The sequence below is a fragment of the Notamacropus eugenii genome, chromosome 1 (genome assembly GCF_028372415.1).
Source record: "Notamacropus eugenii isolate mMacEug1 chromosome 1, mMacEug1.pri_v2, whole genome shotgun sequence".
NCBI classification, from domain to species: domain Eukaryota; kingdom Metazoa; phylum Chordata; class Mammalia; order Diprotodontia; family Macropodidae; genus Notamacropus; species Notamacropus eugenii.
Genome location: NC_092872.1, coordinates 411622164 through 411694252, shown reverse-complemented (window position 1 = coordinate 411694252; position 72089 = coordinate 411622164). Strand labels below are relative to the sequence as shown.

General features: G+C 37.6%; 1 protein-coding gene and 1 long non-coding RNA gene across 2 annotated transcripts; one reads left to right on the top strand and one right to left on the bottom strand.

The window, feature by feature from the left end:
• Positions 1 to 14174: 14174 nt before the first annotated feature.
• On the bottom strand, positions 14175 to 21563 carry LOC140518710 (uncharacterized). The gene is made up of 4 exons (XR_011971995.1): positions 21452 to 21563; positions 18921 to 19047; positions 17236 to 17284; positions 14175 to 14375 (listed from the first exon to the last, which is right to left on the bottom strand). It is a non-coding gene; the product is annotated as an uncharacterized lncRNA (long non-coding RNA).
• Positions 21564 to 45051: 23488 nt separating this feature from the next.
• On the top strand, positions 45052 to 52054 carry LOC140526330 (N-formyl peptide receptor 2-like). The gene is made up of 2 exons (XM_072642464.1): positions 45052 to 45150; positions 48872 to 52054. Exons 1-2 carry the CDS (start codon positions 45085 to 45087, stop codon positions 49886 to 49888), a joined length of 1083 nt encoding a protein of 360 aa, XP_072498565.1. The 5' UTR covers positions 45052 to 45084; the 3' UTR covers positions 49889 to 52054.
• The last annotated feature ends 20035 nt before the right edge of the window (positions 52055 to 72089 follow it).

Here is a 72089-nt window from a genome sequence, read left to right as displayed (position 1 = left end):
CTCACAGGCAGCTATGAAAGACTCATCCACCAGAGGTGCCACATTTGGATGTGAACTTAATTTGACCAGTGCTTTATAGGAGTTGAGCTAAGTCTCAAAGACTAAGGGGACATAATAGAGATTTTGTCCCTGAGATGTTGGAGGAAATATTTGTATTATTGATCTTGCTATATCTTTGAAACAAATATCCCTTTATCAAAGCTATGTATGGTCGCTAGATGGCTCAGTGGATAGAGTGCTGGGCCTGAAGTCAGGAAGACTCCTCTTCCTGAGTTCAACTCTAGTCTCAGACATTTATTAGCTGTGTCATTTAATCCTGTTTGCCTCAGTTTCCTCATCTGTAAAATGAGATGAAGAGGAAAATGGCAAACTACTCCAGTATCTCTGCCAAGAAAACCCCAAAAGATCACGAAAAGTCAGACATGATTGAAAAGTAACTAATAACAACTAAAAAGCTACCTGGTGTTAGGTGGTTAAATACAAATGGCACACCAGTTACTAGTTCATCAAAGTGGGGTAGACACAGTTAATGGGGCTAGAGCTGATCTCAGTAAAGAAGAGGTACTCTATAAATCCTTAGAGAGTACCATTGAATAATGAGGAGTGAGGTAGCATACTTGACCTTGAGAGAGTAGGCCAGCGGTCTCATGTTTCACATAGGAACTTGGGATAAATTTGGACCCTATACATCTGGGGCTATACCTGGGAGATTCTCTACCTGGGATTTTACCTTTTAGATACCCTGGCTTTTGGAATCTTGCAGAAATTGACAACTTGTTTTAGGCTGTAATTATACAGTTTTTTTCCTAGATTTTTTTGCCTAGAAAGTTTTTTTTTTTTCTAGAGTTAGAAGTCACTTCTATTATGGTAATTTATAGAGACTTAGAGAATTGTCTATTGCACTGAGAGAGTAAATAACTTGCCCTGGATTCTTCAGTCCATATGTGTCAGATGTAGGACTGGAATCCTCTTCCTCCTCCAAAAGCATGTAAGTTCTTTTGGCTCTCTAAATGCTTACTATATGCCAGGCACTGTGCTAAGTTGGGGTGCAGCTAGGGGGTACAGTGGACAGAGTGCTGGGCCTAGCATCAGGAAGACTAGTTCAAATCTGACCTCAGATACTTATTGACTGTGTAACTCTACATGCCTTAATGACTCAACCCTATTTGCCTTAGTTTCTTCATCTGTAAAATGAGTTGCAGAAGGAAATGGCAAAGCACTGTAGTATTTTTGCCAATAAAACCCAAAATGGGATCACAAAGAGTTGACCACAACTGAAATGACTGAACAGCAATATGTGCTAAGTGCCAAAGATACAAAGAAAGGCAAAAACCATAATCACTTCCCTCAAGGAGATTACATTCTAATGGGGGAAACAAAATGTAGACAATTAGATACATATAGAGTATGAATGAGAGATAATCTCAAAGGTGAGGCAATAGGGCCTGAGAAAGACGTCCTGAAGAAGGTGGGATTTGAAGGAAGGCAGGATATGGAGATGAGGAGAGAGAGTATTTAAGGCATGGAGAAACAAACTGCAAAAAGGCACAAAGTGGAAAGATGGAGTATGATTTTACGTGAGATGAATAGGAAGGAGATCAATGTCTCTGGGTCTTTGAATCCATCATGGGGGAGTAAAGTGTACAAAGACTAGAAAAGCAGGAGAGGCAGATTGTGAAGGCTGAAAAGGTGATTTTATATTTGATCTTAGAGGTAAGAGGGAGACCCTGGAGCAGAATATTATTGAGTAGAGGCATGATAAGGTCACACCTGTGCTTTAGGAATATCACTTCAACAACTGAGTAGGGATGGATTGGAATGGTGATAGAATTAATGAGGGGGAGGGGATGTAACCAAATAGCTGGTTATTGCAATTTTCCAAGAAAGAAGTAATGAGGGCCTGAATTAGGGTAGTCACTGTGTGAGTAGAGAAAGAGGAATATATTTTTGAGAGATGTTGTGAAGGTAGAAATAACAAGGAGAGGTGGATGACATCGGTTGCCAACTTTGGTGAGTGGGAGGAAGGTGGCACTTTCAATAGTGATAGGGAAGTTAAGAAGACGGGAGGTTTTGTGGAAAAAGAAACATTTTATTTTGGACATGTTGAGCTTGAGATATTTACAGGACATTCAGTTCAAGATGCCCAAGAGATAGGTGATGATGCAATACTGGAAGTTAGGATAAAGGTTAGGGTTGGATAAATAAATCTGAGAATCATTTCCATGGGGATGATCATTGTATGCATGATAGCTTGTGAGACCATCAATGAAATAATATAGATGGAAAAGGAGCAGAATCTTAGAAGTCACTCACAATTAATGGGCATGACCTGGATGAAAACTCAGCAAAGGAGACTTAGAAGGAGTGGCCAGATGGATAGACAAAGAAACAAGAAAGAGCAATGCCACAAAAACCTAGAGAAACCAGAAGAATTGGCATATGGTTGCAAATAGATCAAGTTGGATGAGGACTGAGAAAAAGTCTTTAGATTTAGCAATTAAGAGATCATTGGTCATTTTGGAGAGAGTAGTTTTAGGTGAATGATAAGGTTGGAGTCCAGACTTCAGAGGATCTAGAAGGGCGGAAAAGGACAGGCAGTGAAGTGTCACTTAATCTTATGTTCTGGGACAATCCTGGCTTTGCTCCACTGGGTCCAGGATGTGGTATGGGTAGGGGTGTGGTTTGCTGATCAAGGCTAGGATTCTGAGGGTGGAGGTGACATTCCAGATAGGGTAGGGTGATGCTTCCTACGCTGCCCTCTGGCACATGTGCCAGGACAGAGGGAACCCCTGTTCTAAGCTGTCAAGAGTTGCTTATCCCTCACTCCCAAAGTGAGGACAATGATATGTTACTGAGTACCCAATTATACTTATTGTCTCTGGAATCCAGGGCCCTGATGGTATTAACCAAAATATTATTTTATTCATTCATATTGGATGATATGACAGGTAAGAGTTAGATTAATGGAACATTATGAAATCATAGAACCAGAGTTGAAAGGAATGTCAGAAGCCATCTACATGAGCAAGAATTCCCTCCACATCATACCTGACAAGTAGTCATCCAATCTCTGTTTGAAGACCTTTGAGACTCAGATAGAGGATATTGCTTTCAGATATAGAAGCAATCTCAAGATCAAAGGATGTCAGAGGTGAAAGGAATCTTAGTAATCATCTAGTACAAATTCATCTTCCAGATGGGAAATCTGAGACCCAAAGAAAGAATGAAAATTAGTCCTCCCTGTCTGAGAAGATAGAGGAGGAAGAGGAGGAGAAGAGAGATGAGTTCCCATTCCCTGGAGTTAGGAGAGGGGGACACAGGCAGCTCAAGGTCTGCCTGCCCCTCAACCCTTACCCTTCCCTTACCCTCCCCTCCACTGTCCTCCCCCTTACCTCACCTTTTCTTTCCCCTCCCCTCTTTTACCCTGCTGCCCTAGCCTATCTGATCCCTGAGGATCTTGCTTGTGAGTATATGTACGTGTGTGTGTGTGTGTGTGTGTGTGTGTGTGTGTGTGGCAGGGGGTAGGGAGGAAGAGAGGAAAAATATTAGCACAACTTATCGTTGCATTAGGAAAACATGTGCAGTGTAGCACTTGTGAACCTTTCACCTCCAAGATGGGAAGGGGGTGGGAGGCAAAATCAGCATAATTATATCAAACTCAGAAGACAAGATGCTTGTGGTTGGAGATATACACTCTGAAAACAAGGCTGTTACAACGAATCTCAAAACACTGATAAGACAAGATATAAGCCCCTCTTTGCTATATACCTTCTATATGACCTTGGCCAAGCCGTAAAAGTAGAATAAGAAAGGAATCAATTTAATTTACAAAAAAATATATTAATTGCCTACAATATGCACACTTCTGCGTTACAATGCTTTCTCTGGATGCATATTTCTAGCATACTGATGACTGAGTTATGGAAGGTTATGACATTTTGATGTGAGCTCTGACACATCTTAACAAAATAGAAAAATTTTAAAGGCATGCCAAGTGATAGGTTGTGTCTGTTACTCAAGGTTCAGCTTAGTATGGAGAAGCTCATTTCTAGGAGGTTAGCCACTGGGAAATGATTTTTCTTCTTGGCTGTTTTTGAAGTCTGCCAAATTGTGATTGGGTGGCAATATGATTGGAGCATACGCAATGATGTGACTCCAGTGATGTTTGAGTTATTGAATTATTTTAAAGACATGAATGAATAAATGAATAGGAATGAATGATTGTTTTACTCTCTTCCTTCCCTAGTTTGACATCTTTGGATAGGGTAATATTTGTTATAGTATTTGAGGTAACCTCCATCTCATTTGTCTTCCTCTACATAAGGTACTCTAGGTCAATATCCTTCGGTGGTCAACATTTACACAAAACCACAGCTCAAGTGCCCTCATGAATGCATTTGTTACTCAGCTAGAGAAAACAACTATTTCAAAGCATAGCATTTAATGAAATGGGATAACGAAAGTAGCAAAACAGCATTTCCTTCATGAACTGGGGTTCATTTTTTCCATAAATATATACATTAATGTGATGAGTGGATACACCTAGGGAACATACAGGATAAGATGGACACTTAAGGAACATGTATAACCAGGGAACATGTGGAGGGCCATACATGCAGGAAATATGTGTGGCTGGGATATGTATATGGAGTACATATGGGGCAAGACACACATGGAGGACCAAAACAAGCTTTTGACATCTTATGACCACTGATGTCTTCTGGTGATATTATAGCACTTAGTCCTATCAAATCTGCCTTCTACTAGTCTCATGTTACATAAGATCTCTACCTAGTGGTGGAGTTTGGTGTATGGCGTATTCTGGTTGGTGCTTTCCACTGAACTCTATTGGCTCAGTATTCATTTCCAATTATGGTCCTTATTTTCAAATATCTTATTCTAATAAGGAAAGACAACTCACATAATGAACTGATGTCCAGGGAGTGGTGTTTTGGACTAAGAAGTTCCAGTGGAGTCATAAAAGAATTGATGGACATATGATTTCTAGGAATGAAAGTGTTGATTTGATTACTGTTCCCTGAGCTGGAGGTGGAAAGTGTTCAGGAAAAGGATCTTAGGATGAAACAAAGACATCTTGGAGAGCAGCAGCTTGGTGGATCTGATTTAGCTAATTATGGAGAACTCTCACCAATCAGGTGAGAGAAGCTGACAGGAGTTGTTAGAAGCTCTGTAGGATGCAAGGAAGTATGATATTAAGATGTCTCAAGACCAGTAGCCCACTCTTCAGGTTTTCCTGAAGCTGTTCCAACTTCTTCCATTGGCAAACTATTACTGAAAAGGTGAGATGCCTGTGCTAGGGTGATTTATTTCTTCTCATTTTTATGATTCTTCTATTTGTCCTTGCAGTATCAGGCAGAGGACTACTGTGTTGATTCATAAATAACACTCTTCCTCAGGGGAAAATAAGAGAATGAAGATGTAAAGGCCCAAGGAACAAATTGTCAGTTTCAGGGTTACTATAGTTGTTCTACCTGCATTAGAATACTGGGTCTGATTTCTGAATAGTTCTTGAGGTCACAGTGAAAGACTTTTAATGCTTGGGGTACAAGAATAGCCAAAAAACACAGCTGAGGTGGCCTTCTTTTAGGGATATTCATTTTCTGTTTATTGAAGGCATCAGGCAAGTGAATCATTTTCACTTTAATAAAAAATTCTTTTCAATAGACATTAAGCAACAAGGACAAAGCAATCTGATATAAAGTGTAGAGAGCTAACTTAGGAGCCAGGAAGACCTGAGTTCAAGTCTTGTCTCTGACAAATAGCATATGGGTAACCTTGGAAAAGCCATTTTACTTTTAATTGCTTCAGGGAGTTGTAGAGCTTTGTTGATAGGATGAGTTTCATTATTGGGAGTTCCCTACAAAAATGAAATGATAGGTCCATTCTCCTTCAACTCCAAACACACACACACACACACACACACACACACACACACACACAACTATCCTAGGCTAATCTTAGTATAGTTTTTATTGTCAAGCATGATTGGCTGAGGCCATAAAATGCATTATGCTCTGATAAGCCTGTTCACATTTTCTCTTGTAGCTGAGGAAATTAAATTTGTAGAGAGGGGAAAATGGGGGAGAAGACTTCTAGAAAATATATAAGCCAAAATTTGAATTCAAATCTCTTGATTTCAAATTGGGTACTAGCTATGTGACCCTGGGCAAGTCACTTAACCCTGTTTGCTTCAGTTTCTTTGTCTGTAAAATAAACTGGACAAATAAATGGCAAATCATTCCAGTATCTTTGCCAAAAAAACAAACAAAAAAACCCAACAAAATCCAAAACAAAAAAGGGGTCACAGAGAGTCAGAGGTAACTGAAACAACTCAACAACAACAACAGTAAAGGATTCGTTGCAGATTTTTTCTTGCTAGAACAACCTTTGAGGCTCAAGATTTACTACAAGATATAGCAAAGCATAGGAGGGCTTCAGTTCTAAATCTAATGATGAAAAATTACATAGTCAATATCTACTAGCCCACCGGGAGATAAAAAGGAAATGAGAGATATAATGGACACCCAGAAAAAGTTAGACATGAAGCAGTGAGATAAGAGCTAAGGAGAGAGCAACAGCTCTAGTAAAATTTGGAGTTGTGATCACTTTGAGCTGGAGGGCAGAGCGGGGTGGGGTGGTGGTGGTGATCATGGTCAGAAAAAGCTTCATGAATGAGGTAACATTTTCCTTGAGGAAGAGATAACTTTCAACAGGCAGAGATGAAGATGGTGGAGCACATTTTAGTCATGGCCAATACAAACTTGTGGAGGTGGTATTAGAAGAGGGTGTGTCCAAGAGTGACATCACTGGCAATAAATGGGTAGTGCGTGTATGTGTGTATGTGTGTGTGTGGGGGGGGGGGAGGCGAGGGGAGGGAGGGAGAGTAAAGAGTGGAGGATGTGAACTTGGAAGAGTGAGAGTATAGTGTTGCCCTTGACAGTAATAGGGAAGTCAGGAAGAAGGGGACTTTTGAGGGGAGGGATAATCAATTCAGTTTTGGACATGCTGAGATGAAGGTGTCTATAGGACATCTAGTTCAAGATGTACAATAGACAGCTGGCGATTTGAGACAGGAGAACAAGTGTGGTATAACAGAAATCCTTCCTCTTTGTTTATTTCCTAAGTATTTTGATGTGCACATAAAGCAATTCCTTTCCATTTAAGTGACTGAGAGAAGAATCATTTGGATAGCTAACCTTTCCCCTGTTTACCCAGAAAGCAAATAAAGGAAAAAATGAGTCTTCTTTGTTGGAAGCTCTGGCATGGTCTTCTTCGGCAACAAAGGATGAACATGTACAAAATCTTATAAGGCAAATCAAGTAAGAAGCCCTGAATGGGGCATGTGGGATGTGGGACCCATGGGTCTGAGTTTGATTCCTGCTTCTGTTATATCCCACAAGGGTGACCTGAGCCAAACAAAACTTGCTGAGGCTCTGTTTCCTCACCTATCCAATAAGAGGGATGGGGGTGAACTAGACTATCTCTATGGTCTCTAGCTCTAAATCCTCTGATTCTGAGGTCTCCATAGTCTTGCAACTTCCTAAAGATCAACACCTTGAAAGCTAAGGAAGAATGAGAGAGAAAGAAGGAAGGAAGAAGGAAGAAAGGGAGGGAAGGATGAAAGGAGAGAGAAAGAGAGAGAGAGAGAATTTTTCCTCCATAGATTTAAATCTCACCCAAGTACCTCTTGAATTTCATTGGGACTGGGGTGGAGGTAGTATGGGCATGCAGGAGAGGCTCAAAATGTCTTTATTTTGCCACTAAAAGAGTAATCCTTCTGGTCTGGAAACTCAAGAGTTCAGTGTTTCACCTCAGGTGAGGCCATCTCTAGTTGCCCTGATCTATATATCTGACCACTGTACCCACATGGCTTCAGAGAAGAAAGTGAGGCTGATGACTTTGCACATTCTTCCCTCACTTCAATTCATTTACAACTCATGGCATCACCTTTCTGATGTCATGATCTTCTTCCAGAAATGAAGGACAAACAACCACAACAACTTGTTTCACCTCATGTTCTGTGTCTCTCCTTCCCCCAAAGCCTCCCTTCTTCCACAGAGCACTTTATTCTGAATTCTCCATAATGGGTCTCTGGACCCCGTATCTCACAATGTGCTTCAAGTGAAACTGCTCCTGTCAAATGTAGGAATCTATTTCAGTGGAGAACCAGGCTTAAGGATTGAATGAGTATGGGGAGGACCTCAAGGCTCCAGATTTTACAAAGAAATTGCTGGCAATTATAAACTTCAAGGTTCTTCTGATCCTATTCCATTGGGCTCTGGAGTCACGGAGCACTCCTGACACAGTTATGTGCAGTCACTGTCCAAGTGTTGCATGGCATCTGTACCGTTATTGCTGCATGGTCACTGCACAGTCACTCCATAATTATTGCATACGCACTATAAAGTTATGTAGTTATTCTGAAGTTTATTGTGCAGCTATTATAAAATTACTACACAGTTTCTCTATACAATTATTTTATCCTTATTGCAAGTTACTATTTCTATATTACATATTTAATACTGAATTGTTGTACAATGGAGGAGTTTTGACTGGGTTATTTTTTATGATGACTCAATTGACTGTTAGACTACTATGGAGTTGAGCCAAGTAACAATTAATTGCATTTACTTGATGAAGATCAAGCTGATTGCTTACTGGGCCAATGTCATGCATCAGATAAGTGTACCATTTCTGCTCAGATAATTCCTCCTGGATATCAGAAATCCCAGGCTTTACAATGTACAGAGGCATGGATATAGTAAAAATTCTTACCACTTGGAAGAATGCCCTGGTACCTCTTCACAGGCAGGCCCTAGGTGGGGCCATGTAAGTGGGGATGCCAGATTTTTTTATACAGCACATGGAATGACTCAAACACATTCATCAGTTTGCAGCCCTTGAGGAATGTCTCAGTAGGGATCAAGCCTTGTAACCCAGGTAAAAGTCAATTCTACCAGGAGAATCAAGTACCGCTTGCTATATATGAGGAGTCTTTGGCATTTGAGAGTGCCACTCATTTCTCTTATTAAAAAGATGCTAACATTATTAATAAAATGATTAATTATTCAGAAATTATGTCTCTTGAACTTTTTAAACATCACAGTAGCAAGAACTGGAATTTGAAATACTTGGGTGCCAGTCATGTGATTGTGAGGAAGCTATTTCCTTTTATAGTCCCTCAGCTTTCTTATCTATAAAATGGGTATAATCATACTTGCACTTTTCTGATTCAGGTAGCATTCATGAACAAAACCCCTTATACATTGTAAAGTGTTCAAGAAATAGGAGTTTTTTATTATTGTCTTTATTTTTATCACATTATGCAAAACTCTTTTCTAGATCCTAATGGGGAGTATATAAAACTAATGAAGACATAGATCATACTGCCAAGTGGCTCATTGTCTAGCTGAGAATTTATAATCTATTAGAGTGAGATGAACAGTTCAGCTGAGACACAGCCCCTCTCTTTTTAACTAGAGCTTACAATCTCTCAAAGGGACAACACTGTAAGGAAGGTGGTTATCCTCCCACATCATTCAATGAGGTCACAAAAGGGAGAGGGTGATAAGCTTACTTTTAAGAACTTATTATTAAGTGCTTACTATGTGCCAGGCACTGTGCTAAGTTCTTTCAAATATATCATCTCATTTGAAGCTTTATAACAACCTTGGAAGCTGAATGCTATTATTGCCCTCATTTTGCATTTAAAGAAACTGAGGCAGGTAGAAGTTAAGCAATTTGCCCAGGATCACCCAGCTAGTAAAGGCCACATTTGAATCCATGTCTTCTTGACTCCAGACCCAGTGTTCTCTCCACTGGACCACAGAGTGGGGCAGGAAGGAGGAGGAGGGTAGACAAGGAGAGAAAGAGAGGGGAGATCTCAGGGTTTTCCATGTCATAGCAAAATGCCAAATCCTTCCAGTGGTGAGTCATCACATGGCCAGAAGGAGCAATGAGGTTGATCTTCTTCAATAGGCCCTAATGCTGAATACATATAGATGTGCTGTGAGAGGAGAGGCACTACACCAACATAGATAACTAAGACACATAAGATACGCAGACTATGTGTATTAAAGAAGTCCAAAGTATGTCTGATCAGGAGAATCAGGAAAACGATTGTGGAGGAGGTTGCACTTGCCATGAGTTTTAAAAGAAGGGTAGGAATTCAATAAGTCTAGTGTCACTACAGAGATATCAGGGCATTTGAAGCAGGACTCCCATACATCAGCTATGTGCTTTCAGCCTAGAGCTATACCACTAAGGGTTAAGTCTCTGTCATTGTTAACATCCTACTCTGAGGGAGCAAAATTTCTCCTCTTCCTTCGGCATCACTGTAAGATACATCCAGTTCAGTTAAAATTATTCATCCTGAGCTGGATATTGTGGCATACACCTGTATATGGAAGGCTGAAGCTGGTGGAACTCTTGAGCTTGGGAGTTCTGAACAAAGGTGGGCTAAGTCAATCAGAGATCTCATTAAGTACAGCATCACTGGTAATGGAGGGTTGCCAGGCTGTTTAAAAAAAAAAATTAACCCATTCAGGTTGGAAATGGAGCAACTTAAAACCCCAATGGAGTTGAACCTTTGAGTAGCCCCTTCATTTCTAGCTTGGATGAGATAGGGACACCCAGTCTCAAAAAAAAAAAAAAATCTCTCACTCAACAAGCTTTGTTGCACCTACTACTGTGTGTATGATGTTCTTCAATAATTAAGGGAGAGACTGAGATGGATAAGACATAATCTCTACCCTCAGAGAATTCCGTCTAGTAAAGGAGACAAGGTCATAAATGCCCATAACTATAATAACACAAGGTAGGTTGAGTTAAGAGTGTGGAAAAAGAAAATGCTATGGCAGCTTGCTGGAGAGAGTAATTGTTATCAGTCTGAAGTGTCAGATGCCTTCCTGCAGGTTATAGCATCTGAATTAGATCTTGATGGATAGTCAGGATTTTGGTAGAGAGAGAAAATACTCCAGAAATAGGTGAAAGGGATTTGATTATAGAAAGTTGCAAAGGCAGACTGGTGTCAGCCTACACGAGATCTTGGACTCAGCAACTCAACTCAGGAAATAGGTAACAGCAGCAGCAGCAGGAACAATGGTAACATTTATATAGAATTTTAATACCATATAGCATAGCATTTTTGAGTTTAAACACTATGTAGTATAGCATTTTTTAAAATTTAAACACTATATAGAATAGCATTTTTAATTGAAATGCTATAAAGTAAAGAATTTATTTTACAAAGTTCCTTAGATCTGAAATCATTTTTTTTGATCTTCATAACTCCTCTGTAACATAGGGTACTATAGATATTTTTACTTCTATTTTAAAACGAAAAAAAGCAGAGGCTCTGAAAAGTGATTCATCAAGTTAGAGAATCTTAGAGATGGGATTCAAACTTGGGTAAAATTCAGCAAATGATTAATAAACCCAGTATACTTTAGTAGGAATTTTTAATCTATAATCTGTGAACTTTGAAAATTTTTTGATAACTTCAATAATTTTGATAACATCCCAAAAGGCTTACTGCATTTTTAAGCTTTAAAAACTTTAGAAATATAAATGCTACAAACTTGCAGAAAACAAAATCTGAAATACTATTTAAAAATTTAAACTATTGATATATTTCTTAATGAAATCCAACCTAACTACTTTCTTGTGTTCTTCAATGCTCTAGTCAATTTTTGAAGTTGGCAATCATTTTCATTAGCTGCTGTTCAGTGATAAAGGACTGCATTTGTAATTCCAGTCTTAAGGTGGTCCAAAAAATGAGATTTTGACACCTACATGACAATTTTGACATTACCTTACAATAAAAAATCTAATGAAGATTGATAAGGTGATTAAGCATGGGGATATCTTCTACTGATCCATTGATTTGAAAAAATGCCACTCAGAAACTGTCATGCACAGTCTAATGACAATATACTCTATCATGTTAAAATAAAAATATATATTGTTCAAAATTCATGTATGTAAAAGAAATTTAAATAATTATACTTTGAAAGGACTTTTTTTGTAAGATAGTAGCCTTTATACTTTAGAAGGTATTAACCCTAAAACTATTCTAAGACTTTTGGGACATGTTGTTTTTCAATATGATCATTTTTCTTGGTAATCCTCTGCATTTTATCTTACACATTTAAAAGTATTATTCTAAGAAGGGGTCCATAGGCTTTGCCAGACTGCCAAAGAGGACTATGACACATCAAAAGGTTAAGAATCCCTACTTTAATAGAAAGGGCACTGATTTTTGGAATCAGAAAACCTGGGTTTGAATTCTGGCAATGAATGACTGTGTAATGTTGGGCTGGTCATTTCTTTCAGTCTCAGTTTCTTATTCTGTGAATTGAGGATAATAATACTTGACCTACCTACCTCATAGGGATCTGATGAGTAAAAAGAATAAACTTTGAAGCATTCTAAAATGTGAGCTGTATTAAATATGCATTGAGAATAATTTGTTCCAGTCACTTAACCCTGATTGCCTCCAAAATAAAAGCCCAAGTATTCCCTGGGAGAGACACAATCCTTATCCTCAGGACTGCATTGTAGTATCCAGAACATAGATCTTAATTATTCCACCCAAACTCAGAATGATTCAGTGGAAAGAAGCATAGGAAGAGAGTCAGGTGATCTGTATTCAAGACTGGTCTTCCCCTAACCAGCTGTGATACACTTTCTAAATCTGAGCCTCAGATTCCTCTGTTCATTCTGATTTACCTCTCTTTCTATTGGATGACAGCTAGGTGGTGTGGTGGATAGAGCACAGGGCCTGGAGTCAGGAAGATTCATCTTTCTGAGTTCAAATATGGCCTCAGACACTACCCATCTGTGTGACCCTGGGCAAGTCACTTACTCTGTTTGCTTCAGTTTTCTCCTCCGTAAAAATGAGCTGGAGAAGGAAATGGCAAACCACTCCAGTAACTTTGCTAAAAATAAATAAATAAATCCTAAATAGTGTTACAAAGAACCAGACATGACTGAAAAACGCCTGAGCAATAAGAACTATTGGGTGTCCGTCACCAAGAAATGAATGGGGAACTATTTAGTAATGGGAGTTTCTTTATTGGGAGTTTCTTTTACTCATTTGCAGTAGAGTGCCTGCTTCCTAGACCCTGTAGAAGAATGCTCCAACTAGAAAATTCTATCTATCCACAGCTTCTCTTCTGCATTTTAGGTAATAGTCTAACTTGAGATGAGCACAGAGCAATGGCAAGAATGAAAGGTTCTTTCAAGTAGGGATTGTTGCAGTCTTTGTACTTTGCATCCCCAGAGTCAAGGAGAATGCCTGGCACACTGTAAACTCTTAATAAAAGCTTATTGATTAAATTGGTTAAAGAATAAGCGTCATGCTGTGCTTCCGGGCAGCTAGATGGTGTAGTGGACAGAGTGCTGGACTTGGAGTCACAAAAATTCTTATTCAAGAGTTCAAATCTATCCTCAGATACTTACTAGCTGTGTCACCCTGGGTAAGATGTTTGCTTCAGTTTCCTCATTAGTAAAATAAAGAGAAGGAAATGGCAAACTATTCCAATATCTTTGCCAAGAAAACCCCAAATAGGGTCATGAAGAATCAGACATGACTGAAATAACTCAAGAACAAAATATGTTTCTGGATACTTCTCCCAGGTATGGGAGACTGACTCTTCTCTCTCCTCTGCCATGTCTACCCAACCATGATGAATTGTATCAGAACTAGTGCTATGTCAATAAAGGTCATATCAAGCAGATTTTTTTCTTGTTTTGTACTTCATTTCTGGTGGAAAGTGTGCCCAGAGCTAAAAGAGGATTGTGTTACAGAGTCAAAATTGTCCCCCTGAAAGGTACTCAAGCACATAGAATGTGAATTGAAATGGGTAAGATCACAGACTACTGAACGAAGAGTCAGTGATGGTTACTACACTCCTGTGATGCTACCTGATGGTAACAGGACAGGGCCCTTGGGTCTTTTGAGAACATTTTCTCCAGTACAGGATGAATCCAGAAGAGTTTGGGACTTCTAAACTCTTGCTTTTAGTTATTAAGAGTGTTATTTAGGTATCCCCTTGGCCAGAGAGCGTTTCTGCTCTAGTTTACTATTAACATTTTGATTCTGAGAACACTAGCCCTCCCAGATATATGTTTTAACATAGAAAAGGCTTGAATGTCTGAGTATGGGAACTTTATTTTGTCTTCCAACAGCTCAGAAAGAGAAGAGGGTCCAATTTCATAACACCAACCTCTTGCTGAGTTAAAGGACTGGACCCACAGATGTCTCAGCAACTCAGGGATTCTTGGTTGAATAGCAAGTGAGGTTGGGGGACAAGAAAGGTTGAATCTGGTCCAGGAGCTGGCTGGTTCAGGGCCTTCAGGAAAAACAAAACAAAACAAAAGCTAACAGACAGAAGCATTTTCTAGAGAAGTGATACCAATAAAATAACAATATTAATATATCAAAATGAATAGTAATTTAGTTAAATGAGCTATAAAATAAAACCAGTAATTAGCTAATTCATCTGAGTAATCACTCAGTCAAAAGAATTAGTTGATTCATACATCCTAATAATGCCATGTTTTTAGAATGTGAACTCCTCTATCAGGGATTTTTTTCCTTCTGGTTTTGTATCCTCAGGGAGTTTCACAGTCCTTAGCACATAGTAAGTATTTAAAAACTTGTTGAATTAAATTATTAAACAGAGTAACTTAATTATCTCAGTATTTTAATTATCAAATCAGTTAAGATAACAGAAATTTTAGGGATCCTATTAGAGTTAAAATATTACTAAGATTGCCAAAGCCTTATATGGTTTGGTTAGGATAAGAAGGCTGTAGCAGGTTCTTATTGATGACATATTGACTCTTTTATGTTTTGTGTCTTAAGAGACTTCTAGAAATGGTATAGAAGATATTGTGGAAACATGAATGGCTAGACATGGATCGAGATTGAGACAACAGGCATCTTGGGAAATTAACTGATACCCCTTAAAAGGTCAGGGTCTTGCTATTTCTTCTTGTCTATGCCATATGCAAGACCCTTTCCATCTTTAAGCATCATATTCCTTCTCTATACATTAGCTGCTGAACTTCTGGTATCTCTGGTAGAGCTTATGAGTATCTGGTTAAGACTGGGAGATATTTATGATTAAGACTGTGATTGGTGAATAGGAGTTCCCATGGGGACATGAGCAGCCAAACCTTTTAGCTACCTTCATGCAGGATAGAGGAGGTAACTGCTCATTTATGGATTGGGGGATGAGGGTAAGGCTTCCTTGGCTACAAACAACCTTCCCTATTTACTTTCTGATGCCTGAAATCTCACCATTATAGCTTCATTCCTGTCAGGTCAGTTGAGCTTTCCATTGGAGTAAGTAAGAATTCTTGTTGTTAAACCCTTCTAACAATTCACAAGACCACAACATCATGAAATAATGGGTACCCATATATAAAACCCCACACTTTCTGCCTTGGATCCACCCTGTACTCAAATGCCTAAATAATCTTTCTTTGAAAAAACCAAAAAAGAATTCCTTTTCAGTTTATAACATGATAACTTTCAAATATATTCCTCCCCATCCCCTATCTCATCCTCCCATCAATGAGTCTTGTTTTATAACAGATTACAAAAGAAAGCAAGTCTAACCAACATATTTAGCATATCTTAGAGTGTACTACACACCCATGTGTGCAATAAAGAGAATGAGTTGTATTTTCTAGGGACTGACTCTATAATTTTCTTATCTTTTTTTTAACATTTGTTTGTTTTTTTAATACTTTTTTAAAATATTCATTCCAAATATTGTATAATACATTGTTACAGAATCACAAGCTTCCATGAAGGCTGTCCTCTGCTAGAGCAAAGGAACTAAGCAACAAATTCAGATGGGGAGGGTGGAGGAGAGAAAGTACCAATATTGCTTAATATGTAAATTATGTAATCCTTTAAAAAAGAACTTTTTGTATCTTCCAACTTAATACTTGTTCCTTTATAAAAAAAATTAAATGTTTATTAATTTTTAGTTTTCACATTCATTTCCACAAAATTTTGAGTTCCAAATTTTCTCCCCATCTCTCCCCTCCCCCATCCCATAATGTCCTGCATTCTGATTATCCTTTCCCTCAATATGCCCTCCCTTCTATCACACCCTTCCCTTCTCTTATCTCCATCTTCTCTCTTTTCTTGTACGGCATGATAGATTTCTATACCCCATTACCTGTATTTCTTATTTCCCAGTTGTATGCAAAAGTATTTCTCAACATTTCTCCACCTTCTCTCCCTTCCTCCTTCCCCACCCATCTCCAATCAGAAGGCAAGCAATTCAATATAGGCTATATTTGTGTAGTTTTGCAAATGACTCCTATAATAGTCATGTTTTGTAAAACTAACTATATTTCTCTCCATCCTATCCTGCCCCCCATTTATTTGCTTCTATAATTTTCCTAAAACATATCACTGATCATGTACCTTCTGGACTTCATAACATCTAGTGGCATTATAGTGTCCACAATATCTATTATAGGACAAATTCCTTATCTTGGCATTTCAGGTTCTCTTTAGTATGGCTTCAACATAACTTTCCAGCAATATCTTCTGCTATTTTCGTTCACATGCCTGGTACTCTATCCTAATGGGTCTACTCAATATTCCCAGAGTAGGACTTATGTCTTTTATTTTAACCTCCATGCCTATAGTCATACTGGTATTTATGCACAGACTCCTTCCTTGAAGGCAAAATTTTGTCTTACTCATCCTTGTCTCCTTCAAAGGACCAAGCTTTGAACTTTGTACACAGTGAAAGTTTGCTTTTCAAGTAAAAATTGGCTTAGATGCTCTCTGGATTCCTTCTGCTTTCACCATATGACTCTGAAATAGTTTCTGTATCTTGAAATTTTTTTTTTGATCTCCTAAAACATTTTGGGACAAAGATCTGGGACAGGTCAGTCCCACCTTTTAGAGTTCTTTATGATTCACAAGTACTTTCAGATCCATGATATCAGCAATTCTCAGGGTCCTATTAGGAAAGTAGGTCAAGGGTTTATCTTCTCATTTCATAGAGGAGAAAAATGAGGCTCAGGGACGGCAAATGAGTTTCCTATGGCTACATGGGTAGTAATTGGTAGAGCCATGATTCAAACCAAGGTACTCTGATTCCAATTCTACTATTCTTCTCATTCCATATGTGTTATTGATGTTAGACTACAAATTAAATATGAAAATCATCCACTTACCTGTTATTCTGATTCCTTTTTTGATTTTTCTTGTGATTCCAAAAAGCCACTTGACAAGAATGAGAAAAAGAGACAAAATAGTCATTGAACCAGATTAAGAGGAATTAGACAAGTTTGTCTCCAACACTGTATGTTTTATAGATAATAGTCTGTATACTATTTACTAAAATCTGTGTACTATCTACTAAAGACCTTTCCAATGGTAAAAATGGCAGGGACTACTTTCATTTTTTTAATTTTTGTATGCCCAGCACCTAGAACATTGTCTGATCAGTGGGCATTTAATAAATGCTTGCTGAATTAGTGAATTTATTTATGTTCTAAAGGACAGGATTTGGATTTAAATCCCACCTTGAATGTATACTACCTGTGTAGATTTGGGCAAATCATTTAAGTTTCTGTCTGTAAAATGAGAGAAGGGTTTGGACTAAATGACATCTGAAATTCCTTCCAAATCAAAATGCAAGAATCTATAATTCTGCATGCCCTCCCAGAGAAAAAACATTGAAAGAGCTTTACATTTAGAATCAGAGCCTCCTACTATAAATACTATTTTTCAATAACACAAAATAAACGTGTATCTCTTCCTCTTCAGGGATTCATATTCTAAGGGTCCTTCCATTTCTGGTGCTCTCTGTTCTAAGGTCAAATTTTATTCTAACATTTTATGTTCTTAGATTGATTTTCACACAAGTGTTTCATCTCTTAAATACTTCTCTAGTTCTGTCAGTTTTGTCACAAGAAGATCTTTTCTAGTTCTAACATTTTATATACTACAGGCTCATTCAACTTATGACACATTCTATATCCTAAGGCCTTTTTTAAGCTCTAACATTTTATGTTTTAAGTTAAAATTCTAAGTTGTATAATTAAAATGTTCTACATTGTATATTCTATGATTCCCTTCTAGATCGACTATATTTTGTTCAATGATTCCAGTCTGTACAAGTTGTTTTCTCATCTGCAAACAATGGAGTTGAATTGTAAGCACCTGACATGAAGGAGATTGTGATTTATTTATCGCCCTGTTTTCTTCAAACTCTAGCCCTTGAGTAGGTGCTCATCAAAGAGTAGTTGTTTGATTTTTTGCTTCATTCCCTTAGTCTTTTTTTTTACCTGACAAAGTGTTGGGTGATCTGCACTATAGTCCTGACTTCAGCACTATTAGCTTTGTCTTGCCTGGAACTTCTACCACACACATAAGGATTGTGGACCCATGTTTCCACCAACCTCAAGCAGTGCTGCTTAAGGTACCTGGCCCTGAACTAGGGAAGGAAGGGAAGGGGCCAGTGCAGATCCTTCCATGGCATACCAAGGATTGTGAATATACATATGTGTATGTATGCATATAAAATCATATACTATGTTTTATATATATGTATATATCTCCATATCTATATATTATGATTATATCAAATATAGAATGTAGACTTTCTTTATGTTCATAATATTCGGCCTGCATGAAGCCCACAGGGGAATAAAAAGTGACAGCTTTTGGAAAATTCAGTCTGATTTTTTGATTTTTTTTAAATTTTGAAAATCACAAATATGAAATAAAATGAACATTTTAAATATACCGTAAAATAGAAAAGGAGAATAAATGAAACAAATGTGATTAGCTTGAATTTCTTTTAGAGTAATAATGAATTCAAAATAACAGTCTTGGTGGGTTTCATCTTACTTACGATTTCCGGAACATTGAGTTCAGAACATAGTTCACTGCAGAATCAATGATCCCAGTGCCTAGGAAGTTTAAGACTGATGATGGGAGATCCTTTTCTGAATTTTCATCAGAATCAGATGGCTTGTCACCTAGGACCCAAAGATTTGCCTCAGTCATTTGGAGGAAGTGGCTACTATATTAGACTTAGGTTCACTGTGTTATGTCTGACAGAAATTTCTATGGATCTTACTGTCTGTATCATTGAGTCTAGATCATAGATTTCAAATGGAAAGCCCCTTGATACAATGAACATAGAAATATTGACCTGAAAGAAATCTTGGAAAGTATAATGTTATAATACCAAACACAGAATGTCAAAGCTGAAAGGCACCTTCGAATATAGAACATAGAATGTCAGAGTTGCAAGGGACCCAAACAAAGAGGACATATAATATTAGAGTAAGAAGACACTTTAGAACAAAGAATGTTAGAACACAGATTCTTGAAGCTAAAAGAGACCTTAAAATGTAGTCTCTAAAATATTCAAACCATTTTAACAAAGTTTCGCTGTGTCTCCCATGCATGTCCTTATGTTAGATGCTGTGAATTAAAAGAAAAACAAAAACAACGGAGTCCTTTCCCTTAAGACAGTGTTCCAGATAGAAGTTCTAGAACACAGAAGATAGAATGTCAGAGTGGATAAATTCTTTAGGTCAGAAAACATAAAATATTAATGGAAGGGAGGTTATAATATCATACACTGACAGAGTTGGATAATTCTTTTTAACAAAGAATATGAGAAATAGGAATCTCTTTACAATCTAGGATGTTAGAACATAAAGCAGTATGTCAGTGCAGGAAGGATCCTGGTAATATAAAAGATTAGAAAAAACAGTAGTGGCTATATAATGTGCTTGAGATACCCTCATTTATAGATGAACAAATTGAGTACTAGAGAGTTTGAGGACTTATATGATGTCTCACTGCATACAAATAGTGGCAGAAGTCCCTTGATTTCCAGTTTTGAGTGTTTTTCCATTGTACTATGTGAGATATCATATAAACTATGTGAGATATTATATAAAATATATAAAAGATATATTATATAAAATGTATATTATATATAAAATATAAAAACATATGAAATAACTAAATGCATTAATTATATTACATTACATTATGTTATATCACATATATAAAACCACATCATATCATAGTTTAGTGCAAAATATCACATTACATCATTTAACACTACTACCATATCCTACCCTATGACTAAAAATATTCAATATTCAACTAGACTATATGTATATAATTATATTAAATTATTTTATATTAGTTGATGTTAGGTTATGTTGTGTTATATTAGTTACTATATTACATGAAGTTATCCTATAGCATAAAATATTTTCTTATATTGCATTGTATATTATAGTACTATAGGATAGAATATAGGATGTGATATGATATAATAAGATGCAGTATAATACGATTTGATGTAATGTGGTGAGATTGATGCAATGTAACGTAATGTAACATAAGGCAGCTAGGTGGCAAATGGATAGAGTGACAGGCCTGGAGTCACAAAAACTCCTCTTTATGAGTTTAAATATGTCTTCAGACACATAGTAGTTGTGTGACCCTGGGCAAGTCAGTTAATCCCAAATGGGGTCATGAAGAATTGGAAATGACTAAACAGCAACAGTGTAACATATAATGTAATTATATTACATGATAGCATGATATTATATGAAATTATGTTGCTAGTATTATAACAATATAATAATTACACTATATTATAGCATATATTGTTATGTTATATCATGTTATATTGCTACATCATATTACATGTTATATCATCATATCATATAGCATATCATAACATCACATCACATCCTATTCTACTATTCTGTATAATACTAGACAAATTGTCTATTACATTGTGCTATATATTACACATTAAATGTCATGTCATATTAAACATAATATTAATTTACATTACATTATAGAAAGGCAGTGTGGCATGGTGGCTAGATAACTTGCTTCAGAGTCAATTAATTCAAATCTGAATCTGCCTCAAGCTGGCTGTGTGACCTTTGGCCAGTCACTTAAACTCACAGTGGTCTGGGCAAATCTCTAAGACTATAAACTATAGAAAAGATACTGACTTGCTTTGGTCGTGGGAGCTTCTCCACCCAGAAATTTCCTATACCAATGAATCACAGATCTTGTCTCTATCCCTAGCCATACATATATGTATATGCATATATGGGCGTATACATATGAATATAAGCACAGAGATTTATACACAAACATATATGTATGTGCACATAACCATATACGTATGTATACATACACATACATAAACATATACAAATTAGTTTTGCATTCACAAGTCAGCTCCACTTACTGAGCCCGAGTTTCTCTTTTGGTGAAATGAAGAGTGGGGAGTGTTGTGATGGACCAGATGCTCCAAGGTTTTGTCTGTCATATCCAATGATTATATAGTAACTGTACCAACTATTTCTCCTATTTCACACATCCAACACTCACCAGCATGGCAGGAAAGAATCAAAGTTAGTAGTCCTATGGCCATCATCATATGAAGGACTGAGGCAGACATTCTTGTTCCTCTGGGTTCAGCTGAATCTTGGAGGTAGCTATATAAAACTCTCACTCAATTTATATAACAGAGAAAATGATGTCATTTACGTAAAATAGAATTAATTAAGATATTAGGCAAGACTGAGCTATGTGTCAAGTGACTCCTGTAAAGCAATCTGATTTGCTGGTAAGAGCCCAGGACTGGGAATAAGAAGCCATGGGTTTTGCCTCAGTTGTGCCACTAACAAGTTATGTGACTCTAGGGAAATCATTTCCCATCTCTTTGTCTCAGTTTCTTCATCTGTGAAAGGAAACAGTTGCAACCAGAATATTTCTAGGGCCTCTTTCCTGTTCCAAGATTTTATATTCTATAGTCTAATATCTTTTTCAGTCCAGATATTCTCTGTTCAATTTCTATTCTGTCGTTCGGTGGGCCACATTTCTTTCCAGTCCTAATATTTCATGTTAATTGCTTTTTAACATTTTATGCTTCATGATCTCTTCTGACTCTAACATTCTACATTCTATTCAATTGAATGACCAATTCTTAAACATCTGTTATGTTCAGCACAATGTGCCATATCCTGGGGAAGGACAAAGATAAAACTGATACATATAGTACCAGTCTTCAGGATGTTCTAAAGATCATTTTACCTTTAACATTCTATCTTCTAAGGTTCCTCCACCCCTTTTTTTACTTTACCTTTTGTTCTAACAACTATACTATATATTCTACTATTCTACACTATATACTCCAGTATTCTATAACATTCTAATATTCTTAGGTTCCTTTCTAGTTCTGACATTCTAGTTCAAAATATCCAATTCTGGATTTTTATGTTCTTGGTTTTATGACACCTTTTAAATGTAGCATTCCCTTTTGTTATTTTAAGGTATTTTCCAGTTTTTATGATACCCCTGAGAAAGAAAACACATTGCTCAGGTGTTCTGATATTTACCAGTTTCATTGGCTTTCAACAAATGGTGTTTTAGCAGGTGTCCCTAAGTCTGTTCCAACTGAGAACTGCACTAATGTTTAGATAAGAGATAAGGCAGAACAGATACTGCTAGGAGATGGGTGACATATTTTTGAAGGGTGGAGTCCTTAGTGAAAGAAAATGCAAGTTCCCCTCCTCCTTCTCCCTCGATTCACTTTAAAAAGTTAATAAAACATTCATTCCTTCATTCATTTATACATACATTCAACAAACATTTAATACATACCTATGCGCAGAACCCTCTACGTATGTCCAACTGGGATGCCTCATCAGATGTTTCAATGTGACAGGGAGAGATGACCCTGGATTCTTGAAAGCCAGGCTTACAGGCTGCTGGTTCCCATAGGATCTACAAAGATGGAAAAGCATCCAGTTCTGGCTGAGAGATAGATACCACATCTGTAGGTTGAGGACCAAGAAGCTAAATTCAATAAGCTGAGTTATATATAATGGAGTATGGTCCATTTTCCTTTTATTATTATTGAATAGAAAAAGTCAGGGGATATAATAACCCCTCTTGGAGTTTTCTCATCTGCAAAAAGGGATATACACATGCATGTATACGTGCATGTATATATATATATATATATATATATATATATATATATATATATATATATATATATATATATATATACATATACATTTATTTATTTATTTATAGGAAGAGAGACAGAGAGAGAAAGAGGAGAGACAGTTAAAAAGACAGAGAGAGACAGAGACAGAAACAGACAGACAGACAGAAAGAACCTGGCAGAGAGATTCCAACCTTTTTGAGCATGTATAGCGTTCAGGCATCTGGGACTGAGAGCACATATAAGAGAATGGGGATTGGGGTGGGGATGTGGGGACAGTGTAGTTCAGCCTTTTTCCTCCTTGGCTTCATTCTAGTGAGGAGGCAGGAAATAATTGCTAAAAGCCTTAGGCCCTTCCCCAACCAAGTCTCTCCACCCATATTGATATGAAGGCATCAGCATATGGCCCTGACTGTTGTTTCTTACCCTTCTATGTCTATTTTTTTTCCCCTTACTGAACTGAATTATTGGAGATGAAATGAACTATACTGTGACCCAGTTTTTTTTTAAATTTGTTTTATTTTAAATTTATGGGATAGAACAAGCATTTCCATAACAAAATAAAATTTTTAAAAGATGATTGCACATGAAACTGCAGATCTATATGTATCACTTGCTATTCTTTTTAAATATACAACAAAGTTATAATGTAAATTTCTTTTTCCTATTTTTTTCTCTCTTCTCCCTCCCCAGTTGCTACCATTACACACAAACAGATATACATGTAAAATTATTCTATACACACTTCTATTTATCAGTTTTTTCTTTGAGTGTAGATAGCATCTTTATTAATATGTCTTTTATAGTTAATTTGGGAATTTGCAGTAGTCAAAATAACTTATTTGCTCAAAATTATTACTTTACCCAATTGTATGCCAGTAAATTTAACAGTTTTAATGAAATGGAAGAATATTTACAAAATATACAAATTACTTAGAGTAGCAGAAGAGGGAATAGAATGTCTAAATAGATCTGTTTTAGAAAAAGAAACTGAACAGTTCATAGATGCACTTCCTAAGAGAAAAGCATCAGGACCAAATGGATTTACAAGTGAATTCTATCAAACTCTTAAAGTTCAAGGAACTTCAATATTAAATAATTTGGAATAATAAGTAAAGAAGGCATCCCACCAAACTCCTTTTATGAAACAAATAGGGATGTCTAAAGTGGGAAGAGTAAAAACAGAGAAAGAAAATTAGAGACCAATTTCATTAATGAATATAGATGCGAAAATCTTGAATAAGAGGGGAGGAGCCAAGATGGCGGAGTAGAAAGATACACATATGCTAGCTCCTAACCCACAGCCCATAAAATACCTGTAAAAAAGAACTCCCAACAAATTGTAGAGCAGCAGAAGCCACAGAACAATGGAGTGGAGGAGATTTCTGTTCCAGAGAGACCTGAAAAACTGACATGAAAGGTCCATCTAGCACTGGACCTGGAGCAGAGCCCAGCCCTGCCTTGGCCGCATGGCACTGAGAGGAGAGGAGCAGATCCAAGGAGGCTTCAGGGACAAAATCTCCAGCAGCCATGCAGGTCCCGCCACCCTCAAGTGCCAAAGGTCAGTGAGAGGGTCTTTTTGACTCGCAGAGAGGGGATTAGGACATCTCCATAACTCAGGCCCCCTCAGGAGGCAGCTGCAGAGGCTGCAGCAGACAGGGGCTCCCAAAGCAGGCAGGAGCCCAGATCCATTGTTGAAGGTCTCCACATAAACCCCCTGAGGGAACTGAGCCCGGTGTGGCAGCTCTGCCTCCACCTGAGCTCATGAACTTAATCTCACACTGAATAGCAGACCTGCCCCTGCCAAAAGCCCTGAGGCTGGGAAGCAGCATTTGAATCTCAGCCCCTAAGCACTAGCTGGGTGGATCTAGAGGCATGGTGGGGGTGGAGAGGAAACTCAGAAGTCAAGTAACTGGCTGGTAAAATGCCCAGAAAAGGGGAAAAAAATAAGACCATAGAAGGTTACTTTCTTGGTGAACAGATATCTCCTCCCATCCTTTCTGATGAGGAAGAACAATGCTTACCATCAGGAAAAGATATAGAAATCAAGGCTTCTGTATCCCAAATATCCAAAATAAATATTCAATGGGATCAGGCCATGGAAGAGCTCAAAAAGGATTTTGAAAATCAAGTTAGAGAGGTGAAGGAAAAACTGGGAAGAGAAATGAGAGAGATGCAAGAAAAACATGAAAAGCAGGTTAACACCTTGCTAAAGGAGACCCCAAAAAATGCTGCAGAAGATAACATCTTGAAAAATAGGCTAACTCAATTGGCAAAAGAGATTCAAAAAGTAAGAGGAGAAGAATGCTTTAAAAAGCAGAATTAGCCAAATGGAAGAGGAGGTTCAAAAGCTCACTGAAGAAAATAGTTCTTTCAAAATTAGAATGGAACAGATGGAGGCTAATGACTTTATGAGAAACCAAGAAATCACAAAACAAAACCAAAAGAATGAAATAATGGAAGATAATGTGAAGTATCTCATTGGAAAAACAACTGACCTGGAAAATTGATCCAGGAGAGACAATTTAAAAATTATGGGACTACCTGAAAGACATGATCAAAAAAAGAGCCTAGACATCATCTTTCATGAAATTATCAAGGAAAACTGCCCTGAGATTTTAGAACCAGAGGGCAAAATAAGTATTCGAGGAATCCACTGATCACCACCTGAAAGAGATCCAAAAAGAGAAACTCCTAGGAACATTGTGGCCAAATTTCAGAGTTCCCTGGTCAAGGAGAAAATATTGCAAGCAACTAGAAAGAAACAATGTTGTGGAAATACAATCAGGATAACACAAGATCTAGCAGCTTCTACATTAAGGGATCGAAGGGTGTGGAATATCACATTGCAGAAGTCAAAGGAACTAGGACTAAAACCAAGAATCACCTACCCAGCAAAACTGAGTATAATGCTTCAGGGCAAAAAATGGTCTTTCAATGAAATAGAGAACTTTCAAGCATTCTTGATGAAAAGACCAAAGCTGAAAAGAAAATTTGACTTTCAAACACAAGAATGAAGAGAAGCATGAAAAGGTAAATAGCAAAGAGAAGTCATAAGGGACTTACTAAAGTTGAACTGTTTATATTCCTACATGGAAAGACAATATTTGTAACTCTTGAAACTCTTCAGTATCTGGGTAGTAGGTGGGATTACACACACACACACACACACACACACACACACACACACACACAGAGCACAGAGTGAATTGAATAGGATGGGATCACATCTTAAAAAAATGAAATTAAGCAGTGAGAGAGAAATATATTGGGAGGAGAAAGGGAGAAATGGAAAGGGGTAAATTATCTCTCATAAAAGAGGCAAGAAAAAGACTTTTTAGTGGAGGGAAAAAGAGGGGAGGTGAGAGAAAAACATGGTTTACTCTCATCACATTCGACTAAAGGAAGGAATAAAATACACACTCATTTTGGTATGAAAACCTATATTACAATACAGGAAAGTGGGGGAGAAGGGGATAAGCAGGGTGGAGGGGATGATGGAAGGGAAGGCAATGGGAGGAGGGAGCAATTTGAAGTCAACACTCTTGGGGAGGGACAGGATCAAAAGAGAGAATAGAAGCAATGGGGGGCAGGATAGGATGGAGGGAAATACAGTTAGTCTTACACAACACGACTATTATGGAAGTCATTTTCAAAAGTACACAGATATGGTCTACATTGAATTGCTTGCCTTCCCAAAGGGAATTGGTGGGGAGGGAGGGATGAAGATAAGTTGGAACTCAAAGTTTTAGGAACAGCTGTCGAGTACTGTTCTTGCTACTAGGAAATAAGAAATACAGGTAATGGGTACAGAAAGTTATCTGGCCCTACAGGACAAAAGAGAAGATGGGGACAAGGGAAGGGAGGGATGAGAAAAGAGAAGGCAGATTGGCGATAGGGGCAATTAGAATGCTCAGTGTTTTGGGGTGGGGGGAGGGGACAAATGGGGAGAAAATTTGAAACCCAAAATTTTGTGAAAATGAATGTTAAAAGTTAAATAAATAAATTTAAAAAAAAGAAAGAAAAAAAAAGAAAATCTTGAATAAAATACTAGCTAAAAGACCACAACAACGTATTATGAAAATTATACATTGTGCTGTGACCTTGCGAGCTTTGACATGTGGAGAGGGCCCTGAGAGCTTCAGGAAGGGCAATTCATACCAAAATTTACTGCCAGTACAGCTCTAAGGGATCTATGGGACCTTGTCTAGCAAAGAATGACACCCCTATATCCCTGACAGTTCAGATGCTGTTTTCTGGAGTAATTTTCTAAGTCAGTTATGCTACATTCTAAAATGAACTTAATGGGGCAAACACTTTGTAGTAGGTACTTTCAGTGTGTGATGTCTCTCTCCAGGGACCATGATGGCATAGATTAGAATGTCCTCACTAAATAACTTTGTGGCATAGCCTTTCTTTTTGAAAGTCAAGGAAATCTCTTTTTCTTAACTGCCAAGGGTTCTACAAGTATCATTTCATTCCAGCCTCCAATCTAAACTACCAGGTCAAGACAAGCCTTTCCTATAGTAGTTATAGAAAGTCACATCCTCTCTCAACCTCTGTTTCCACATCTATAAAATGGAGATAAGGGGAAGGAAATAAACATTAATACCTACTATGTGTCAGGAATCGTGGTAAGCACATTATAAATATTATCTCTTTACAAGACTGTTGTGAGGTTCAAATGAGATATATGTAAAGCACGTTGCAAACCTTAAAGTACAGCATTGATTTTAGTTGCTATTATTTTTGCTTAAAATAATAAATTGATTGGGGAATGACTGAATAAGTTGTGGTATACAAAAGTAATAGAATAATATTGTGCTACATGGTAGACTTCAGAAAAATTTGGAAAGACTTACATGACCTGATGCTGAGTGAAATGAGCAGAACCAGGAGAACATTATGCACAGTAGCAGCCACATTGCATGAGAACTGTTTATGATAGACTTAGCCCTTCACAGCAATGCAAGGACCTAAAACATTCTCAAAGGACTCTTACGGCAAAGTAGCAACCACATCCAGAGAAAGAACTAGAGTCAGAATGCAGAATGAAGCAGACTATTTTCTCTTGTGTTTTGGTTTGGTTTGGTTTTTCTCAAGGTTTCTCCTATTCATTTTAATTTGAAAGGAATTGTCACCCTGTTCAGTAAATTCTAGTAGTTCCCTATTACTTCCAAGATCAAATATAAAATCTTCTGTTTGACATTCAGCAGTCTGCATAATCTAGCTCGCTCCTAACCTTCTGGCCTTCTTATATCTTACTGTTATGAGAAATTTTTATTAATTGTTATGATTTGAATCTCAGGACCATTTTTTCTTGCAAATGTTTAACTAAAAATTGGTCTTGTGTTAATATTAACCTCACCTGACCAAAACTTGACTCATGGAATATAGTGTTAAGTGAAGACTGTTTAACATTCAGATAGAAGCCAAAGGAAAGACAAAGTGATCTAAGTTATTTGAAAAGAAAAAAGCAGCAGCTGTTCCTGGCTCCTTGGTTACCTTGGAGATGTACAAATTCCTGCTCCTTCAATCAGTCTACTACAAATCCTCTGAGTACAGGGTTAATTTACCTGACCTTCGTTTACCTATAGAGTCTACTTAACGGTTTCCTTAGGAGATGTGTGAGATTATGATTGTTTGACTAATTTTGTTCAACTTTTATGACATTGAAGGAAGCATTGGATTAGAAATTTTTTAAAAAACTTTTATAACCTAAAAGAATGTATAAGTTTGCAGTATTTGAAAAATATTTGTTTGTCTGATATAATTTTCTTTATAAAAGTTTTATTATTTTTTTAAATTCCAATCAGGCTTCAGGATTTTTTTTTCCACCTCCTGACCTGTGCTCAAGCTTAAGCATAATAAACCCTAGGTTTTTACCTCTTTAATTTCTGCTTTCTGGTAGAATTGTTTGGCAGCAGTCACCTACATATGAACTCAAAAAGGAGATTATTCTTCCATAACTCTCCACAATAGGTACTTTTTGATCCAGTTATCCTGGATATTCCATGAATACAATTCTCCAATTGTAGACATCAAATAGCATTTTTGATTTTCTCTTCATGTCTAGAACCATCTCCCTCCTGAATTATACCTATTGACTTCCAACTAAAATCTCATCTTTTACAGGAAGCTTTCCCCAATCTCTCTTAAATCTAGTGCTTTCTTTGTGTTAATTACTTCCTAGTTGTCCTGTTTACATCTTGCTTGTTTATATTTCTTTACTTGTTACCTCCCCCGCTAGACTGTAAACTCATTGAGGTCAGGGGCTTTTTTTTTTTACTCTTTCTATTTTCAGTGCTTAGCACAGTACATGGTACATAGTAGGTGCTTAGTAAATGTTTTTTGCTAGATTAATTGAAATAATCACAATTTCATCATAGATCAAAGAACTTAGGGCCAGAAGGAATATGAGAACACAGGATGTAGATATTCAGAGCTAGGAGTCTTTAGGACATAGAATATCATAGAATTATAGAATATTATATTATATTTTACATACTATCACATAGAAAATATGTATTTTGCATGATGTAGAAAATTATAGAATATTATTAATAGCTGGAAGAGGATTTAGTGATCACATAGTTCATAGTCTTCTCTTGCTGAGATCAGAGAGGAAATGATTTCTTTAAACAACATCACATTGACACGGTCTAGTTATTTCTAGTTCTTGGGCATTAGAGGTGGATCAAGATGATGGAGAGTTTGGTTGTTATCTTAGAAACAATGAGGAGTCATTGGTGCTTTCTTTTCAGGGAAATGAGCAGTCACAAATAGTGTTTAGGAAAATTCTTTTGGTGGTCTGTGTGATGTGTGTTGGAGGGAAAGTGAATGCAATCAGGGAAACCAGTTAAGGGCCATTGCAATAGGCTAGAGATGTCATTGGGTGCCTTCCTGAGTCCACTGGCCCTGGGCTTCTTGTTGGTGTTGAAGTAGAGAGGCATCAAATAAAGGACTTGGAATATCAGAGCTTGAAGAAACTTAAGGACATAGAATAGAGAGTGTTTTAAGGGAAATGAGATCCTGAGAAGTGATAGTTTGCTGAAAGCCATAGAAAGAGTCAGCAATAAAACCAGGACATAAATCTGAATAAATTGATTTCAGTGTCCTCGCCACTGAATAAACTGTTTGGGTGGATGGAGGAGGAAGGGAGCATAGACAATTGCTGCAATCTGGAGATAGTCTGACTAGGCTGGTACTAGAAGTAGAGACTTCAGCTTACTGTGGGTGTCAGGGAAAGCCCAACTGGCAGAATCTAAGGCAGAGAATTTAGTTTAAGTTCCTGACCTGATATATGTATGTGTGTGTGTGTGTGTGTGTGTGTGTGTGTGTGTGTGTACACACACGCACACGTACATATACATATAGAGAGATACACACACATATATACATATATGTGTGTATGTACGTGTATATATGCTAGTCTTCATAACATTCTATATTATGTACAATATAGTAGATATAATATTCTATATATTAGATATAATATTCTACATTCTATAGAAATATACATATTTATATTTATATATCTATATCTGTAACTATATATGCATATACATGTACATGCATCTTCCTTCCTTTCTCTCTCTCTCCCTCTCTCTCTCTCTCCCTCCCCCATCCCCACCCCTTCCCCTCCACCCCTGCTTTGCTTATAAATGCCTTTTTGTGTTTTTGCGTGTGTTGCTATGTATCTATTCCTATGTGTATAAATAGGTGTGTAGTGGTTACTAAATCAAATCACACCCATCCAGGTATCTCTTCCCTATTGCCACAGCAACTTTTGCCTTTGGAAACACTTCCTTCTTTAAGATGCAAATATCACCCAGGGAAGGCTTGAACTGTTGTTCATTCTCACTTCATCGTCAATTGCTTTAGTCTCATAAGGAAACTACTCCCAGAAGGCTGGGGTGTGTGAAATAGAGGTGTGATTAGCAGGTGGAGGAGAGAAAAGGGAGCAGGAGGCTAAAGAGATCTTGCCGAGTCAAAGAATGGGAGGATCTTAGAGTAATAAAAGACAGAACTGGGACAATAGAACAAAGAAATCATAGTGTTTTATGTCTTCCTGTTGTAGTTCAGGTTTCAGAACCAGCCTCAATGAATGTGAAGAGGTGGATACTGAATTCTTTTGTTCATTGTGACAAATAAAAATTGTTTGTTGAGTCAAAGGGTCATAATTTGCACAGATAAAATTAACACCTGCAATTATCACAAGATTGTCAATTTAGGGTCAGAAGTCCTTTAGTCTAGCTCCTAATTTCCAGATGAAGAAACTGAGGGCAAAAGAGTGTAAATGACTTGCCTATAGTTCTATAAGTAGCAAGTTATGGAAGTAGGATTTGAACCTAAATCTTCAACCAATGCTTTTTTCTACTCATGGATCTCTGAAATATTTGAATATGTGATACCCAATGGCTTCCTCTCTTTAGGTTTCTGGATTTTTGCTGTTGTTGTTCGATTGTGTCTGACTGACCTAATTTGGGGTTTTCCTGGCAAAGATATTGGAATGATTTGTCATTTCCTTCTCCAGAGCAGATGGAGAACTGAGGCAAACAAGGTTAAGTGACTTGCCCAGGGTCACACAGTAATAAGTGTCTGAGGACAGATTTGAACTTAGGAAGACTTATCTTCCTGGGTTCAGACTTGGCACTATATCCACTGTGCCAGATATACTTCAAATGTCTCTATTGTCTGTCTCATATATGTAAGTACTGGGCCCTGTCCCTTTTCTCTCTTGTTGGCTTGTTCGTTCCTACAGAAACAACTACATCCCAACAGAGAATGTTAAATCCTGCTCTCCTTCCCTCCTCTCCTTCATAGGTTCTCAATCTCTTATCACCAATTCCAACAGTGAGATGAAAAGAGATGAAGAGTCTCCTGTTTTTTCCTCTTTTTTGATTTTTTCATATACTCTTAACAGTGGATTAGTTTCTGCCTTTATTTTTTATGTACATCTCTGGAATAATGATGAACTCTAGTTCCTAGGTTTTTAATTTTTAATTTGTAATTTATTTATTTACTTTTTGGTATCTCAAGCATGTAGTTTCTGAGTAAGATCAATGAAGTAATCACTAATCTTAAACTCCAGCAGAGTGGCAATGGTAGCTCAGCAGTGACAATAAGGTAGAACTATCATTATATATGGGGGAAGTGCTCCCTGCATCCATGCAGACCTTGGCCTATATTATATTTAATAGGTTGTCTTTATGAGTTATTATGGCTAAACGAATTTACCTTTGACAATTTGACCATTGCTACATGATGTGATTCAAAGAGTCTGGAGATGCAGGTTTGAAGGGAAGGGTAAGGGAATAAGCATAAATATATTACCCATTATGTGTCAAGCATTTTATAATATCATCTCATTTGATCCTCACAACAACCCTGCAAAGTAGGTACTATTATTATCCTCATTTTACAGTGAGGAAAACTGAGGAAAATGGGGGTTAGGTGACTTGCTTAGGGTCAAATAATTAATAAGTATCTAAATCTGGATTAGAATTTAGATCTTATTAACTCCAAACCTAGCACTCCATCCACAGACTCCAAGTTTGATGCTTGGCTCCACTCCTTTAAGCTTTGTGACCTAGGACAAATCACAGCTTCTTTGGGCAACCATTTCTTCACCTACAAAACTTTGATAACACTTGAATAAGTGTGTGGGGGCACTGAAAGTCAATTCTTTGCAGGCATAGAGAAAGTTTTTAACTCCTGTCTCTTGGAACATTTGCAAATAATTAGGCTGTCAATGATCACGGAAAAGAGAGATTTCTTTTCCTTCTTCCTGAAGGATCAAGAGGAGAGCCTGGGAGCAGTAAGACATGTTTTTGAACATTCACTGGAGGAAAGATGTTGAACACAGGATTTTGTAGAGAGGAAAGAAAGGAGGAGGAATAGGGGCTAAAGGCAATGTGTTCATCTGTAAAAAATTTGATGTTAAAATAGAGACCCTTTCCAGCTTTAAACTTACAATCCTATGATGTGGTGAATTAAAACTGAAGGTCACTGAAAGGATAATAGAGAGGTACATGGTGGGTGTGATCAATCTACAACAAAACAGGAAGAATTAGTCAAGAGAAATGGCATAAAGAATTTCATCAGAGGTATGTGTGACTGAAACCAGAGGTAGACTGGTCTGTGTATTAAAAGCAAAGGATAACCAATGGACACATGTCAGGGCTCCATTAGATGTTTACATGCAGTTAAGAGGTCTAGAATAAAGCATGTAGCATGTGGACCCATTGTGGAGAAAGGATGGTAGGACATCAACTGGAGACCTGCAAGATGAGATGGTATGGATGAGTTCAGATCTACATGATTGAGGGGTGTTCCTACATTGATTACATTTCAGACTCATTGAAATATTAAATTACAATGTGAACCTTTTTAAACAATTAGAGAAATATCCAAATTGAAAGAACAGTTCTTTTTTTTTTATAAGCAACGAACCCCTTTTTACTGGAAGTATGCTATGTGTCTTCTCATTTCTGCCACATGGTTCCCCTTCTCCATGTTTTTGTTTACTTTTTCTCTTATACTTGGACTTTCTTCTTCTTGCACCTGGGCTTTTTCAAATTCAGCTTATTCATTAAATGCAGCTCAAATGCTGTCTCCTTCTGGAGTATTTACCTGAATTCCCACCCTCTGCTCAAGTTCATAGTGATTCTTCAACCTTTCAGTAAAGATTTTTCAACCAAACATTGCTTTCACCCTTATTACACTCTTATTATATTTCATTTTACAATATCATCATTCATAGTTTTCCACATTTTTGCATATCATATACCTTAACTAGATTGTGAGCTCCATGAGGATGCAAGACTATGTTTTAATTACCAGGGACTATCCTCCAGAGTCCAGCACAGTGCTTTGTGCTTAGTATGCATTTGATAAATGGTTGTTGAGTCAACAGATGTGTTCCAGGGAAGGTTAGATGACCCTCTGTTTGGGACACTGTAGGAGGTACCCAGGAACTAAAAAGGCAGTTAGATTAAGTGAAATTAAAAGTGCTTCTACCTATAACAATTTATGATCTAGGTTTGGAGGTCTCTGTCTCCATTCTATACTCCATTTTCCAAAGTCCTTCCTTTATGTAACAACCTATGTTCTATATTCTAAGATAAGGGTTCTTAACCTGGGGTCCACAGAAACCCCCTAGACAGATTTCAGAGGACACATGGACTTGGATTTTCACTAACCTTTGTACGTATTTCATGAACTATTATGTTAATTTTTTGTATTTGCACACATTATTTTGAGAAGGGATCCTTTGACTTCAGCAGCATCATAAAGGAACAGATGACACACCTGAAAGTTTAGGAATTTTCATTTTAAAGTCCCTTCCAGCTCTCAGAGTCTATGTTTTATGTTGTAAAGAAAGATTCTTTCTGCTGTAAAGAAAGATCCTTTCCGCTGTGATAATTTATGTTCTTGGTTCTAAGGTCATTTAAGGTTCTGCTATTTCCTAAAGTCCCTCCAACTCTGAAATTTTGGGTTCTAAATTTTCCATCAAACCTGAAGCTCTTCAAGTCTCAGATTTTGTAAGGGATATTTGTTGTGCACTCATTTCTTTAGGCTTCCAGGACATGTACACTGAGCATGTGCTCCAGGGGAGAAATGGGTCCATGTGAATCAGAAAATAAGAAACATAGAAGAAAAATTGGGAAAAGAAAAGAGAGTGATGCAAGAGAATCATGGAGAAAAGAATCAACAGCTTGGTAAAGGAAGCATAAAAAATAGGGGAAAAAGTCATTGAAGAAAACAGCTCCTTGAAAAGTAAAATTGGCCAAATGGAAAAGGCAGTACAAAAAGTCACTGGAGAAAAGGATTCCTTAAAAATTAAAATTGGGCAAGTGGAAGCTATCACTCTATGAAACATCAATAAACAACCAAAATCAATAGAATAAAAAACAGAAGAAAATATGAAATATCTCATTAGTAAAGTAACTGACCTGGAAAATAGATTCAGGAAACATAATTTAAGAATCATTGGACTACCTAAAAACAATAATAAGAAAAAAAAGACTGTTGACATTGTATTTCAAGAAATTATCAAGGAAATCTCCTTTGATATCCTAAAGCCAGAGGGCAAAATAGAAATTGAAAAAAAAACCACATCACCTAATGGAAAAAATCCCCAGGAGTATTATAACCAAATTCTAGGACTCCCAAGTCAAGAAAAAAATACTACAAACACTTAGAAAGAAACAATTCAAATATTGTGGAGTCACAGTCAGGATTACACAGGATTTAATAATTCATATGGTAAAAGACTGGAGGACTTGGAATATCATAGTCCAGAAAGCAAAAGACCTTGGATTACAGCTAAGAATCACTCACCCCATGCAACAGTATAGTCGTTGGATAGTCAATGAAATAGAGGACTTTTAAGCATTCCCAATGTAAGGACCAGAGTAGAACAGAAAATTTGATTTTCAAATACAGAACTCAAGAAAAGCATAAAAAGACAAAAGATAAGGGACTCAGTAAGGTTAAACTGTTTATATTCCTTCATGGGAAGATGATACTTGTAACTCTTAAGAACTTTATCATTATTAAGGAAGTAAGAAGGAGTATATATAGATAGAAAGTGTGGGCATAAGTTGACTTTGATGGAATGATATTAAAATAATAATAATTTTATTCGGGTTCTGAGTTTTCCATCAAGTTATTATATTGAAGTTACTTTATGACCCAAGATGACTCTGGGACAATGACAGCAACATCATCAACAATGACGGTCAACATCTATATAGAGCTTTAAGGTTTACAAACTGTTTTTATATATATTATGTCATTTGATCCTTACAACAATCCTATGAAGTAGGTGCTATTTTTACCTCCATTTTACAGATGAGGAAATTGAGATGGAAAGGGTTTAAGTGATATGATCCTTGTCCAGGATCACATTACTAATAAGAAACTGAGAGAAGAATGGAATCTATCTGTTATGCCACCTCACTTTGTCCTGAGGCTACTGGGAGTCAAGCTCATGGCATCTAACTCTGGCTTGGGCTTAGGTTACTATGTGACTTTGGGCATTCCATTTAATCTCTCTGAGACTGTTTCCTCAATTTTAAAGTTGGTGAATTGACTTAGATAAATTCTAAAACTGTAATGAATTATAGAACTCCTACAACTCTAATGGTCTATGACTAATACAATGAAACAAGCATTTATTAAGTACTTACTGTCGACAAACCCCTGTGGTGGAGAAAATATAGAGTTTGGATCAGACATAGTCCCTGGTTTCTTAGAACTCACAGGAAAGTAGGGGAATAAGATATAGGCATAGATAACTGTGACCAGCACTTGGCATAGTGCCTGGCACATAACTGGTACATAGTAAATGTTTACTGATTGACCATGATACATAATGCTATATGTAATCTAAGGACAGAAAAAAATATGGGGGAAGGGATTTCAAGAAAGGATTCCTAGGCGAAGTAATTGAGTTGGGCCTTGAAAGGTGGACTCAACATAACAAATAGGGATCAAAGTCAGTTTAGAGAAGGTCATGATAGGTCCAATGAGCAGTATAAAGAATGACATAAGAATGAGAAAATCATGGGGTATCATAGGTTATAGGACAAAGCACTTAGAATTGGAAGGGACTTCAGAGAGGTCAGCTAGCCAAAGCCACTCGTTCCACTTATGTGGAACAGAGATTAAATGGAAGAAACATTCTAAAATTATCTATTCCTCTTGTAGATCAAGAATCAATTCACTCAGCTATAAAATAAAGAAGTTAAATGAATTGCCCAAAGTCTCAGAGGTAGTCATGGCATTATGGACTCAAACTCAAATCCTTTTATTATACCAATCCTTGATTTACTTACCAGGCAGGATCAGGAGGTCATAATCTGTCCTTCCACCCTCCATGCCAGCTACCACTAATACAGGATCGAAGACCCTCTTGGACCCTCAACTCTTCACAAATAACCTGTTTAATACCATTGAAGCAGAACAGATTGGCTGATTACAGAAAGGCAAGGACCTCACATCTCAAAAATGGCTCCCTAAATACCTTAGTCGCAGGACTCTGCTTTCTCCTGCCATCCTTCTAGTGTCCCTTTCCCTCCTGTTGTGTTTTATGGAACCCTGTGCTACTGTTAACAAACTGTCTTTCATATTCAACCCATGTCTTTCCCCTTGGAAATTATTTTCATATACATTATATTTATTTATCTATATACATTTCCCTCCCCTTCACCCAATCAGAATGCATGCTCCTTGAGAACAAACATTCTTTGGTTTTCTCTTTATTTCCTCAGCATCTAGCTCAGTGTCTGGCATATAGTAGGAGCTTCATAAATAATGAATACGCTTAAAAATTGAATTGAACTCCATATTACATGCTTTTTCCTGAAAAGAAAATACTGATCCTGGAGAAATAGCCTATTATTAAGAGGTAGAAAACCTGGCTTCAAATTTCTAGGCTAATGATTTCCTTCTCTCTAGGCTTCAGTTTTTCCATGTGTAAAATGACATTATTAGACTATATCACCAATTTCTCTTTCCAAATTCTCTGATTCTATGGTGGCTTGGGACAGCTAGGTGGCACTGTGGATAGAATGCCATGTCTGGAATCAGGAAGACTCATATTCCTGAGTTTAAATCTGGCCTCAGACACTTATTAGCTGTGTGGCTCTGGGCAAATCACTTCCCCCTGTTTGCCTCAGTTTCCTCATCTGTAAAATGAACTGGAGAAGGAAATGGCGAAGAACTCCAGTATTTCTGCCAAGAAAACCCTAAATGGGATTATGAAGAGTCTAATATGACTGAACAACAATATGGTAGGATTGACCCCAGTTGACAATGACCACCCAGAGGACACTGAAGACAGTGCCTTGACACAGAATAGGACCTCAATACATGGTTGATGAATCACATTGAATTAACAGAGCATCATGATGGCAGGTATTAACCTTAGAAGCTTCATTTCATCCTGTGCTCAGTGAATAAAGAACATAGAATATTAGTAGATTTTGGAGAAACTCTGTTTCCTAGAGTCCTTAGTTTCTTTCAGAGCTCAAGTCAGATTTTATATTCTGTGGAAAACTTTCCTGATCCCCTTAGGTTTTTGTGCTCTTTTCTATTTCAAATTGCATTACCTGTATAAATGAAATATTTCCTCCGCACTCCAGCCCTTCCTCATGTTGAACAAAACATGTAGAGTTAAAAGAGACCTTTGAACATTTAATAAAAGCTCTTAGTTTTATTTTTGTATCCTTTGTTCCTAGCACATGCCCTTGTACATAACAGATGCTTAAGAAATGTTTATTGAATGAATTAATGAACATAGAATATAATGTCAGAGCCAGAAGGACTTTTAAAAAGTGGAATGTGAATGCCAGAACTTCTTTTAGGACATAGAACATAAAATGTTAAAACTGGTAGAATGCTGAATTATAGAATGCTAGAGCTAGAAAGCACATGAAATTAGAGCTCTGAAATTTGTGGCTTGGAGAGACTTTAGGATATAAACTATTAGAACTTTTCAACCTTTGCATTGTATGTAGAATGCTTGACTAGAGTATTGAAAGAAGTAACAAAGCATAAAACATAAAGTGCGAGATCTGAAAATAGTCCTTAGGGGGAAAAAGTGTTTGGATCTGGAGCAAACAGTACATAGAATATAAGTGTGAGATCTGGAAGACATCTTAGTACAAACATGGGAGAGAAAATATCAGTATTGGAAAAAACCTTAGAATATAGAACATAGAACACAGAGTTTCAGCATTAAAAGATATTTTAGAAGTTAGAACACTTAATTGCTGGATCTGAAGGATCCTTAAGATAAGGTGTCAGCGACCTTGGAACATTGAAGACAGAATTGAGTGAACTAGAAGAATACAAACTGTCAGTCTTGAAAGGAACCTTAGAACATAGACTTTTGGAGTTAGGAAGATCATTGAGCATAATAATATTAGAGCCCTAAGAGCTATAACGTATAATCAACTAGTCAATGAATAAACATGTATTAAGCACCTACTATGTGTCAGGCAAATAAGAAAAAAAAGGCAATCTCTGCCTTCAGGGAGTTTGCACTCTAATAGAGAAGACCATACAAAACAGGTAGAGAAGGTGGAGGAAAGGGGAGGGAGGTGGTGAGGAGACAGGTATGATAGAGAAGTCGGTCAAAGAAGTCCCAAAATAGTACAGCCAGGGGAGAAATGAGATGCTGAGCTGAGCATTTGGAAATATGTAAGACAAAGATTGTCAAAGATATTGGTTGTCGAATCTGAAATCACAGTATCATAGACTTGTTGGGATGAGGAGGTCAGAGACAAGTGTCATCTAGGCAGCTAGGTGATGTAGTGGATAGAGTTCAGGCCTGGAGTCAGATGGACTCATCTTCCTGAGTTCAAATCCTGCCTTAGTCACTGTGTGAGTGTGTGTGTATGTGTGTGACCCTGGTCAAGTCACTTAACCCTGTTTGCTTCAATTTCCTCATCTGTAAAATGAGCTGAAGAAGTAAATAGCAAACCATTCCAGTATCTTTACCAAGAAAACCCCAAATTGGGTTGTGAAGAATTCGATACAACTGAGACAATTGAACAACAACATACCAAAAAAGAAGATTATTTTTCAATACAGCTCATAAGTGATCATTTGGCTTTTCCCTGAGGCCTCTTGGAGGTGAAGCCACTACCTCTAAAGAGCTCAGTTCACTTTTGAATAGTTTAAATTTTTAGGAAATTTTTCTTTAAGTCAAGTCTAAGTCTGCTTCTTTGCAACTTCTGAGGTCAAATAGTACAAGTCTATTCCTTTTTTCACATGCCTGCTACCACCCTTTCAAATATGTGAAGGCTTGGCTGTCATGTGGCCTATGAATCTTCCCCAGGCCAGCTGATTCTCAGAAGGTATGTGCTTAAGATCCTTCACCACTTTGACTGCTCTCTTCTCCATGCCTTCCAGTTTCGGTGGGTTTTGTTGTTGTTATTTTTCTTTTTGACCAGAACTGTAATGTAATTAATATAGGGAACTTCCAGTAAGGAAATTTCCTCTATCAATGCATGTCAGTGCCTATTTTGCAATTTGCAGTCTTGGAGTGACTTGACTTAAGTGACTTGACTGTTTTCACACAATTGGGATGTGTGCTTAGAGGTAGCTAGCTGGCACCCTGGATTTGAAATCAGGAATATCTGTGTTCAGATCCAGCTTCAAATATATGATACTTGTGTGAGAAGTCACTTCATCTCTATTTGACCCAATTTCCTCAATTATAAAATGGGCATGATAATAATAATACATTCTTCCCAGGGTTGTTGTGAGGAACAGACGAAAAATTTGTATAGTACTTTGCAAACTGTAAAGTGCTATATAAATGATGGTGGTGGTGATGATGATGATGATGATGATGATGATGATGATGATGATGATGATGATGATAATGGTGATGATATTTTCAGGAGGCAACTTGCATCCAGGTCTTCCTGACTCTAAACTCAGCTCTCTATCACCAATATTATGTTACATTTCAATGTCTTTCCTAAAATGCATATTAGTCTGCATACAATATACTAAATGTGGTCCGACCAGAGCAAAGTACAATGGAATTAACAAACTAAAGTTGCTACTGATCCCAGGAAGAGAATTCAGAACTCTGAAAGGAATCTTAGGACATGGATTATGCAATATTTGTACTAAAAGGCACCTTAGAATATGAAATATAGAATGTTAGAACTTGGAAGATTCTTAAAGGAATCATCTAGGCAGGTAGGTGGTGCTAGGTAGAGTGCTAGGCTTGGAGTCAAGATGATCCAAATTCAAATCTGGTCTCAGACACTTCCTAGTTGTGTGATCTGATTAAGTTACTTAATTTCTGTTTCAGTTTCCTCAATTGTAGAATGAAGATAATAGCACCTGCTTCTCAGGGTTGTGAGAAACAAATCAGATATTGTAAAGTACTTAGCGCAGTGTCTGGAATACTAGACCCATATAAATGCTTAGTCCCTTTTCTTCCTCTTCCCCTAATCTAATCCAGAACAATCCAGATACTGAGACCCAGAAGCAGAAAATGACTTGGCTATGGTGCCACAGCTAGGAAGTTACAAAGCTGAGTTGCAAACGTAGATGTCCTGCACTGCAGTCCAAGTCTCCTAGGAAGATATAATGCTTCTGAAAATACAAAGAGAAAGACGTTGGTTCTTAAACTCAGGATCCCCTAACCTGCCCCTTAACCTTGAAGCACTTCTCTCCACATCCTGCTGCCTCTCAAGAGAGAGAACACAATCTTCAAGTAGCTTTAATTCCATTCCACAGTGACTGTGACTAGTCTTTTCATTGTGACTAGACTTTCTTTGTATTTGCTGTTTCCTTTCACTGGTGCCCTCCCCTCCCCCAAGAACATTGCTTCCCCTTCCTGAACTTTGGCCCTTATTCACTTCCATCTTGTGCAATTATTTCTCTAACCAGCAGATAGTGGGAGGGGAGAGGAAAAGTGTCTGGAAAAAGGGTGAACGCTGTAAAAAGTTCTAGAGAAACAAAATAATAAAAAGTCGGTAAAATTTGACCAACACCTTCCTCTTCCCAGAAACCCTCAGGTTGATTCAAGAGGTTGAGTTAGACCCATTCTTCTTCTTCTATCCACTTTTCCTCTCTCTTCCTTTCTTGTCTAGCTAAGTGCTCTGGTATTCCTGCTGAGGGCAGCAAAAACAGCTTGTTCTTTCTCAAAACTGACATGCTTCCTGCGGTAAAACTTTTAATTTTTCTTGAGAATCATGAATTGGATAGGTTTCAGAGGTCATATTCTGAGGGAATAATAATAGCTTCAATTTCTGTATAATTCTAAGAATTTAGAATTCTAAGAAATTTCCCTCATGAGTGCTGGAGTCAGGCAGACTCATCTTCCTGAATCCAAATATAACCTCAGACACTTGCTAACTTCATGATCCTGGGCAAGTTACTGTTTGCCTCAGTTTCCTCATCTGTGAAATGAGCCAGAGAAAAAGAAATAGCAAACCATTCTAGTATCTTTGCTGGGAAAACCCCAAATGAGGTCATAAAGAGTCAGACACTACTGAAATGACACAGCAATAAAAGACAAATGAGAAAACTGATACTCAGTGAGTGGAAGTGTCTATGTAGTCAAGCTGGCCATCACTGATCAAGAATCTCCTCCACAGCATCTCCTCCCCCAAAGTTCAAAGACCTCAAACAATGGGAAATTTACTTCCTCCCTAGTCTTCCTTTGGTCAATTCATATTGTCAAGATGTCCTTTACTTGGTTGAGCTAGCATCTCAGTTCCTCTATTGCTTCCTGTTTTACCTTCTGGGATGAAGCAAAAATAACTTCAATATTTGTTCTTCATGACAACCCTTGGAATACTTGCAAACAAGTATTTTTTTTATATATGTATGCATTTGTGTGTATGTATACATGCATGTATATCTTGGATTGTGTCATTGTGTGATTTGTCCTTAGTTCTCAAAGAGGACCATGTTACATCTAGGATATTGCAATACCAAGGGTCATGTCTACAGAGCTTCTCTTATGTGGATGATAGATGTCTCAGCAAGGAGAAGATGCTGACCCTGAGAAGATCAAAGTACTCCTCATCTAGTCATATTAGAAGAATTATTGAGACCTGAGTATCTTCCTCAACTTCAGTGGCTACTTTTGAAATCTTTGAGGTGTTATAACATCAGTGAAGAGCCCTCTAATCATCTCACTTGTGAGTACATGGTTGAGAGGAACCAAAAACAAAATGGGTAAAGACTACGTGTCCTGAACTCTCTGATACTAACTGCAGGTCACCAGTCCATTCACAAATTAGAGTTCTTATCTTTGAAGTAGACTACTATGAATTAGTAGTATGAATTGAGATTATATGAGTGAAGCTTGATTGTAATGAATGAATGGAAAGCAGCCTACTGACACGTTCTCTCCAGTACTAAGGTAGATGTTTCCAGCAAGTAGTTATCTGCTCTTCAATTTATAGTCTTAGACCGATACCTGGGACATTGAGACATTAACATGTTCATGGTTATAGTGAATAGCACACGCCAGAAGCAAGGCTTCAACTTGAATCTGAGTTTTCTGACTCTAAGGCTGGCACTCTATATACTACACCATGCTGCTGGTGAGGAGATCCTTTACTGAACAGAGGATTAGACCAGATGTCCTAGGTGAACTTGCCAACCCCCATGGATTCAATGATCACCACTATGATGATGAATCCCAAATCTACTTATCCTACCTTTTACATGGATTCCTCCAAGTGTCACCAAATTACTCTTTGGTAGCCAGAGTATCACGATGACCCTAGTTCAAATTGCACATTACAATCAATAAGTTGAGAATCTGCCTATCCTTCCCCTTTTCTGATGCTTCCACCTCCTCCTTCCTTACTTCCCTAGGACTTGATGTCTAGGAAACAGCTTTGCATCTTGGCGGATTGTTAATATTGTTACTTTGCTTCTAGTGTATATTCCTGACTCAATTGGGGATGGGGGGAGAGGCAGCAAATTGCATCTGGGAGTAGACTAGGTAATGTAAAATTCTTCAAACATACTTCACTGAAACTCCTTGTTCAAAGTATTTCATTTGAGAAGCCGCGGTGTAGTTTGAACTTTCATTTTATACATACGGAAACTGGGACCTAGAGAGGGGAAATTATTTGTCCAGCATGGCAATTATCAAGTGGAATTAAACTATCAACCAATTGATCAATAACTATTTATTAAGTTACAGCTATGTACCAGAAACTGGGCTATGTGTAGCAAATAAAAGGCCAAGAATGAAACCTTCCTTATCTTTAAGTAGCTTATCTTTTATTGGAAGGCATTTACATTTTATGGGAAAAAAATGGTGATTCGCATCTGGGTCTTATGATGCAAAATCCAGTGTGCTTTTCCCTATAACCATCTTTCAGACTGGTGTCCATGGCATTATAAGATGTCAGTGCTGGAAATGAATGTAATATAGGACACAGGGAAAAACTTCTCAAATTTACACACTGAAAGATTTTTTTCATAGTGATTTTTACTGAACACAATAAACCTAGAAGGGAAAATTCTCACTTTCCTCATCACTAAAAACACAATTTCATGAGACCATAATCAGTTAGGGGGAAAACAGAGCTTACACCATCATGGAATACAGAATATAAAACCTAAAGGCAACCCAAGAGAATAAAATATAGAAGGTCAGATTCTGAGGTCACTTGGTGAAATAGAACAGAGAATATTTGAATCAGAATGGGTTTTAGAATGATCTAAAATATCAGAGGTGGAAAGTTCTTTAGAAGATGAGATCTAGAACAGATTCAGAATGGAACTAAAGGATAAACTATAATATCATTACGGTTGAATCATGTCAGTCCTTTCTAACTTTTCGTGACCACATTTGGGGTTTTGTTGGCAAAAATGGTAGGATGGTGGTTTACCATTTCCTTCTCACTCATTTTACAGATGAGGAACTGAGGCAAACAGGGTTAAGTGACTTGCCCAGTGCCACACATCCTCCTTACTCCAAAGCCAGTGCTTTATCCACTGCACCACCTAGTGCCCTATCGCATCATTAAAATTTTGTTGTTGAAAATATTTTAAAAGTACTACTAGCAAAATATTCATTATTATATAGGATAGGTACCTGGGAGAGGAGAGGAGAAATTTTGGGGAAAATTAAAGCTAGATAAAGCATAGTATATCAATATATTTTTTTAAAAGTAGCTCCAGTATAATCATTATCAGCATTTGGGGAGGAGGGGCACATGCTCTTTGCTACACTAAATATATTATAACTTCAAACAGATCATCTTTCCCATACCCCATCAAGTGATCTACTGCTAATCTTCATGCATACTCCCAGTCACTGTTCCAAAATAATAGTGTAAAACACTTATCCATTCCTCTGTTCCTCTTTCTCCCAGCTGTTTGTTTGCATCACCCTGGCTCCTGATGATCATAGCAAATGACAAGTCTTCTTCTTTGCTCATTCCTTTCCAAAAACTTAGCACTAAACCTTCAGTTTGGTGTCATCACCTCAGAAAAAGACATGGCATGGAATGGAAGCAGTCAAGAGATACTTGTCCCCTGGGGCCTAGAGACCCAGACATACATGGTAAGGTGAAGGGGAGTAAGGGGTAACACACAAGTGGTCTTTAGATGAGACATTTTATAGATAGAAAGGGGGCATCTCTGAAGTGGAGAACAGGAACTGATGCATTTGGGGTCTAAGAAGAGAGAGGGAAAGGTGGTGAATGGGTGATTTCTAGAGGGACAATCCTGTCCTTGAGAGGCTCACTGTCAAGTTTTGGAGGGCATAGATTTAAGGCAAATAATTACAACAAACATAGGGAGCTTTTGCTAAATGACCTAGGAATGAATGGAAGACATGAGACCAGTTCTGGTCCTGGCAACACTACATGCTTGATGTGTGATCTTGGGTAGGTTATTTCCTCTCTTTGAACCACAGCTTCCTTTCTCTTTCCTTAAAACTCAAAACAAAACATAGTAAGGTTATCCCTTCCACATCATGGGAGTTAGAGGCATGGTGCCTCTCATGATCTGGAAAATTTGCAAGAAATTCTTTGGTCCTCCCTTGTTAACAGAAAAGAAGTTTAAATTATCATGGTATTATAGGATAAAATGTATTGATATTATATAATACTATGCATGTTTTATGCATTTAAACCTTTTCTATGTCATCTGCTAACCTTCAAGTGTCACCTGCAACTTCTGCAAAACTCCTCCCAAATTCTCATTTCATTTATTATGTTGACCCACAATAGATTGAAGGCATGGGAAAAGTTGTGATGTAGAAGGAATAAGGGTATTGATCTCTTCTCTTTTATGTGACATTGGTTTCCCAATATAATCTTCCTGATCTTTCCTCCCACCTCCAACTACTTTTCTATAAAATAAGGAAACACAGATTTTAAAGTTGAAAGACACTCCTACATGGGTTATCTAATTCTGAAAAAGACCTGAAAAAAAGGTCTTTTCAACAATATATATGGCAAGTGGTTCTCCAGCCTTTACTTAGAGAATGCAAGTCAGGAGGGAACCTCCCCACCTCTTGAGGACCTCCATTTTACTTGTAGATACTCATAGCGTATCTAAGGAAGATTTCCTTATATTAAACTGAAATGTATCTCTTAGCACTTTCTACCTACTACTGCTATGTATTAATTGTTCTCTTCCATGAAATGGCCCTTCAAATATTTAGGTAGCTATCTTGTCTCATTAATGTTTTCTCTACTCCAGAAAAAATTGTCCCAAGTTCTTCAATTAATTCTCATGTGACACAAACTCAAGTCCCTTCACCATCTTAATTGACCTCCTTATAGATACTATTTTCCAAAATGTGTGCACAGAATTAACCACAATATTCCAGAACATTCCAGATGTATTCTGACCAAGGAAAAGTCAGAGTAATAGTTCTACACACTTAGTAGCTATGCCTCTCGTAATTTATTCTATGATCAAATTTGCATTTTGGAAATAGAAATGCCTTAGTTTACCGTTAAATTATATTGAACTCATGGTCCAAAGAGACTCTCAGATTTACTTAAACTTTTAAAAATTAATTATGTTTTTCATTAACCAAATTTCTGCCTTTTCTTCTCACCTTCATCAGACCCCATTAAGAAAGAAACACACACACACACACACACACACACACACAGATACACACCCTGCTATAAATATGTATAATTAATTAAAACAAAATTCCACATTGGCCACGTCCAAAACAACATGTCTCCATCAGCACTTTGAGTCTGTCTTTGTTAGGAGGTGGCTAGCATGCTTCATTACAAATCTTTTAGAATCATGATTGGTCATTGCATTGATCAGAATTTCTAAGTCTTTCAAAATTGCTTGTCTTCACAAAGTTGTTATTGTTTAAATTGCTCTCCTGATTCTGCTCACTTCAGTCTGCATCAATTCATACAAATTTTCTGGGCTTTCTCCAAAGCTATCTCTTTCATCATCATTCATCACTTCAAAATTCCATCACATTCATATAACTTAACTTAGTCAGCTATTCTCCAATTAATGGACATCCTTCTAGTTTCCAATTCTTTGACACCACAAAAAAAAGTGGTTAATAACAGTTTTGTACATATGAGTCATTTTCCTATTTCTTTGATTTCTTTGGGGTATAGACTTAGTATTGCTGGGTCAAAAGGTATGAATAATTTAATAACTTTGGGACATTGATTCAAATTGCTTTCCAGAATGACTGGCCCAGTTCACAGCTCTACCAAGACTTTGTTACTGTAGCCCCTCTGACATTTGCCATTTGGGGGGTCAATTTTGATACTCTGAAAAGTGTGAGATGATACGTGAGAGGTGTTTTAGTTTGTATCTTCTGCTGTTTTGATACGCTGTCTTTGTCTTTAAGTTATTGGTAAGAGTATGACAGAACTCAGAGACACACATATTCTAGCATCATTTCTGGATGATATCAACCCATTAATAACTCGATCATTTAATAATAGGTCATTTAACCAATTCCAAATCCAATCAGTCACATTATCATGTAACTTCTATCTCTCTGCATTTTCTACAAGAAAAGCAGGAGAGACTGTCAAATTCTTTGCTAAAATAAAGATAGGTTATATTTGCAACTTTTCTTTAAACTATTTGGTTAGTAACCCTGTCAAAAAATTAAAAAAGAAATATCTTTAGCCTGGTATGACTTTTTTCCTTCAAAATCAGAATGTATGAATAATCAATGTTTATTTTTATTTGTTTATTTATTTTTACATGATTATCATTTCTGGATATATGGTAGCTATATGTCATAGATTATCATTACATTCTCTCTTTTGCATTACAAGATTCCTTCTAGTTCTAAAATTCTATGTTCTTTGTACAAAGGTCCCTTCTGGTTCTCAAACTTTATTATGTATGCCCTAAGGATATTTTCATTTCTACAACTCCGTGCTCTACGCTTTTAAGAATCTTCCATCCATGCCAGTCTATGTTCTGTATTCTAGGTTTCCTTCTAGCTCTAAAATTCCATGTTCATTATCTGAGTGTTCTCACAGCTCAGATCTTCTTAGATTCTATGATAACAAATATCTTCTAGTCCAAATGGTCTATATCACATTTCACACTCTCTCTAGCTTTACTGTTCTATGTTCGTGTTTCTTAGGTGCTCTCTCTATTTAAATTCCATCATCTATGTTTTTAAGCTCTTTGCAGTTCCAACATCATAGTCCATGTGTGTTCTTTAAGATCTTTCCTACTTCTAACCACTCTGCTTGCCTTCCTGCTAACATTCTGTGTTTTATGTTCTATATTCTAAGGTCCTTTCAAGTTACACCAATCTGTGCCCTAGTTTCTCTAGGAGTCTTTAAGGAAGATGTTATTTTCATCTGTGTCTTCTGAGTGCCTCAAATATATTCTGAACTTCTCTTGGGGGATTACTTTTACAGCTTACATATATACAGTATTTTGTTGTAACAAGGCTTTTCTCCATGCTACCTCATTTGGTTCTCTTTGGGTGAAATAGTTTAGGGATTATTATACCTATTTCATAGATGAGGTAACAGAGTCAGATAATTCAAATAATTTCTGACATACAGCTAGTCTATGATGGGTCATTGACTGAGGTAAGTCAGCCTTGAAGTCAGGTCTATTGAGTCTTTTGCTCTTTCTTTTTAGTCGTTCATGATAGACTGAATTTAAATCATGTTTTTCATCATACCACTTGGAAGATGGGAAACAGAAATAAGCACCTCAGAATTCTTATTTGAGGGAGTAGGTGAAAAGCACTGAGTGGGAAGCTAATTTGTTGGTGGGTAAACAGGAATGAACTGTCTCTATTACAGGTCCTTCCCATGGAAAACATGACAATATTGCTCCAGGATAGCTCCTTAGCACCATCAGACACAGCTGTTGACTCCCCTCACCCAGGCTGGGCTGCTCTTGACATCCTGTGCATAATCATCTATGGAGTAACATTCTTCATGGGTACTGTTGGAAATGCACTTGTCATCTGGGTGGCCGGCTTCCGTATGCCTCATACTGTCAACACTGTGTGGTTTATCAACCTTGCTATTGCTGACTTTGTTTTCTGCCTCTCCGTACCTCTCAACATGACCCTTGTGATTCTGCACAGACACTGGCCATTTGGTCGGACTCTCTGCAAGCTCCATGGTGCCATAAATAACCTCAACCTCTTTGCTAGTGTCTTCCTAGTGTCTCTCCTTTCTGTGGACCGCTGTGTCACTGTCCTTTGGCCCCTTTGGGCCAAGAAACATCGAAGACCACATCTGGCAGCCCTTGGGGCCATGGGAGCCTGGATCATGGCCCTTCCCTTCTGTGGCATCTCACTGATGATCAAGGACACAATTACATACCAAGGTGTCACCTACTGCTACAACAACTATGATGTCTGGAATGAAACCCATGGGAACTATGAGCTGTGGCAAAAGATTGCCATCCCTCGGTACTATGCCCTTATCATCATCCATTTAGTGTGTGGCTTTGTGGGACCGATGGTTGTCATTGTGGTCTGTTATGGCCTGATAAGTGTCAAGCTTTGGCAGAATCAACTTGCATCATCTAGAAGGTCCTTTCGGGTCCTCATGGCTGTGGTTGTTGCCTTCTTCCTCTGCTGGCTGCCCTTTCATGTGTTCCAGTGGGCAGAATTCATCTCCTCCTTGAAGAATCATCAGGTCCTCTATACCACTGTCCAGCAACTGGGTGCAATTGTCACTTCCCTGGCCTTCTTGAACAGCTGCCTCAACCCAGTACTTTATGTATTCACTAGGTATGATTTCCGGGAACAGCTTCTCTACTCTCTGCCAACAGCCATGAAACGAGCCTTGACTGACAAATCATAAGACAAAAGACATCCCTGCTGCAGGTTACAAAAATGTCATGGGTCCTTGGATCCTGCCTCTACCCTATCTCCACTCGTAGCTAAGTTTACAAGGCTATAAGATTGAAATCAAAAATCATCTATAGCACACAACTCATGAGTTTCAAGTCTCATTGGACACTGATGAGAGCACTCTGTACCCTGGAGCAAGTTTCCCCTCTCTGTAACTATACTCTACTTTGCCTTGTCTGCAAAATTAGAGTTAAAGTTGACGGTTTCTAAGGTCCCTTTCAGCTTTTTACCCTATGATCCTATGGCATTATCATGCAGTAGACTGAGAGCAATTCAGGGAGAGTTAAATAAGATATAGTCCCTGCTTTGAAGGAGTTCTCAGCATATTAAGGGGAGGATCATAGAATCATATATGTATAGCTGCTACAGACCTAAGAGATCCTTTAGTTCAAGGATGTTTAACTTTAGGTACCTGGAGTCTTAAATCTTCCACAAATAGTTTCAAGGCTGTCCATTAACTTAGATGGGAAAAAAAATACTTCCTTGTTTTAACAAGATTGGTTTATTTTGTAACCCTGTGCATTTTGTTTTATGCATCTAAGTACATTATTCTGTGAAGGGGTCTGTAAGCTTCATCAGAATTCAAAAGGATGATATAAAAGAGTTGAGAAACCTTGCCCAACATCTTCACTTTACAGTTGATGAAGTTTAGTCAAAGAGAGGTTAAGTGACTTCCTGATTTAAATTAAGTGATTTACCACTTAAGTAAGTGCCCATGGCCACTCAAGTGGAAATGGCATAGATTGGTTTCAAACCAGGACTCCAGATTCCCAAATCAGTGCTCTTTCCCATTCAGTCCTATTTGGCAATGAACATAGGTAATACCAGGCAGTCTACGTTCAGTGGTACAAAGTGCTTAGAGATGTCAGATGAGGGCAGTACTACTATGTGCTGGATGGTCAGGACTTTTGCTATAAAGGATGAGGAGAGACTTGATTTGATCCTGCAAAATGAATAGATCTGGAGAGGTGAGGGATAGGGAAGAGAACAGAACAGGAGAGAAAACATTTTAATGAAATATTTTAATAGAGGTATAGATGACATACTTATAAATTGTATAGAAAGCACAAAGCTAGGAGGCATATCAAACCCATTAGATGACAAAATATTTCTGCAGAGATATCTAATATAATGTAAGAAGAGACCTGGAGAGATAAAAATTCCTTTGAAAAAAATTGGGATTTTTGGTGGACTGCAAACTCAAGATGATTCAAATGGGTAATATGGCAGCTAAAAAAGTCAGTGTGGGATGGTGTGAGGAGAGAAAATAATTGCTTGTTAATTTTCAAAAAGGAAAATCAAATAAAATTATATTTAAAAAAAACTAAAGCAATCTAATACTACATTAAAAGAAGTATAAATAGTGCCCAGAATAAGGGAGATAGTAGTCCTGCTCTATTCTGCTCTGAATGGAGGACATCATTTTACTGATTTCATTGGCTACTTGTACGATAGAATATTCTTATTCCTTGAATTTTGCTTTTCTGCTTAAGTCCCTGCTTCTCAGAGAGAAGATTCCACCAGTTCCTATCTCTACTTTCCTTTGCAACAATAAAAACTCCTATATACCATATGGCCCAGTTCCTTCATTCTGAAGATAATGTGCACAAAGATTTGCAGTTGAATGTATAATTGTCTTTCTGTTTTGCCTTGCACAGGGAAGTGTTCATCTTATTTCATATGTGCTAATTTTGAAAGTAAAAAAGTAAAAACTATGTAACTAAAAATATTATATATGTTCATATCAGTATATAGAAAACATACACAGACTGGGAACAGATATATTGGCAATCATGACTGGTTAACTTGTATTTGGAATGATTGCTGATTACATACACACACATATGTATGTGTGTATGTGTGTATATACATATATATATATACACACACATATATGTATATATATATGTATATACACACACATATATGTATATATATATGCATGTGCTGTATCTTAGGTAGAGCCTAACTTAAAGGGTAAACTATAGTCCAGATCACTGACTGTTAAATCTTCTATGAGTTGTGACTGTTTGTGATGTAACTGTAAGAAAAGTACCCATGTCTACAATATCTTATTCTTTTATTTCTCCCAATGTCAAACACAAGGTTATATATATAGCAGGTACACAATAAATGTTCCTTGAATTGAATCACTTTCTCTTCCAATTTCTAAGTCCTTGGTAGAGGGACTCTTCTGTAAGCCACAACCCTGAATGACACATCTTGAGAACATTTCAACTCTGAGGACAGAAGGAAAGAAGACCCAGGACCAAACACTAATAGTATTATATAGCATATTCCAACCTCACCCTTTCTTTATCCTACATGAAGGATTCAGAGCTAGAAGGAACAATGATGGTCATGTTCCCCAACCACCTCATTTTATGGGTCAGGGAACCAGAGCCAGAGAGGAAACACAACTTATCCAAGGTTACTTGGTCAATGAGAAGCATGACCAGGATTCAAATCCAAGCTTCTATCACCCAGTTCAGGATCTTTCTACCACACTATACTGTCACCTTGATGTATACAGCAAGAAAATTTTGATTTAGGCCTGACTGGGGGGAGGGGAGGGGTTGAGATGGCATAGTCCCTACTTTCAGGGATCTGAAAATCTACTACACGTGTTTATATAATATTAGATATATTTTATGCAAATATAATTTTCCTGAGTATCAAGAAGAGCATATTCAATAGAGTAGGACCTTAGTGAATATTGATTTAAATGACTGTCAAAGAAATCTCATTTTTGGAGTGGTGCCTACATTTGCTGTTAGTCTATGTCACATGCCAATACAGTATGATCTAATTCTTCTCTATATTTTCTAGGAAAGTTTCTGAATCCCAACCTCATCCTGGTAGAATAGAGTGGGAGACTTTTTGCCTATGACTAAGTCATAAAATCTCTGGGAAACCCAGAGACCCCAAAATCTAAAGTCACAAAGGGCATTAGAAACAACCAGGGTAGAAAAACTAGGTCATGTTTGTTTGTTTGTTTTAAAAAGAAGACTTAAAGCCTAGAATGAAACATTTGCAGGTGTGTGCACAGGGAATATGGGAAACACATGAAAATAAGTGGTTCCCCAGAACCTCTGGTTTTATGGTCTTTGGGAAGGGGGTGGGAGAATCACTGATGGTTTTTCAGAAATCCCTAAAAGCTTCAGGAATCATATGAAGGGACTTATAATAGCATATAAAAAAATCAACATGGTTTTCCTCCCTCTCTGGTGAAGTCTTTTTTCCCATTTAGGTCTTAATGTCCTCCACTTCATTAATGCTTTGTTTTCACTCCCCTCAGAAAGGAACTGAACTTGGGGTTGTTGTCAAAGCAATATCCTGATAATTCAAGTCAGTTCATCCTTTGCATAGTTCCTCAAAGATTTAGAGTGCCTTCTTGTTTTTCAGACTTCTTCAGGAAGACAAGCACATTGTGCAGATAAATTCCTCCCTTCTCATCAGATCCACACTCTCCAAATAACTCCAAGTAATATCTGGGAACAAAGCATAGTTTGTATGCCTCCTTACATTTTGATATTTGTCTTTAATTCAAGGATCATGTTGGTCATATTCTTCCCTCCTAAAGAGACATGCTGCTTAGGGATTCCCCTTTCTCTAGAAGATCATATCTCTGAATTCTTGAACTTGGGGTTAATTGTGAAGCAATCTCCAAAGCCAGCGCTGCCTAAGGAATCTTCTTCCTCTGAATGGAAGGCTGAGGTTGAATCATGCTACCTTGTCCATTCCATCTCTTTGAACAGACAGAAGTTCAGATATTGCATTTTCCATGAACTCATTTTGTGGGCAACTAAGAGCAATATCTACCTGTATACATGTTTCTGCCCCAAGGCAATCATTAATGCTCCTTAGGGTGTGGGGGTGAATAAAAAAGTTTCTGAATGTAAAGGCAAAAGATGAAAGAAAAGAAGCCAAAAGAAGTAAGACTGGATTTGTCAGTTTACTTTTACAAGCCACCACAAAGGATGACTCCTACCGATGAATTCCATCCTCCTATTAGTTTGAGTCAACTCATAGATAAAATCATAGATCTAGAGCTAGAAAGCAACTTTGAGGCCATTTATTCCAACCTCCTTATTTTATATATGAGGAACCTGGGTCCTAGAGAGATTAACCAACTTTCACAAAGTCATACATGTATTTGGCAGAGGAGCTGGGATTTGAACTTGGAATCTTAAACACCAAGTACAGCACTCTTTCTACTGCACCACATGTATCTTGGGGCAGCCCCAATTGCTGACCTTTAATCAGGAAATATTGGTGTCCTCTTAACAAGGTGTTAATAGGCATATTTATGTCTTGTAAAGGGAGTCAGGGGCAGCAAGCCAGACAATGGATGATTGCCCTGCAAATTTAGCAAGTTAGTTGGAAAAACTTTCCTCATAGACCCCTCATTCACTTCTCCTGGTTAAATATTTACTGTCTCAGTAAATCAAACTAAGCTTCCTTTTGGCATTTTGGTTCAAATTTCCAATTCTGGAAACCTAATGAAGTTCCAGCAGTTGTCCTCTTTTTGATTACCTTCTCCAGTGCCTTGATGGGGAAGCCAGGTAGTACAGTAGATAGAGTGTCAGCCCTGGAGTCAGGCAGACCTGAGTTCAAATCTGGCCTCAGTCACTTACAGGCTATGTTTGCCTCCATATCTTCTTCTGTAAAATGAGCTGGAGGAGGAAATGGCAAACCACTCTGATATCTTTGCCAAGAAAACCCTAAATGGGGTCATAAAGAACCTGATGTGACTGAAACAACTGAACTATAATAACAAGAAGTGCCTTGAAATGAATCCTCTCAGTGTCCATGAAGCATAGGTCTTAGATACTCCCCAAATTTACAATATTCAAACATATACAATATACCACAAAATAAAAATACATACATATATCATGCAATATACATATATCATATAATAAATATGTGTCTTCCATAGCTGGTTGGGCATGGAATTTACAATTACTTCCAAACTCATAACTGGCAAATTCAACCCCATAAACAGTGTTATAAGGTTCTCATAAGATTCATTCTACCTAGATGCTTATGAGATTCTGTCCTGGACCCCTTGTATGATCCACCCCCCAAAAATCAATTAATGGGGAAGTTCCACAAGCTTATCTTCTAAAAGGGAAAGGACTAGGGCAACCCCTGAAGATTAACTTGGGTTGTAAAATATTTTTTGTTTTAATAAGTTGTTTTATTTTAATTATTAAGCATCTATTTCTTTCTCCCTCCAACCCCTCAAACGGGAGGGGGTGACTTTTGTAATAAATAAGTATAGCTAAGCTCCCATACTATCCGTGTCTCAAAATACATATTTCTCCTTCTGCATATGTTTGTCACCTGTCTGTCAGGAAGCAGATGGTCTTCTTTATCAGTGGTCTTCTGGAATCAAGGTTGATCAGTTCTATAATTGTGTAATATAATCCATAGGGGTGTCTTCAAAACTCTCTTATTCATACTACATTAAACAATGGGATCTGCCAAACAAGGAGGATCTGCTAAATAATCAATCACTCTTGTATACATCATCCTAATTCACCCTTTAGTGTTAGACAAAACTGTTAATTCCAAAGGATCAGACAAACCTGGAGGACCCCTTCCCCCCACCAAAGTATTTCCCAAATGGAAATCAATACATCACCCTCCAGTGAAAGGGAAATGAACATGGATGAACAATCTGGATTAGCACCATGCTAGGATGAGCAGTCTAGCTCATTTCCCCTAGTCAAACATCTAAGAAAAATTTCTAAGATAAATATTTGGTCAAGTTCCTCAAACTCTAAACTCAAAGACCTCTAGCATCAGCCCTAATTGTTAGGAAATTTTTCTTCACATTAAGCCAAAGTCTTAATGACCTCCTTGCAACAATAATTCTCTGCTCTTAGATCTATATTCTAGGAGTTCAAATCTGCCCTCAGATAATAACCATGTGACCTTTGAGAAGTCATTTGACCTTTGTTTCCTTCTGTTTCCCCAATAGTAAAATGGGGATAATAAAAACAATAACATTTACCCCCAGGGTTGTTGTGAGGATCAAATAAGGTAATATTTGTAAAGGGCCTAAAACAATGCCTGACACATAGTAGGTACTCTGTAGATACTCGTTATTTTTATTGCTATTATTATTGTGGCTGCGAAGTAGAGCACATCTCATGTCACTTTTACATAAAAGACTTTTAAATAGTTGAGCCAATAAATCAAATTTTCTCAAGTCTTCTCTTCTCTTGAGTCAACACTCTCATTTCTTTCAAATGATCTTCACATCTTGTTTTCTAATCTTCTCAGCAACCTGGTTGTTCTCTTTTGGAAGTCTCTAGCTAGTCAAAGCCCTTCCTACGATGTGGTGCCTCAGTAGTACCCTCAGAGCTTTCTGCCCCTCTGACTGGTAGGCAGCGGGAAGAGATCCTCCCAAAACTGCCATTTAAGGGGCAAAAGAGCCATCCCTTCATTTCTCATTGGCTGCCCAGATCCTTTCCCCCCACTTTTTTCAACTTCCTTTTATGTATTTTCTTCCTCCTCCTCCCTCCCCCAGTTACAAAGTAAGGTCCTTGAGGGCAAGGGTGATCTTTTTGCTGTTTGTATCTTCTGAGCTCAGCACTGAATAGCTAGCACTGAATAGGTACTTAATAAATGTTTACCAGCTAACTGACACTCTAGTTGGGATTTGATCAGAGCAAACAAAAAAATAGAGCACCTGTCACATGACTTACTCTGTACATTGTGCTTTTGTACATCAGGAGAAAGTGCAAAGAGCACTGGATCTGGAATCAGGGGACTTGGCTTCAAATTCTGTCACATACTATGTGATTTGGACAAGTCACTCTCCCTGGGCTTCTGTTTCTTCATTTATAAAATTAAGAGGTTGAGCTAGATTGACTCTGATGTTGCTTCCAGCTTTGGATTTATAATGAAGCTTAAAGATTATATGTTTTTTTTATTTTTTTTTTATTTTTTTGCTTTATTTTTGGCTGCTTTATGACAGAGTTGGGCACCTAGTTGGCACAGTGGATAAAGGGCTAGGCTTAGAATCAGGATCTCCCGGAGTTCAAATCTAGCCTCAGACACTTTCTAGCTATGTGACCCTGGGCAAGTCACTTAACCTTGTTTGCCTCAGTTTCCTCATCTGTCAAATGAGCTGGAGAAGGAATTAGCAAACTGCTCTAGTGTCTTTGCCAAGAAAACCCCAAATGGGGCACAGAGAGTCAGACATGACTAAACAACAACAACCATGGAGAAGCTAGGACTGGAAGGACTTGTAACATGATGGAAGTAGCTTATCTTTTGGAAAAGTCAACAGGAGCTGAAGACACATATAGCTGAAGTCTATGGACTGAGACCTTCTAGGTCAACCTGTAGGCTACTAATTTTCTGAAGTCCCCTACACTTGATACCAATCATTAGAGGGATTGAGGAAAACAAAGCTGGAACCCAGGGGGACCAAGAAAATAGAGCACATTCTTAGTTAAAGAGACATAAAGCAATAGTGATGACAACAACAATAATCTAAGTTTAACTCTCCATAGACTTTGGTTTGAGAAATAACCTTTTGTTTGGCATCACACTTTTGTGTTGTCTTCATCATATAGATGAAGAAAGTGAGACTCAGGCTGAAGAAGTGTTTTATCTGAGGTCAAATAAGTAACCAGTGGCAGAGCTGGGATAGAAACTCCAATCATCTGACTTCAAATCCACCATTCTTTCCACTAGATGGCAGCCATTCTTAAAGGGGCCATCTCCACTCATTCTGATCTGTGTCTGGCCACTGGATCCAGATGGCACTGGAGGAGAAAGTGAGGCTGGTGACCTGGCACTCCCTCATTTAAATCCAATTCACTTGCAAGTTATCACATTATCTTCTTGATGTCAAGGTCTTCTTCGAGAAGAAAGGACAAACAACAACAAATGATAGCCATTCTTAAGCACCTTCTAAACCTACTTATGTAAATAATTAGATCAATGATAATAATATTAATAATTCACATCTAGATAGCACTTTAAGGTTCATAAAGCACTCCTTACAACAGCCCCATGAAGTAGGCCATGTAACTACTGTCATGTCCCTTTCATGGATAAAGAAAATGAGGTTTAGAGAGAATATCTTAATGAGGAGTTAATAAGCTGCCTGCTAAATGTTTTGAAGGATGGGTAGAATTTCTAAAGTCAGGTTGTTGAGGGCCACAGATTAATAGCTGGTGGAATGGTTTAGAAGTCTTGTGTTTCAAATTCCTTTCCTTAGCTCCTACAGACCATTTGCCTAAATAATTATTTCCCTCAAATTAGGAGGGTCTCCTAGTCTTCTGTGTCTGAGGTGCTCTAAAGAAGATTGACCCGGAAGATGACATAAGGATCCTGCCTGTTTTTTTTTTTTTTCATTTAGTCTTCCTTTAGGGTTTAAAATCCTCTTCTATAAATACTTCAGGAATTAGGACTGTTTCAGTAGTGATTCAGCATCCTGAGTGCTATTGGTGGTGCCTACCTCTGATCTTAGAGTGCAAGAATTTGAGCCTGGGGTGGATTTACTGAATGAGGCTGTCCCTTCAGTACCAATGGGGAAGAGACCATGGGGCTCCTGCTGATTTCCACTTAATACCATCTGTGTATCTTTCAATAAATAGCTCTAACCTTATTAATTTCTAATAAGAGTCATATACAGTTCATTATAATTCAAATCTGATCTGCTTCCCTGACCAATGCAGGAAAGGGTAAGTGGTAAGAGAAAAAAGGGAAAATTCTAAGGGTAGAGATCAATAAGCAAAGACTGAGGATGGAAAGCCAAGAGATGAGTCAGGAAGCTTTCGAGTAGCCAAACCATAGAAAGGTGAAAGAAGAGAGTGGGCGAGGGTGAAACATGGGGACAGATGTGGAAAGGGAAATTGGTGTGAGACAACTATGAACATTTAATACCTAATAATTATTATATATAAATACAAGATATATATCAAATGCAAGATCTGTACAATAGAACATCTGGATGTGAAAGATATAGTTGGAAGGAGAAAGGAAGCTGCTCACCCTGCTTTTTTTTTGTTTGTTTGTTTTCAACATTCGTGTTTATAAGATTTTGAGTTCCAATTTTTTTTCTCCCTTACTCCCCTTCCACCTTCCCAAGACAGCAAGCAATCTGATATAGGTTATACATGTACAATCATGTTAAACATATTTCTGCATTAATCATGTTGTAAAGGAAGAATTAGAACAAAGGAAAAAAACCATAAGAAAGAGAAACAAAAACAAAAATAGCATGCTTTTATCTGCATTCAGACTTCATAATTCTTTCTCTGAATGTGGTTAGCATTTTTCATCATGAGTCTTTTGGAATTGTCTTGGATCTTTGTATTACTGAGAAGAGTTAAGTCTATCAAGGTTAGTCATCAGACAATGGTACTATATACAATATTCTCTTGATTCTGCTTACTTCTCTCTACATTTGTTCATGTAAGTCTTTCCACATTTTTCTGAAGTCCACTTGCTCATCATTTTTTTAAATTAATTGATTTATTTATTTTTAGTTTTCAACATTCATTTCCACAAAATTTTGAGTTCCAAATTGTCTCCATATCTCTCCCCTTACCCCCCCAAAATGCCATGCATTCTGATTGCCCCTTTCACCAATGTACCCTCCCTTCTAGCACTCTTCCTTTCCTTTATTCCCATCTTCTCTCTTGTCCTGTAGGGCAAGATAAATTTGTATACTCCACTTCTTGTATTTCTTATTTCCCAGTTGTATGCAAAAACAATTTTCAGCATTTGTTCCTAAAACTATGAGTTCCAACTGCTGTTCCTTCCTCCCTCCCCACCCATCCCCACTGAGAAAGCAAGCAATTCAAATGACTTCTATCGTAGTCATGTTGTATAAGACTAGCTATATTTCCCTCCATCCTATCCTGCCCCATATTTCTTCTAGTCTCTCTTTTGACCTTGTCCCTCCACAAGTGTTTACTTCTAATTGATCCCTCCTCCCATTTGCCCTCCCTTCCATCATCCCCCCCCCACCCTGCTTATCCTCTTCTCCCTTACTTTCCTATAGTGTAAGACAGATTTTCATACCAAATTGAGAGTGCATGTTATTCTTTCTTCAGCCAAATGTGATGTGAGAAAACTTCACTTTTTCCCTCTCACCTCCTCCCTTTTTCCTTCCATTGGAAAAGCTTTTTCTTATCTCTTCTATGAGAGATAATTTGCCCCATTTCTCCCTTTCTCCTCTGAATATATTCTTCTCTCACCCCTTAATTTTATTTTTTTAGATATGATCCCTTCCTATTCAACTCACTTTGTGCTCTCTTTCTCTCTGTCTTTATCTCTCTCTCTCTCTATCTGTATGCATATGTATGTATATATATATGTGTGTGTGTGTGTATGCGTGTGTGTGTCTGTGTGTGTATGTGTATAATCCATCCACCTACCCAGATACTGAGAAAAGTTTCAAGAGTTACAAATATTATCTTTCCATGTAGGAATGTAAACAGTTCAACTTTAATAAGTCCCTTGTGATTTCTCTTTCCTGTTTACCTTTTCCTGCTTCTCTTGATTCTTGTGTTTGAAAGCCAGATTTTCTTTTTAGCTCTGGTCTTTTCATCAAGAATGCTTGAAAATCATCTATTTCATTGAAAGACCATTTTTTCCCCTAAAGTACTGTACTCAGTTTTGCTGAGTGTGTGATTCTTGGTTTTAATCCTAGTTCCTTTGACTTCTGGAATATCATATTCCAGGCCTTTGATCCCTTAATGTGGAAGCTGCTAGATCTTGTGTTGTCCTGATTGTAATTCCACAATACTTGAATTGTTTCTGTCTGGCTTCTTGCAATATTTTCTGCTTGACGTGAGAACTCTGGAAATTGGCTACAATATTCCCAGAAGTTTCTCTTTTTGGATCTCTTTCAGGATGTGATCAGTGGATTCTTTCAATATTTATTTTGCCCTCTGGTTCTAGAATATCAGAGCAATTTTCTTTGATAATTTCATGAAACATGATGTGGTTTTCACTATAAAACCCAAATGTTGACAATGGTTCTCCAGGTTACCAGCCCAGGGGTTTTTTGTAATTTGTCAAATTGCTCCTCCCTCTGTTTTATAGAAGAGGTTTCATTGTAAAGGTTCTTTATAGTCTGGATTTGACAGAAAGATCAGTTTGAAGTGAGAGAAACCTTTGAATAATTCAGTCAGGGCTAGATTTAGAGAAAGGCCTGGATAGCAAACATCTGTTTAATATTAATGAAAAAAGTATTCAGTCTTTCTTGATGCTGTTTTTGTAGGCAAAATACTTGCCTTATAAATATTACATGATTTGTCAGCAAAGTCTCTCATTTGGAGGAATAATTATATCCATTAAAATCATCATTTTAGAAAAACCAGAGAACATTACCATTTTTGGAGATTCTAGTGCTTTCATTTGCTTATTTATACAATTTATGTAGAATTTACTGCTTAAAATTATGTAGTGGTAATAACTTTTTGTAACCATTTTATTTATTCAGTCTTTATTCTCCAGAAATTTTTTAAGGAACAGAAAACTTTGATTTCCTGCTTCTTTGTCACCCTTCCTCTAGCCAGAATAAATTGGGACCTTAGATAACCTCTCTTATTTTATTCACAACTTCCTCTTCTGACTCATTTTTTGTTGAAAAGGCAGTTACAGAAAGTAACAAGTCTTTTTGACCCTTGTCTATTCTTCACCTCCTTCTGAGGACTGCAGAGGAAGTCTTAGGAAAAGCTAGAACAAGCAATGAGTGTATGACCAATGCCTGTTATCTCTACAAACTGATTACAACAGTAGAGCTCTTCAGTTAAGACAAAAATTTCTTTTTCTTTTTAATTTTTATTTTTTATTTTTAACACAGTTTAAAACAAATAAAGCAATTCAAACTTTTGGTCAGGTGATACTTCTTTTTAAAACATATACAATATGGAACACAAAAGAATTTATTTTTAAACATTAAACAACTGAGACACAAGTAATATTTATGTTGCTAACTTCACAAGCTCTTGACCTAATTGTCTCCACAGTATTACTAAGAATTAAAGGACCCTAACTTATTGTTGTTGGTCTAAAGACCTATGCCTAATAGCTTAATTTTAGACTTAACCTTGGATGTTCCCCTAACAATAATCTATAATTTAATAGATCTGGTATTAAGCTTGCAAACCTTTTGACTATAGGAAATTGCCACCAAGAGTAGGGACATTGCAGGGATATAATATCTCCCCAATTTCATGTCAATTCCAGGCAGGATTATATTATCCACCTGCATTCAGTCAAGCTTAATGTCTGCCAGGTGTCAGTGGGGAAACTGAGTCAGGAGACTCCTACCCCAGCCCAGGCTGAACAGCCGCTCTCCCACTCTTCCCATGAGGTCACCTTATGCAGTTCATAGTAGCATCTCACAACTTACTGGCATGGATTGGAGGCTCAGATCACCTTTCTTGCTACCCATGCCTGGAGTTAGACTCAGAAGTATAGTCACTTAATAGTCCCATAGCATCTAAAAATGGCAAGTTCCAAAACCCAGGATTCAAATATGATTATAATTTCACTTTGGCTAAGGAACATCTTTTGAGGCAAGTCTTAAGTGGCTTACATGCCTTTCTATACATGTTCTAGTTCCTCATTAAATCTTAGCAATCATACAATCAAATTTACCATTAAAACCTTAACTTTTCCATCAATGTCAAATTTTGCCCGAGGTTTCCTTCCTCTAAGGAATTTAGACTGAAATTCTTTTCCCCAGACTAAAGATGTCATTGATTTAATCTCAGTAATTAATTCAGTCAATTGTTTTAATACTAATTGCTTTTACCTCACTTTGTAACATGTCCAATTTTTCTTCCCATCACTCCCCTCCCCCCGCTTCCTAATACCTTGCATTCTGATTATTCCTTCCCTCAATGTACCCTCCCTTCTATCACACCCCACCCTTCCCTTATCCCCATCATCTCTTTTTTCTTGTAGGGCAAGATAAAATTCTATACCCTATTACCTGTAGTTCTTATTTCCCGATTATATGCAATAAAAATTCTCAACATTTGTTTCTAATACTTTGAATTCCAACTTCTCTTCCTCCCCCCCTCCCTCCCCAGCCCCACTGAGAAGGGAAGCAGTTCAATACAGATTAAATATGTGTTCTTTTGCAAAAGACTTCCATAATAATCATGTTGTGTAATACTAATTATATTGCCCTCTGTCCTACTCTATCCCTCCATATTTTTTCCCCTACAATTGACCTTGTCCCTTCTCAAAGTGTTTATTTCTAGTGACTCCCTTCTCCCATTTGTCCTCCTTTCTAACATTCCCCTCACCCCACTTGTCTCCTCCTCTCCTACTTTCTGGAGGTGTGATATAAATTTTCATATCAGATTTAGCAAGCATATTTTTCACTCCTTCAGCCACTTGTGGAGAGAGTAGCTTCATTATTCCTCCCCTCTTCCCTTCTCCCTTATCTCCTCCATGGAATAAGATTTTTCTTATCTCTTTTATGAGTTATGGCCTGCCCCATTCCATTTCTCCCTTTCTCTTCCTGGAATTTTCCTCCTTTACCCTTTAATTTTTATTTTATTTTATTTTATTTTATTTTGTGTGTGTGTGTGTGTGTGTGTGTGTGTGTGTATCATCTCTTCTGATATAACACACCCTGTACTCTCTATCTATCTATGTGTATGTATGTGTGTATGTATATACAATCTCTCCATCTCCCCAAATACTGAGAAAAGATTCAAGAGGTAAAAATATTTTCTTTCCATGGAGTAATGTAAACAGTTCAGCTTTAGATTTTATGATTTTCTTTTATGATTTTCTGATTTTCTTTCCTGTTTACCTTTTCATGCTTCTCTTGATTCTTGTCTTGGGAAGTCAAATTTTTCTATACAGATCTGGTCTTTTCCTCAACATGAATGATTGAGAGTCATCTATATCATTGAATGACCATTTTTTCCCCTGAAGTATTATACTCAGATTTTCTGGGTAGGTGATTCTTGGTTTCCATCCCAGTTCCTTTGACCTCTGAAATATCCATTCCAAGCCCTTAGATCTCTTAATGTTGAAGCTGCCAGATCCTGTGTTATTCTGATTGTATTTCCACAGTACTCAAATTGTTTCTTTCTAGCTGCTTGCAATATTTTCTCCTTAACCTGGGAACTCTGAAATTTGGCCACAATAGTCCTAAGGAGTCTCTCTGTTCGGGTCTCTTTCAGGAGGTGATGGGTGAATTCTTTCAATATTTACTTTGCCCTCTGATTCTGTAACATCAGAGTAGTTTTCCTTGATAATTTCATGGAAGATAATGTCTAGACTCTTTTTTTGATCATGGCTTTCAGGTAGTTCCATAATTTTTAAATTATTTCTCCTGGATCTATTTTCCAGATCAGTTGTTTTTCCAATGAGATGTTTCACATTATCTTCTATCTTTTCAAATTTTCAGTTTTATTTACTAACTGCCTGGTTTAACTCAAAGTCATTCGTTTCCCTGAACTCAATTCTCTCTTTCAACGAATTATTTTGTTCAGTGAGCTTTTGAACCTTCTCCTCTATTTGGCTAATTCTGCTTTTTAAAACCTCCTTCTCCTCATTGGCTTTTTGGATCTCTTTTTCCAACTGAGTTAGCCTCTTTTTAAAGGTGTTATTTTCCTCAGCATTTTTTGGTTCTCCTTTAGTAAGCTGCTAACTTGTTTTTTTAAGGTCTTCTATTGCCTAAGTCCGTTTTAAGTTCCCTTTGGAGGCAGAGGCCTTGACTTTCTCTGACAGTATGCCTTGTTCTTCCTTATCTGACAGGATGGGAGGAGACACCTGTTCCCCAAGAAAGTAACCTTCTATTGTCTTATTTTTCTTCCCTTTTTTGGGCATTTTCCCAGCCAGTTACTTGACTTCTGAGTTTCCTCTCCACAACCACCTGGCCTCCAGTTCTGCCAAGCCAGTACCGGGGGCTGAGATTCAGATGAGCTGCTCCCAAATCTCAGGGGTTTTAGGTGGAGGCAGCTGCTCAGGAGGGGGCAGGGCTACCACATAGAGTTCAGTTCCCTCAGGGGGTTTAAGATGAGACCTTCAACAATGGATGTGGGCTACCGCCTGTTTTGGGAGACCCATCTGCTACTGCTGCCCCTTGAGGGGGCCTGAGTTATGGGGACACCCCACTCCTTTGTTGACCAGCCAAAAAGACCCTCTCACTGACCTTTGGTGCCTGTAAGTTGAAGGATCTGTGCTGCAGCTGGAGATTATGTCCCTGAAGCCTGTTCAGATCTGCTCCTTTTGGTGCCCCAAAGCCAAGGCAGGGCTAGGCTCTACTCCGTGTCCAGTGTGCGACAGACCTTTCCCATCAGTTTTTCTGGTCTCTCTGGGATAGAAATCTCCTCCCCTCTGTTGATCTGTGGCTTCTGCTGCTCTAGAATTTGTTGAAAGTTCTTCCTTACAGGTATTTTATGGGCTGTGGGGTAAGAGCTAGCATATGTGTATCTTTCTATTCCGCTATCTTGGCTCCTCCCCCTGACAAAATTTCTAGCCTGAAGGAAAGCAATGACTATTTCTCTCAAGTTTAATAAAACCAATTGAACAGAGGATTAAGGCTAATAAGATGTTTAATTTCTGATGTGAATGTTTTCACTGTTCCTCCCCTCTTCCTCTACCTATTCTGCTCAGCTCATAGCCTCTTTTGGATGTTGCTTAGAATCATGACAATTTAGAACCAAGTCATTAAAAAGTATCCAATTAATTTTCCTTCGTTGAAGAAGAAAAAAAAAACAATTCATTTTCAAAGTACCTACAGCTAGATCTCAAAGTACTTAAAACTGGATCTTAAAGGGACTGAATGACTCATCCCAAATCATGCAACTTTAAAAATCAGAACTACAATGGAGGTTTTCAAATGGATCCAGCTCATATTGGCACTAGAGAAAGAAGAGTTAAATTTTCAATGTGAACATTTATAACTTGGAAATTGACAAAGGTTACAAATTAGGGCCTTGATCCATTGTTTTGTTAATTTTAGACTTGAGAAAGTGATGGACAAAATGTTAATAATGCATATTAAACTTGAAAGTTTGTTGGCATACATTTTTCTCCTTGAGAACCAGCTGCTAAATATTTACAAGTACACCCTGGCTTGACTCTCATTTTCATATCCTTTCCACTACTTCACATTATCTATTTTTTCTTTTCCCCTCTCTCTTTTTCCCCCTCCTTCTTAATTAACAAAAATATAGGGATTAAATATTTTAAAGCTTTTATTGTATTTAAGCAATATAAAAATTCTGTTAAAGAAAAGAAAAATCCATTGTTCTTGTAAGCATGGAAAGAACATGGAGGGAGGAGAAAGACTTCACTGAAATCTCAAAGCTGCGTAATGAGTAGGAAGACAATGGGCCTGTGAATTTTGTTCCCCACACACTATTCTGAACTGAGATAGTTGCTTGGGATTCAGGCAACTCTCCTTATTCTGCCTCTCCCTCAAAGAAGGGATTCAGAGATGGCAACAAGGTGGATAGGAAACATGTCTTATACCTGTTTTGTATGAGTAAGTGTTTTACTAATAGTTTGCATGTTATTTATTACCTAATAAATTTTGTAGTCACCTTAAAGTGAATGTGGTGGTATCTTTGCTCCTTGAATTCTCTGATGCTGGCTAGTTTACCTGATCCAGTCCTGGGTCTTTTACTAACACAATGACTTTGGACAAGTTGCTTCCTTTCTCTGGGCCTTTGTTTTCTCATCTGAAAAGCAAGAAGATTAGAATAGCTAATCTATCTACTTTGTTCTAAAGTCCCTTCCAGCTCAGACATTCTATATTCCATGTTTTAATGTTGATCCAACTGTTCAGATATTTTTCACAAATAACACGCTGGAGTTCTTAGACTCCAGCCTCTAATAGGTTCATTCTTGATCTGGTCAGACAGGAAGGACAGGAAGACAGCTTCAGAGGGGTTAATAATCTTACTTTATTCTGGTCTAGTCTTCTGAAGAGGGAGTTGCTGATGGAAGCCCCAACTTCTACAGCATTTCTTAATTACCCTTTTTGCAGGGGCCTACAAGAAGGTGAGGCAACTACCCCTACATCTCAATGGGGTCAATTGAGACAGGCACAGTATTCCCGCTTGTATACTCCCCTAAATCCCCTCAAGCCTCAATGGGGGCCAGTCAAAGCAGGTACATGCATTACTCTATGCATTACCCAAATTCCAAATGGATTCCCCCATGAGTTCCTGACCAGCTCCCACTTGCTTTATACAGAAACAAACAAGGCATCTTGCCAACATTAAACTCACAGGTTAACTTTAGCAATATCATCATTCTGAACAAGTGGAATCAACATCCCATTATATCACCCCATATTTCACTGCACAGCCTCAGTAGGACTGTCTATCAGTATGATTCTAGGAATAACTATGTAGGACCCTTGGAGCTATTGTGGAAGTTATTATCTAAAACCTGAAAGCTAGACTTTGACATGACTGTGGATCCTGAGAAACTAAACTCTAAAAGCATAGCAAAATCCTCCTTCCTTACAGGGCAAAATAAGAATCATTTTTTATTTTGCAGTATTTTGATGAACTAACAATATAGAAATACCCTAAACGTTTTGGTGGCGTAACATTAGAAAATCCATAACCCAAATGCAAGAACACAGTGAAGCAGAGAATCTGATTCACAAGCTGTCCTTGGATAAGAGACCTTGAAATTTTGTCAGAATTGTATATATATTTTATCTTTTCTCCCTGTCTCTTGCCCTTGAACATGGAATGTTTTCTTATTCTGATAATAAATCCTGCCACTTGCTTTCTAAATATTGCCCCTTTCTCTCTTGGTTTATGTCCTTCTTTTTCTCCCTCCTCCATCATTAATTGACTTTTTTAATGACTTAAGATGTGGCAAGATACTGTTGATTGGCTGGTATTCTAACTTGGCCTGAAAGGTTAGAAAAATCAAATCTGTACCCTAGGAAATTGAAACTACTGTCAGCAAGAAATCAATATTATTTAGCAGACTAATACATGTCTTTGCTTTTAGTTTGACCTTCTATATTTGACCCTGCAGCAACGGTATTTCCACTGTTTTTAAAGAGATCAAGAGATTTCTCCAACACAGTTCTCAAACTCTATGTCTTAAGGCTCCTTTCCAGTTCTATCATTCTATGAATCAAAGACTGTGGAAGAACAAATATACATATACAGCCACATATATACACCTGAACATATGAATATGCATATGTGCATAATATGTACCCATGCTTGTGTACATCCACACATGTTGCATTCATACTTGCATATACACATTGCATGCATGTTTGCAGTCACACACACATTGCATGCATGCATGCATATTTGGCTTGGGTTTTCATATCTTGCCTAGGCTGTAAATGTAACATTCATTCATAGGCCAGATCCCACTACTGATCTATACTTGCTAACCTAGGATGGCCCATCCCTCTTTAGGCAACTTAGTGGTGCCCTGTTCTGTGGGATTCAAAATATTGGTGCATGACTTGGTGTGAACACCCTGTCTGGTATCCCTACTGCACCCTGGAATACCTAAGGTAGAATAATTCACTAATAACTAGGATTATAGGCATGCCCCACCATGCCTGGCCACAATAATGTTTAAATGCACAATTAGAAGGAAACCCATTGTATAACAATTACAAAAACATTTTTAAAAGTAAAGAATTCCTGTTCTAAAGTCAATGGGATGATCTGTCACAGCCAAATCATCATTATTCTGAGGATCACAGTTCATATCTTTACATCCCTAGTCTTTGCTTATCCTTAAACTTCTCCCTCTGGCCCTGAATCTCTGTTTGAAATATAAGATGAGCCTTCATGACTTCAGGCCCAGCACTCTATCCACTGTTGCACCTAGCTCTCCTTGGGATGCTTTATAGATTTAAATAAAAGAGCAACAAAATTCCTTGGAAAAACAAAAGGGCTACAACATCAGGGGCAGCAAGGAAATAAAAGCAGGAAGAAAGGAAAATGACACTGCCAGATCTCAAACTAGATGAAAAAACAATAATTGTTAAAATTATCTGGGGTTATACATGCATACATAAGCACACACACATTAATAGAAAAGTAGATCAGTGGAAAAAATCAGAAAAACAAACTTTGGGATAAAATATATATACAAGTCTAGTGTTTGATAAGCACAAATTAACAGGCAAGGAAGTCAATTCTCAACAGAAATACTGTTGGAAAAAACTGAACAGGAATGTGATGAAAAATGGGATTAGACAAGCCTCTGATTTGATACAATCTAATAAATTCTAAGTGATTCAATTATCTAAGCATAAAAATTCACACTATGAAAAAAAGAGCAGATTGGAAAGCTCTCCCAGAGCTGTGGAGAGGTAAAAATATTCTTAATGCACCATGATATACTTGGCATTAAAAAAAGATGAACTAACATCTATCATATAAATGTTTTAAAAAGTTTTGCACACATTAAAACAATGCATCAAGAATAAGAAAAAAAGATGTGGACTGGAGATGGTAGAAACAATAATAATAGTTAATATCTATATAGCTCTATGAGCTAGGTATGAGGCTAAGGACTTTACAGTTATCATATTGATCCTCACAATATCCTTATGCCAATCATGACGAAACTGAAGCACATAGATATTAAGCAACTTGCCCAAGGTCATATAACAAGTAAATATTTGAGTGCTTGAGGCCAGTTATGAAGTTAGTTCTCCCTAACTCAGACCCAGTTCTATCCATTGGGCCACCTGGCTTGCCTAGAGTCACACAGGAGTTAGAATACAAAGCCAGATCTTTGGACTCGCAGTCTGGGACTCAGTTTCCTCTTCCTTTCCTGGTGTACAGACTCTCCCTGTACCTTAATCCTCTATGCAGTGCATTCCTTTCTCTGTCTCATGTGTGTGAAAGCTTGCTACACTTCTTCCTGCTACTCTACCATCTTGGTTCTTCTTCCTACGCCTCTCATTTTGCAGATGAGGGAACTGAGACACAGACAGAGGTCATTTGACTTGACCAAGATTACTCAGAACCAGAGGGCCAACCTAGATCCTCTAACTCCAAATCCAGAATATTTGTCCTCCATGTTATGCTTCTTTTAGTTCAGTTCCAACCAAACAGGAATCTTTTATACAACATTTCTAATGGGTTTAGTGAAAAATGCATGAAAATAATTTGAACGATGAGCTCTCTATAAATTTAGGGACTTTGAAACATACTCTGCCACTCATCCACCCCTACCCCAAATAAGCAGTTGTGAATGTTGCAGTGTAATGTAGCCATATGTCCACCAGGTGATGCTCTTGTCTACACTATTCTGGCCTCTAATCAGTGCATTAAATGTTTGAATTTCTAGATCACAAATTGGCTTTAGATAAAAAGTAGAGAAGATTCCATGGAATGTTAGAGTGGGGAGGTACCATGAAATGTCAAAGGTAGAAGAGATACAATGTCAGAGTTTGAAGCGATCTTACCAAGATATCATCTCCAAGAAGGTAAATGAATTTGTACTAGGTCACAAAGTTAATAAACTGTTCAATCCAGATATTCCAGGCTCTGGACTCCAGCCCACACCTCCTAATTCCATACCTGTCCTCTCTCCATTAACCCAGTAAGGTACAGCAGTGGTTCTTAAAGACCCGAGTTCTGCTAGGTGTGCCACAGAATTTTGCACAACATTGCAAATAAAATTTATAATTTTGTTTAATATGCATTTTGGCTACTCTCCATATATAGTGAGGTAAATGTAATATTTACAAAATAAAGAAAACTTGCCTATTTTTGAAATCTGCTGAGCTTAGAATATATCAGACCCTGAAGTCACAAAGAATTAAACAAAAATAATTACTCTTATTGAAGGGAAACTGCATGCACATGAGTTTCATGGCTTCCATGGTGCTGACAATTTGAATGTTCAGGGTGCCATGATTAATCATGGCAAACAATACTGTGATGTAAGAAAAAAATGTGAACTGCTGTGCTACAGATTAATTTGGCTCCAATGCAATCAAGCCTGGTCCAACAAATATGTATTAAATACCTACTATGTACTGTAGTAGGTGTTTTGGCTACAAAGACAAAATGAACTGTCAAATAATCCTTTGCATTCTACTGGAGGTCACCTAGGATTCTGTGCCCAGGAGCTCTGGGAAGAGCAGTACCCCCAGACCAGTAGCCCTGCCTATAGCCCTGCCCTGATAAACATCATTGAGGGAAGCAACTCGAGAAATGTAACCTATCAACTGCTTTTGCAGGTGCTATGCTCTCTCTTCAGCAGTTACAGCTACTAAAGACCAGAAAAGAAAGTTATCACCAGCCCTTGGCGTTGTCAAGTGATTCAACATCAGAAGTGGACTTAATTTTACTAGCAGACATAGTACTAAAGATATACTAGGATCTGCCTTGCTGTGCAATCTAAACACCATGGAGCCTTTTCATTTGTCTGTAGCTGAAACCTCTTATGTACTTTCTCTCCTTAATAGAATGTGAACTCTTTGAGAGGGATTGTCATACTTGTATTCCTAGAGTTTACTTAGCATGGTACTTTACACATAAGGAATGCTTAAAAATTAATTTTCATTCATTCATCCATCCATCTCTTCATTTATTCAGCAATCTATATTCTCTTAGGCAAAAGCAGAGGACAAAAGGAAGTTGGAACCTTATGGAAGAATGGCTTATGGATTCTCCTTGGGTTACTAGACAAAGGATTTCTAGGAGTTGTTTTATCTTATGTTGAAAGGCAACAAAGAGTATCATGTCATAAGACGTTTGGTCATGCCACATTGTAGTGCTCATGAGGGACATTCAAAGAAAACCATGTGGGTTTTTAGGACACTACTTTCTCTTGGTTCCCTTGCTACCTTTTCAATAGTTTCAACAACTGAACTGGTTGAGAATGTTGTCCTCACCACAGCAATCTCCTCACCTCTCCCCTAGTGGCCCAAGTTCCTTTAGGTTAAGCACATAGTTTTAAAAAGTATAAAATAATTTGCTTATGATATTTCATAAATTTTTCCTAAATTTTACCTATTTTATACCCACATAATATGCCAGGAAAATCTCTTAAAATATAACCCATGCTTCATTTTCGATCAAGACTTTCCCACCATCTTCCCCACCTTTTATGACCACCCAAAAGGCAAGCCACTCATATTAGTTTATAACACCTTCATTTTAATAAATGTAATT

Coding starts and splice junctions, on each gene's coding strand:
- LOC140526330 (XM_072642464.1), top strand. CDS start 45,085: ATGGCATGGAATGGAAGCAGTCAAGAGATACTTGTCCCCTGGGGCCTA. Junction 45,151..48,871: donor TAGAGACCCAGACATACATG/GTAAGGTGAAGG, acceptor TCTCTATTACAG/GTCCTTCCCATGGAAAACAT.